This window comes from Notolepis coatsorum (genome assembly GCF_963971535.1).
Source record: "Notolepis coatsorum genome assembly, chromosome: 17".
Classification (NCBI taxonomy): Eukaryota; Metazoa; Chordata; class Actinopteri; order Aulopiformes; family Paralepididae; genus Notolepis; species Notolepis coatsorum.
In genome coordinates this window covers 9,265,559-9,335,530 of record NC_140181.1, presented here as the reverse complement: position 1 = coordinate 9,335,530, position 69,972 = coordinate 9,265,559, and the positions used below count along the sequence as shown (strand labels likewise).

Here is a 69,972-nt window from a genome sequence, read left to right as displayed (position 1 = left end):
TCTCTCTCTCTCTCTCTCTCTCTCCTCTCTCTCTCTCTCTCTGTCTCTCTCTCTCTCTCCTCTGCCTTGTCTCCGTCTCTTTACAGCGCTCGCTCCTTGGTGCTTGTTGCCGGTCGAGTGTGAGAGAGAGGCAGCCAGGAGCCCCGCAGCACCAGAGGAGACTAACGGAGATGGAGAGAGACACGCAAAGCACCAGCTTTTAAAGATCTGAAAGGCGGTGATAGAGAGGGAGAGGGAGAGGGAGAGAGAGAGAGAGAGAGAGAGGAGAGAGAGAGAGAGGGGAGAGAGAGAGGGGAGAGAGAGGAGAGAGAGAGAGAGAGAGGGGGGGAGAGAGAGAGAGATAGAGAGGGAGAGAGAGATAGAGAGGGGGGAGAGAGAGAGGGAGAGAGAGAGAGAGGGGGAGAGAGAGAGGGAGAAGGGAGAGAGAGAGGGAGAGGGAGAGAGAGAGAGAGAGGGGAGAGAGAGAGGCGAGAGAGAGAGAGAGAGGGAGAGAGAGAGAGAGAGAGAGAGAGAGAGAGAGAGAGAGAGAGAGAGAGAGAGAGAGAGAGAGAGAGAGAGAGAGAGAGAGAGAGCACAGTTATGACACCTTCAGGGGCTGGGACTCAGAGTGTAAGAGGAGAGAAAGAGAGAGCAAGGGAGGGAGGTGGCAGGGAGGGAGAGAGAAAGGGAGGGAGAGCGACAGGGAGAGAGAGAGAGGGAGGGAGGGAGAGAGAGGGAGTGGGGGGTGGATTATGTTCCTTTTGGAAATTATCAAATCCCCCCCGCCCCTTCCCGTCACATATACCTCTCCACATCTCCAATAGTCTCCTTAGTTGTTTCAACACCACACATGCATGAAGCGTCTCGACAGCTGTTCACACACTCTACCTTCACCGTGCCGCTTAATGCCACGCCGTTTTAGAATATTTGCCATGGTAACAATTGATCATGAATTCATGTTTCATTGCCCTCGACAGCACAGACTCTGTGACGAGCCTCCACAGCACCGTGGTTCAGCTTGTTTTGACTTCGACGCGAGGCAGTGGCTGAATCGATCAGGTTTTCACAGGCATTCGTTTTCTTGGACGAACACGTCGCCCCGAGAAATGGACCTCGCAAAGTTTCTCACCTGAGGGACTCCGTCAAAAGTCCTGTTATACTTAAGGTCCTGGGTGGCTTAACCTTCTGTAGTGTGGTAGTGAAAGGGTTAACCGTCTGTAGTGTGGTAGTGAAAGGGTTCATCTTCTGCAGTGTGGTAGTGAAAGGGTTAACCGTCTGTAGTGTGGTAGTGAAAGGGTTCATCTTCTGCAGTGTGGTAGTGAAAGGGTTAACCGTCTGTAGTGTGGTAGTGAAAGGGTTAACCATCTGTAGTGTGTTAGTGAAAGGGTTAACCTTATGTAGTGTGGTAGTGCAAGGGTTAACCGTCTGTAGTGTGGTAGTGAAAGGGTTAACCTTCTGTAGTGTGGTAGTGAAAGGGTTAATATTATGTAGTGTGTTAGTGAAAGGGTTAACCATCTGTAGTGTGGTAGTGAAAGGGTTAACCTTATGTAGTGTGGTAGTGCAAGGGTTAACCGTCTTTAGTGTGGTAGTGAAAGGGTTAACTATCTGTAGTGTGGTAGTGACAAGGTGAACCTTTTGTAGTGTGGTAGTGAAAGGGTTAACCTTCTGTAGTGTGGTAGTGAAAGGGTTAACCTTCTGTAGTGTGGTAGTGACAGGGTAGTGTGGTAGTGAAAGGGTTAACCTTCGGTAGTGTGGTTGGTAGTGAAAGGGTTAATAGCTAGCCTAAATGTGAGTGGCTGGCCAGTTGTTTGCATTGGAGGAGGCATCAACTGGATAATTAGGTGGAGGACTTGCTTTGGCTGGAATGTACATCAGACAGTCTGTGCCAAACTGCTAATAATGCAATCCATCTCTCCACTCAAGCGTTTGAGATTTTCTACATCGCTCTCTGCCTCCAAGCCTCTTCACCAACCCACTGCCCACTGCCTCCCACTAAGCCTGGCACGATACATTCATGTCTGTTACATGTACATGTGCGTCTGGGAAGTAGAATGTTTTGAATCTATATGTATATATATTAGGGCTGTCAGTTTATCGCGTTAATTAGATTAATTAATTACACAGCAAATTATCGCGTTATGAAAATGATCTCAAAATGAATTATAATAATAATAATACTTTTTTTTTATCTCATTCATTCCATAAGAACGTACATTTACATTTACATTTAGTCATTTAGCTGACGCTTTTATCCAAAGCGACTTACAAGTTCTGTACGACAAGCCATCAGGAAGGGCACAACTCTATCAGCTGAGCAACAATGTTCATCAAAGTGTTGAGTGCTACAGTGTAGGTTAGTTTATTAGGACAAGTGCATGACAGTACGGTTAGTTAGGGTTAGATTTTTTTTTTTTATATATATATTTTTTTTTAATTCAGATAATGGTTGAAGAAGTGCGTCTTTAGTCGACGGCGAAAGATTGGACGTGATTCGGCTGTCCTAACTGGGGTGGGTAGTTCATTCCACCATTGTGGGGCAAGGACTGAGAATAGGCGACTTCTCTTTGATGACCCTCCCGGAGCTTGGATAGGAGTAGGTCTGAGGCGGCCAGAAGATGCAGAGCGTAGGGGTCTTGAGGGTGTGTAGTTAGAGACCATTGACCGGAGGTAGGCGGGAGCGGTTCCCTTTGCCGCACGGTATGCTAGGTCGAGGGCCTTGAAGCGGATTCGTGCAGCAATGGGGAGCCAGTGCAGGTCCCTAAGAAGTGGGGTGACATGGGCCGCTGCGTTCTGAATGAGTTGAAGAGGCTTAGTGGCAGTGGCCGGGAGGCCAGCGAGCAGTGCATTGCAGTAGTCGAGGCGGGAGATGACTGTTGATTGGACGAGGAGTTGGGTGGCTTCTTTTGTCAGGAAGGGGCGGATCCTTCTGACGTTGCTCAGGAGGAATCGGCAGGTTCTGGTCGTCGCTGCGATGTGAGCAGAGAAGTTCAACTGGTCGTCGAGGACAACACCAAGGTTCTTGGCGGTCGGGGACGCAGTCACAGCTGCATTCTCGACTGTGATTGAAAGGTCGGTTAGGGGGGAGGATTTGGCCGGCAGGTGGAGCAATTCTGTTTTGCTTAGGTTCAGTTTGAGGTGGTTGGACGTCATCCAGGCGGAGATGTCGGACAGACAGGCCGAGATCCGCTCAGAGACGTGGATATCTGAGGGAGGGAAGGAGAGGAAGAGTTGAGTATCGTCGGCATAACAATGGTAGGAGAAGCCATGAGACGTGATAATGTTACCCAGTGATTTAGTGTAGAGGGAGAAGAGAAGGGGTCCTAAAACCGAGCCCTGGGGGACACCTGTCCGCAGGGGGCGGGTGGCCGACAGGGTCCCTCTCCATGACACTTGGTAGGAGCGGTCATTGAGGTATGATGACAGCCATGTCAGCGCAGAGCCAGCCACTCCCATTCCTGCGAGGGCCGCAAGGAGGATCTGGTGGTTGACTGTGTCGAAGGCTGCAGATAGATCTAGGAGAATCAGGACAGAGGAGAGGCCTTTCGCTTTTGCTAAGTGAAGTGCCTCTGTGACCGCAATGAGGGCTGTCTCTGTGGAGTGACCAGTCCTGAAGCCTGACTGATTAGGGTCTAGGAGGTCATTCTGTAAGAGATAAGCAGTAAGTTGGTTGGATACAGCACGTTCAAGTGTTTTAGAAAGGAAGGAGAGAAGAGAGACAGGACGATAGTTGCCTATGATGGTAGGGTTCAGGGTTGGTTTTTTTATGAGCGGCGTGACTCTGGCTTGTTTTAGGGAGGTGGGGACCACCCCCGAGTTGAGTGAGGAGTTGATGGTTGCAGTTAGGAATGGGAGGATGTCTGGTGCTATGGTCTGGAGGAGTGGGGAGGGTAGCTGGTCCAGCTGGCAAGTAGTCGGACGGTTCGACGTTACCAGTGTCAGGGTCTCTGCTTCTGTAATGGGAGAGAAAGATGACAGAGTGAAGGATGAGGTTCTCGATTCAGCATTTGGAATGGGTGGGGGTTGGGAGAAAGAGCTGCGGATGTTCTCCACTTTTTCCTCAAAGAAGATCGCAAAGTCTTCGGCAGAGAAAGATGAGGGAGGGGGGGGTGGGGGGGGAGTGAGGAGGGAGGACATGGTAGCATGCAGTTTGCGAAGATTCTTGGCAGAGGCCTCGATCCTATGGTGGAAGAAAGAAGCTTTGGCATTAGTGATGGTTTTGGAGAATGTTAACAAGAGGTTGTGATATGTGTCGATGTCAGCAGTGAGGCGTGACTTTCTATACTTCCTTTCAGCTGCTCTCAGGACCTGTCTTTGTTCTCTCACTGGATCTGTCAGCCATGGACTGGGTGGGGAACGGCGGGCAGGTTTCTCAACGAGGGGACAGAGCTTGTTGAAGGAGGTTGCAAGGGCTGAAAGGAGGGTGGAGGTTGCCATCTCTGTGGAGAGAGCAGAGAAGGTGTCACTCAAAGGTAGAGCGGATATTATGTCAGAGGAGAGGGTGGAGGGGGATAGGGAGGGCAGGTTGCGTCTGAGTGAGACTGTTTGAGTTGGGGTGAAGACCTTTCGGTTAAGCATGAGAGTTAGTGAGAAGGATATGAAGGAATGGTCAGATACATGTAGGGGAGTTACCGTGGTGTTAATGATGCTGGAGTTACGGGAAAATATGAGATCCAAGGAGTTGCCTGCTTTGTGGGTGGGAGGCATGGCAGTGGGAGTCAGGTCAAACGATTGTAGGAGGGAGACTACTATGACTGACTGAGATGAGTCAGGCAGGTTGAAGTCGCCCAATAGAAGGAGAGGGGTACCATCTTCCGGTAAGGAGCTAAGAAGCATGTCCAGCTCATCTGTGAAGTGATCGAGTGTACCTGGAGGGCGGTAGAGTGTAACAATGGTGAGATTGAAAGGATTAGAGACAGATATTGCATGATATTCGAGAGAGGAGAGTGACAGTTCTGGGAGTTGTGTTAGGTTTGTAGCCCATGAAGGAGATGTCATGAGGCCAGTGCCTCCACCCCGTCTGGAAGGTCGGGGTGTGTGAGTGGAGTTATAGTTTGTAGATAATGCTGCAGGTGTTGATGAGTTATTGGGGGTTATCCAGGTCTCAGTTAGAGCCAGGAGCTGCAGAACAGAATACACATTTACAGACTTTTTTTTTAATATGGTCCATTTGCATGTTCTTGATTCTAGGGACACCTATGGATCTCAGGGAATGTATTCCCAGTGTCAGACATACTGTGTCTGTTACTAGGCTTGAGTAAATTGTAATGAACCAAATGAGAATATCAATAAATTTTTTTTTTATCTTTGACTGAATAACACCATGCTCAAATTGACCAGACCTGGAAAATCTAAGCAAATTAATAGATGGAAGATGATTAAACAGAAGGTTTTGTAGATACAGTACTGAATTCTGCCATCCGGACACATGCAATTTGAAATATGATTATAGAATATCAGGCATAAAATGATTATGTGATTAAAATGCGATTAATTAGATTAATTAATTACAAATCCTGTAATTAATTAGATTAATTTTTTTAATCACCTGACAGCACCAATATATATATATATATCATGTGATGTATGTACAAGCGAAGTATATATGTTTTATATGTTTATATGTCTTTACTATCATGCACTCAACACTGCAGCACCCAAGTTCCAGCACTGTTTGATCAGTCACTCAGCTGATAGAGTTGTACGCTTCCTGATGACTTGTCGTACAGAACCTGTAAGTCGCTTTGGATAAAAGCGTTCAGCTAAATGACAAAATGTAAATGTCAATGTTTATACTCAAACTACAAGAGGTTTTATTTCCGAGCGAAGAGAAGATCTGGACACAGATATTTAGATTTACATTTTTACATTCACATTTAGTCATTTAGCTGACCGCTTTTATTAACAATTATTTAACAAGTTCTGTACGACAGGTCAGCAGGAAGGGTACAACTCTTACAGCTGAGTAACAATGTTCATCAAACAGTGTTGAAACCTGGGTGCTGCAGTGTTGAGTGCATAGCAGTAGAGACATATGGTAGGTGTGCTGACCTACGGTGTGTCTGTGTGGTTCTCCAGCTGCACAAAGGCAGAGCAAGAGGCTCTGCAGAGGGTGGTGAAGGCGGCAGGCAGGATCGTCGGGACTCCTCTACCAAACATCACCTCCGTCTTCACCTCCCGCTGCCTCCACCGCTCCAAGTGTATCATCAAGGACCAGTCTCACCCAGCAGCACATCACCTCTTTCAGCTCCCTCCCTCAGGGAGGAGATACCGGTCCATACATGCCAAGAGTTCAAGACTTATGAACAGCTTTTCCCCCCAAGCAGTCAGACTGTTAAACTCTCATTGACTGTCCCCTCACGTGCACCATCATGCACTTACCTGGACTTGATAACCACTATGTTATCGCCCATCATGCACTTTATTATTTAAAATATTCCGTTATATGTATACAGTGTTATGTGTTTCATGTATGTATTGTACTACGGTCTGTGGGAGCTCCCCTGAAATTTCGTTGTATACTTGTGTGCAATGACAATTAAAAGTCTATTCTAATATAGGCAAGGAAGATTATTTAGTGGACGAGTGCAGGATAGTAGAAGACAGTATATAGTAGTAGATCCCTAGTAGTCGTTTTTTAGATCCCTGTTAATAATGGGAAGGGGGGCTCGGAAGGTAGAGCAGTCTGGTAATACGGAGGTTCCCGGTTGGATTCCCACTCCTCCCGGCCACTGTGTGGAAGTGTCCTTGAGCAATAAGACACTTAACCCCCTAACTGCTCCCGATGAGCAGGTTGGCACCTTGCATGGTCGCCTCCACCGTCGTCGGTGTGTGAATGTGTGAGTAGTGAATGGGTCAAATGTGAGGAACAAATTGGATAGGATAGGATAGGATAAAAGCAAGATAAGTGCACCATTTAAATGCGTTGTTGTTACATTATACGGCTTATCTCTCAGGGTGATGGTGCGCTTTACGCCGCAGCCACAGAGCGTAGTGTTTTTTGGGTTCATGGCACGTGGCAATGCAGCTGTAAAAAGAGAGGTCAGAGGGTACGCAAGCGGTTGGCGCGTATGAGGACCATCTGAGGGTGGAGGGTAAATGGAGCGTTCGAGGTATTCCACCCTCATTCGGGAGCAGCTCCCGTCTCCCGGCGTGTGTGTGTGTACCCGAGGGTGCCGTGAGGACGGGGAGCGCAGGAGGACGGTGTTTATTTGCTGTAGTCATGATGCAAGGAGAACACGATGACATCAAAGACAAACGAGGATTTCACAGAGCATAAAGGAGGATTTAGATGTTGATCTAATGTTGACTTATGGTAAACTTGGCGCAGCGCCACTTTGAAATAAGGGTGTCTGCCGGGGCTTGGAAACAAAACACACGTAGGCGGGCGGCGCACACTCTGGAACATAAGACACTCTGACAGAGACGCATAGACACTCGGACACGGGCACACACACACACACACACACACACACACACACACACACACGTACGCACACACACGCGCGCGCGCACACGCACACACACACACACACACACAGGTTCTTGGCTGAGCTGAGGCGTGTTGAGAAGCTATACAGATTCTGTAGTGTAGTATATGTATGGGTTTGTGCATCTCTGTGTGTGTGTGTGTGTGTGTGTGATTTCTGTATCATTTGTCACTGGCTGCACTGGTTCCCAACTGAGATTTTGATTTGATTTGATTTGATTTGATTACGGATCCCCATTAGCTGGTGCCATAGCAACCAGCTATAGTCTTCCTGGGGTCCACACAAAAAAAAATACAAAAACAATTATTATTGCAAAACAAAATTATTAAACGTCAGTACTCAACACACAATGCATAATGAAACTAACAATTAAGATGGCTAAAATTACATGCAAGCACAGAAACGGGGGGGAAAAAAACTTTACAGTGTTAAATACAATTTAAGATTGGTTCTCTGACCTCAGACTCACCATGCACTAATGATTGACACGACACTCATCACTGTCTCCTTGGTCATCTCTGAAGGAGAAGTGCGACACACACTGGTATGTGTTCATTTTTAAGGCCTAAGCTATACCTCCTACATCGTTATCGGAATGGAATTTTGGTCCCATAGTACTGTATGGAACACGTTCTAGTGACTGGCTGGTCCTTAAGGTCCCCGGAGGTTGCTCTGAACAGGGTAAGTCTACATTTTGCTATGATGTCCCCTCTAGCTCATGGAATGAACTCCAACGGTCCTTAAAGCTTGAGATACTCCCCTCTCTGTTGCAGAGTTTAACCCTTATGCCCCCTAACGATTTAGCAGAGTTGTCACCTTAGTGCATGAAACGATTGCATCACGTTCAAGGTCATAAAAAACTTAATTTGTAATATTTCGTTCCAATTCTTTTTTTATGAATACCACTATGAACCTAACTCAACATATCTATCAAAGATTCCAAATATTTCCGTTTGTAGGGTTATGGTTAGGGTTGGGGTTAGGGTTAGGGTTAGGGTTAGGGTTAGGGTTGGGGTTAGGGTTGGGGTTAGGGTTAGGTTAGGGGACTGTTGAGCAAGTGTTGGGGTGGGCACGGGCACAGGGATGAGATTTTACCTTCTCCTAATCTTTCTGTCTGGGTAACCCTCACCCTAACCCTAACCCTAATTGGGAAGAAAAAAAACACCAAGGTTTTTGCCAGGCTAAAGTGTATAACTTTTTTTTTTAGAGGTATTCTAATGATGATACTTTTATATATTGAATATATATCAAAGATGACCAATCTGACCCAATTTCATGACATAATAATCAACACAGCCATCGTTGTACACAGAAACACAAATACATATAGGCAAAAAACACAAAATAGTCGCTAAGGGGGCAGAAGGGTTTGTTCTCAATGAAGTTGTACGTGTTTAATTGACTTTTTATCCTTTCTTTGGGGCGGCTTATTTCTGTACGTATACGTTCAACGTGACTGTAAATGAGGGAAACCTCCATTGCCGTTCGAGTTTAAATAATGAGAGAAGGCCCTTTGTGGCTGAAACTGTTTCTACTAATCATTGGCTTTTTTTTTTAAAAACATATAAAGTGATATATCGGAGCACAGTTGTTGTGTGTTCTAAGACAACCCCCCCCCCCCCCCATACCCAGACCTACAGTCCCGGCCGGAACCAGGCGAGACTGAGACCTGCCTGGCTGTCAGTGGTCTGGTGTTCTGATTAGGGGTGATTAATCTTGGCAAGGGGAGCAGAAACCACCTGCTGTCGTCTTGTGTTCCCATCAACCTGCTGTAGCAACACCAGCAGCGCGAGAGACCTCGCTGCATGGGCTTGTTTCCACACATGTTCTGTCAGGAGAGCGCTCTGCGAGAGGCAAGCCAGACCAGTGGGGACTCTTTTTCCACACCGCCCGGCATATCCATTTTTCCTCCAACAACGCTCTTCCTCGCCACTTCTCTTCCTCCATCACTTCCTCGACCTCTCCCTCCTCCCCCCACGCTTGGCTCAGTCACACAATGTCCCTGGTATCTATTTACAAAACCTACAGTGCACACAGAGTCCACGATATCCACGAAAGAGCCACAAGCGGACTGCTCTGTCGAATCCGTTGGTTATTAAATGGTAAAGTGGTAAATGGCTGCATTTATATATCTCTTTTATCCAAAGCGCTTTACAATTTGTTCCTCACATTTGTACCCATTCACTCACACGCTCACACACCGACGGCGGAGGCAAGGTGCCGACCTGCTCATCGGGAGCAGTTAGGGGTTAAGTGTCTTTGCTCAAGGACACTTTGACACACCGCCTGGGAGGAGCGGGAATCAAACCGGGAACCTTCCGACTATACCAGACGCCTGCTCTACCTCCTGAGCCACTGTCTTCCTGGTATCTATTTACAAAACCTACAGTTCACAGAGTCCACGATATCCAGGAAAGAGCCACAACGCGGACTGACTGCTCTGTCGAACCTGCTGTTGTCGGGTGGCATTCCTTCCAGGTCACTGAAGCTGGCTGACCGTTGCCGTCTCTCTCTCTCTCTCTCTCTCTCTCGCGCTCTCGCTGCACGAATCAGGGCAGCTCATGAGCTCCATCGGTGTCTCTGAGCTTATTATGGTCTGTAGAAATAGAACACACTCTGTGAACTGATGGAGAAACAAGGTGGGAGTGATTGAAATACATATACCACAGTGTTCCTTAAAAGCTGAGTTGAGACTCAAAATTACACACGCACGCACACGCACGCACGCACGCACGCACACACACACACACACACACACACACACACACACACACACACACACACACACACACACACACACACACACACACACACACACACACACACACACACACACACACACACACACACACACACACACACACACACACACACACACACACACACACACACACACACACACACACACACACACACACACAGATAATATGCTTACATGAGTTCCAGGGCCAGAGTGTCATGACTAGAAGGTTTCCACATTTAATAGATTTTTCACCCTTACCATAACCTCACAGGAGATATCACACCCCAACCTTAACCTCAATAGATATTTAAAAAAAAAATGTGTTGTGTGTGTGGTCATCAATTTTGTAAGTTATAATGCATTCCAACATCATTCCTTTTAGCCATGACCCAGGATGAGAGAAATATTATTCATATTATTCACACTTCCTGAAGTCCTGAAGTATGGTGTATGGTATGGTTTATTTCTTAATGGGGGGAAGGGAAACATGATTTATCACATCATACACACACGCACACACACGCGCACACACACAAGCACGCACGCACACACACAAGCACACGCACACACACGCGCAGGCACACACGGGTTGAGAGAGAAGGGATTGGTCGAAAGCGTGTCACCCTTTTCTCAAGGCTACCTTTGATAGGCGTAGTTGTCTCTGACGTCACTAGGAAGCGCCGATCTGTACTTTCACAACAAGTTTTTACCTCCCTTTAGCTATGGCTAGCTGATGAACACTGAATACATGTGTTATTAAACGACTTCATAACAGGTAAGCGTTTGAATCAGCAATAACACTCGCTACTGGAAATTATCGTTAAGCTCTGCTCCTTGGTAGCTTAACTTTTGAGTATTTATCCAGTTGTGGGCAAGCTAGCTAAGTTAGCTGCTAACGTTAGCCCCAGTGGTGAGAGCCAATACATGCGACTTCATTATTAGACTCCGCAGATATCGTCATTATTTGACACATTATTCAGGTAACGTTGCCATTTCTCAGCCACAGATAATAATTGATGTCATTGTGGAATCCCCGGCTGTCTTAATAATGAATCAGACTGTCAGCTAACCCTGGCGAACTAGCTAACGTTAGCCACGCCAGCGGGCTGACACTTGTTGTTGTTTTGATAGTAAAGTATGTAAACAGTGCCACGCCCCCCATTGATTGATTGATTGATTGAAAACTTTATTAACAGATTGCAGATTGGGTACAGTACAGCTCAATACATACAATTGTTAAGGGGATGCAGACCAGAGAAAGACTTTTGTCTTGTTTACATCAGGGTCCCCCATTTTCAATTAATCATACAGCAACACACTCTCTTTTGATGCGGGTTGCTTTTGAATTCAACCAAATTCAACGTGTGCCCAGATTTATATTTGCCAATCACTCAAATTAACGTGAGCCTAGCTGAAAACAAAATATAGATAGAATAGAATATAATAGAAATACTTTTATTATCCCGTGGGAAATTAGACACTGCAAATCGCTCAACATCTAAACATTTAGACAGGACAGGTCACAATTTAGAATGATAACACAAATTAGTTAAACATTAAATAACAAAAAAAATGTTGTGTCACAATGAGGTGTCAGGTCCCACTGTTTGGAAGGACAACTTCCATCCTCCCCCAATACATTTTCATTTAATTTAATTTCAAACCTTTATTTCAACTTGTGAGACACTGAAGTTCCCCTAATTTACAGCGGTGACAAGCTTATAAAACAAGACATAGTTTATCAGCAATTTCACACATATAGGCACAATAAATAAACAATCAAAATCAGCTAAGACAGTTACAAGTCAACACACAGTAGTGGTCAGAGATCATAGAGTCAAGTCAAGTCAAGAGTCAAGAGTTTTAATTGTCACGGCATACAAGTATACAATGAAATGCGGGTGGTCTTGCCCGCAACGATGTGCAATACAGTGGTACAACATATAATAGAATCCAATAAACAAACAACATTGTGCAATAAACAGGTAACAGGTAACATGGTGTGACATCTCGGTATCTGTACATAGTTATTTACAGAGCATATAGGACATGCTAGGTAGCTTTGGTAGTGCAGCAAAAGAAGGAAGAACCTTCAGCCTCAGAGTCAGTCGGAGGGCATTCCAGGTGTTGGAAGCAATAGCATCAAATGAAAAAGCAGTTTTTCCTAGTTCAGAGCAAACCGGAGGAACCCGCTAAGAACCAACCAGTCATTTTAATGTGTAGAACCGTTTCCAATATTCCATTCCAACAGTGTTGTGATGTAAGGGGGACGCTTACCAATAAGGGCTTCATAAATAATAAACAAATAACAATGATAATTAGGCCTTTGCCTTTCAACCAGAGAAGGCCATCCAACCTTTTCATAAAGGACACAGTGCTGAGTATCATATGACCAGTCACCAGTAATAATAAATCTGAGGGCAGAATGATGGACAGAGTCCAGAGGAGTTGAAGAGTTGAAGCTGCAGAATGCCTATAAATCACCGTCACCGTAGTCCAAAATGTACAAAGCAACAATCCTCTTTCTACTAATCATGAGAAAGCTTGTAAAATGCAGGCAACCCTAAAGGGTTTAGTTAATATCCCGTTTTCCTCTCGCTGTGACGTCCTCGATGTCCCGGCCGCCGCTACAGAGTGAATGTAACATCAACCCACCCATCTACGTAACATCAACACGTCTCGTTTTAAACAAACACTCACCGGTTGGGGTGTTGGTCCTGGGGGGGGTGGGGGCGTGGGGGCGTGGGAGTGTCTTTTGTGGTGTCTGTAATAGTATTTGATGGTGATGGTAGAGAGGGGGATGATAAGGAAGCTGGCTGCCATCATGGAGAACCCCTACCACCCCCTCTACGACAAGCTAGTCAAGATGAGAAGCTCGTTCAGCCACAGACTCATTCCCCCCCGACACTCAACTAACCGCCTCGGACAGTCCTTCATACCAGCGGCCATCAGGCTCCACAACAGGGGGCAGCGACTAGCGGCCTCCAGGCTCCACAACAGGGGGCAGCGACTAGCGGCCTCCAGGCTCCACAACAGGGGGCAGCGACTAGCGGCCTCCAGGCTCCACAACAGTGGGCAGCGACTAGCAGCCTCCAGGCTCCACAACAGGGGGCAGCGACTAGCAGCCTCCAGGCTCCACAACAGGGGGCAGCGACTAGCGGCCTCCAGGCTCCACAACAGGGGCAGCGACTAGCAGCCTCCAGGCTCCACAACAGTGGGCAGCGACTAGCAGCCTCCAGGCTCCATAACAGGGGGCAGCGACTAGCAGCCTCCAGGCTCCACAACAGTGGGCAGCGACTAGCGGCCTCCAGGCTCCACAACAGGGGGCAGCGACAGCGACTGCTACCAGACATTGACCTGGGACTTATAGGAACCCAAGGAGGACAACCTACACTACCTTAGGCTTACTGCACCCTATGTGGATACTGTGATACTGTGAATAATGTATATTTCAGTGGATACCGTGATACTGTGAATAATGTATACTCAGTAGATAGTAAATTATAACACTACCTCATGCATACTGCACCTTATGTGACACTGTGAATAATGTGAATATTCCTCAGCTAGTCAGATAGTAAATTATATTGACCATATTGATCAAATTGTTTACACTGCCTGTGTTGTTTTTTACTACCTGACTGTATACTGTGTTGTTTTACTACCTGTACCCCCCCTCCCCCCCATGCTGCTATGATGCCTGAATTTCCCCAAGGGGATCAATAAAGGAATATCTTATCTTATCTTATCTTATTTAGTTGATTTTTATGTTTCTTTTTTATGATTGCTGAGTCATTATTGTTGTTGTTGTTGTTGTTGTGGTATTGTGGTGTCTTGTTGTTGTTGTTGCTGTGTTGTGTTTGCCCTGTTTTATGTATAAAATATATTTGATAAAAACACTCACTTTAGACACTAACACTACATCGATATGTATCTATTTATTAAAGAGATTTGCACTGCATCCATACCTCATTTGCATTTTGCACCTTGCCTTTATATATATATATAAAAATGTTGTACCTCATTGTCTGCATTTTTACTTCATTGTTACTTAGGTTGTACTTTAGTTTGTATATTGTATAGTGTTATTCCTCTTTTACTTACTTTCTTTTTTTTACTGTATGAAACACATTCTTAGGGGCTCATACAGAACCAAGCATTTCACTGTAATGTACATGACAAATAAAAGCAAACTTGAATGTAAATTTGAAACTGTAAACAGAACGGCCTATTGGGATGATGCTAGATCCTAATGTGAAACACTGTGATTTACCTTACCTTGCTACTACCCCTCTATCTTTTTTCATGCTCGCTTTATGCCTGTATTTTTTTTTACTGTTGTGAAGCACTTGGAACTGCAACTTCTTTATGAAAAGTGCTATAATACAAATAAAGTTTATTATTAAAGAAACACTTGTCTGTGACAGAAACGGGACGGTGTGACGCTGGGCAGCCCCCCCGGTGCACGTTCCCTCCCGCGCGTCCTCTGCGCGTCCTCTTCCGTCAGATGGACGACGTCAACATCCATCACAGGTAGTGATGCACGATATATCGGCCGCCGATATAATATCGGCCGATATGGCAGTTTTTTTTTACACATCGGTATCTGTCCGATATCAAGATAGGGCCGATATTAAAAAAAATATTATTTTTTCTTTTCTTTTTTTTTTCTTTTTTTTTTTATATATTATATATATATTTAACTATTTTAAATAGTTTCAAAATATCTAATTTCTGAAAATAAGTTACAAAAGTAAAAAAATAAAAACGTTTTGGAAAATAGCTCTTTATTTGATTATCATAAAAAAGTGTTTTCTATACAGATTTTTTCTTTATTTTATTTTATTTTATTATTTTATTTCATACTTATCTTTTGTCTAGCACAGTCTCTGGAGCGTAACAGAAAGACGCATTTTGTATAAAAGTATTCTGTACTTCTGTATGACAACTATTAAAGAAACTTGAACTTGAAACTTGAGATATCGACATCGGTAAATATCGGTATCGGCCAGAACAGCAATATTAATATCGGTTATCGGTATCGGCCACAATTTTCACATCGGTGCGTCACTGATCACAGGTTCCTGAACTGGAGACGGAGGATCAGGGACATGGGGGACGTCCGTCCGGCACAGGAGCGCTACAAGAGGGTGCTGAAGGACGGAGACACACTCAGGTCAGCGGCTCTCTTTACTCATTCTGTGAGAAAAACAATGTCTGCTTTCATTTACATTTCATTTCCCCAAGGGGGTCAATAAAGGAATAGCTTATCTTATCTTATCTTCATTTACATTAGCTGAATGCTTTTTTAATTTTTATCTTTCCCCCCTCCTTTTTCCTCCGTTTTTCTCCCATCCCAATGTTAGTCGTTATGCCAATTCCCAATCCCCTTCCTGGTCGCTGCGCACTTACCCCCCACAGTCGGTCTGGGAGAGTGGAGGCTATCACGTGCTTCCTCCGACACACGTCTAGCCAATCAACCGCTTCTTTTCACCTGGCAGCGCGGATTCTCACTGAGAGGGCGTAGCGTGTGGAAGGATCACACTACCCCCCTTAGATCCTTTCCTCGCTGAGCAGGCGCCCCGACCGAACTGTAGGAGTCGCTGTTTACAACGACCAGGACCCACCCCGCCAGCTTCTCCCACCCTCTAATACTGCCAATTGTGTTAGTATGAACGACCAGCCAAGCTGGTAGCAATGCATGCCGAGAGCTGGGCTCGAACCCAGCGTCTCCTGCATTGGTGGCGAGCGCCTTGCCCACTACACCACCTAGCCGCCCCTAGCTGAATGCTTTTAATCTAAAGCGACTTACAAGTTCTGTACAACAAGTAAGTGGGAAGGGAAGGGTACAACTCTGGCAGACAAGGGTCAGTAAGATTGTTCGTCAAAACGGTATTGAATTTGAGTGCTACGGTCTTGAGTGCTGGTTCCAAAATGAACATAGACACACTCGGGTCAACTCAACTCAGAGTTTATTTATAGAGCACATTTAAAACAACCGCAGTTGACCAAAGTGCTGTACAGGTCAATAAAAGGCTAACACAAGGCAATGCAATGTGGCACAAAAACATACCATGGTATACAGCACAATACAACGATATACAACGGTACAAGAAATACAGTACAGAGATACAGTACATACAGTACAGAGAGACATGGCCGGTTAGCCTTCGGGAGAGGTGTTGGTTGGACAATGCCTAGGCTAACCGGCCATGTCCGCTTCCATTCATTGTGCTAAGCTAGGCTAACGTGCAGCCAGATAGCTTTCTACTGAACGCACAGAGAGGAAATTGGTATCTATCTTCTTGTGTCTCTCTGGAGAAGATGGTAAGCTAATTTCCCAAAATGTTGGCGTGTTCCTTTAAAATAAAATAGTGCAACTGGTAAATGGGAGTAAAACTGAACTGAGCATCACATAGGATGGCAAACATTCACTTGTCTGTAAACCATATGAAACACATATTGGGGGCGACAGTGGCTCAGGAGGTAGAGCAGTCGTCTGGTGACTGGAAGGTTCTCTGTTCGATTCCCGCTCCTCCCGGGCAGCGTGTCGAAGGGTCCTTGAGCAAGACACTTAACCCCCTAACTGCTCCCGACGAGCAGGTTGGCACCTTGCATGGTCGCCTCCACCGTCGGTGTGTGAATGTGAGGCATAAATTGTAAAGCGCTTTGGATAAAATGGATATATTATGAATACACCATTTACCATTTTAAATCAATGAAATATATCAAAACATTAGACGTTTGGAACGGTGTGTTGAACAGATCGAGAAGAGCCTCCCGGATGCAGGACATAGACGTGTCAAAGACCAGCATCAAGTGAAGAAGACTATACCATTACCAGCATTAGTGATGCACCGATGTGAAAATTGTGGCCGATACCGATATTAATATTGCTGTTCTGGCCGATACCGATATTTACCGATGTCGATATATCTCTGTATAGAAAACACTTTTTTATGATAATCAAATAAAGAGCTATTTTCCAAAACGCTTTTTTTTTTTTTTTTTTTACCTTTGTAACTTATTTTCAGAAATGACTGATATTTTGAAACTATTTAAGGCCAAAACATGTAAAATTAATAAAAAAAAATTACTTAATTTTTATTTTTAATATCGGCCCATATCGGCCCTATCTTGATATCGGACCGATACCGATGTGTAAAAAAACTGCCTTTTCGGCCGATATATCGTGCATCACTAACCAGCATACACGTAGTCAGACACTACGTTAGCGCTGTGCCAGGGCTGGAGAGGGGGTCTGGCTGAACCCATTATCATTCCGCTATAGGGGGGAAAACACTCTGGCTTGTTTGTATTTCTTTCGAGTTTCGACCAATCACAATCCCCCCCCCCCGGGCGGCGCTAAGAGAAATGGCAGCTTATACCCACGGTCTACATCCTGTGAGTCAGACCAATACCAGCATAACCTCGGAGGGTTCATTCACCACAAGGTGCAAGCCCCTGGTAAGCCTCAAGAATAGGAACGACCAGATTTATACAGTTAATAAAAATGGTAGATTTTATTTTATTTTTATTTTATTACGGATCCCCATTAGCTGGTGCCATAGCAACCTTTGGACCTTCCTGGGGTCCAAAAAAAAAAAAAAAAAAACATACAAAAACAATTATTATTGCAAAACAAAATTATTAAAAGTCAGTACTCGACACACGATGCATAATGAAACTAACAATTAAGATGGCTAAAATTACATGCAAGCACAGAAACGGAAAACAAAAAAAACAAAACAAAATACTTTACAGTGTTAAATACAATTTAAGATTTTTTAAAAAGTGAATCTACTGTAAATGCAGCAGAGGTTTTGAGGCAGGTTATTCCAAAGAGTTAATGCTCTAAAAATAAAAGATCTCCTTAAAGCGTTGGTTTTTGGACCTGGCAATTCAAGCTGCCCACTACTAGTGTAATGCTCGTGCACAGTATTATAGTAGATAAAAAAGTTATTGACAGACTAGGCAAGGATCACCCTGTACCAGAGTGTTGGAGAGAGAAAGACGTCAACAGTATAATATAAGCCGATGGGGCATACTACAGACCCTCATCTGCACCTTTTGTTTACACTGTTTATTTTTCATATTCAGAGTTAATTATATTGTTTACACCGTTTATTTTTCTCATATCTTTATATTCAGATATAATCTTATTGCCTATATTTCTTCTACTATTAGGAAAAACTAATTTCCACTATTACCCTGCCCATACCTGTACCCCCCCTCCCCCCTCCCCCATGCTGCTATGACGCCCAAATTCCCCCAAGGGGATCAATGAAGGAACATCTTATCTTATCTTAGTTCATGATCCAAGGTAAGAATCCCCAAACCGTGGCCTGCGGGGCTGAATACGGCACGCCCCTGCATCTGGCCCGGTCCTCTAAACCAGGGGTTCCCAAAGTTTTCAGGCCGCGACCCCCGAAATAACGGTGTCAGAGAGCCGCGACCCCCACTATTATAGGAGGTAAAAAAATTAAAATGAAATTCTATTTTTTTGATTTTTTTTGGAAATCATCTGGTGACCCCCCCACGGCGGCTCGCGACCCCCACTTTGGCGACCCCCACTTTGGGAACCACTGCTCTAAACGATACCAGAAATGCATTTAGAAAATTAAGATACAAAAAAAGATATGTATTTATTTGATCATATCATGTTATTATATATCATGGTATTTGATAATAACGTTTCTTTTGGCTTTTAAAATAAAATTTTCCTATGAACTATTATCCATTCTCCCTGAAAAACCCCACCCTCCTCCCTTGCACACACACACACACACACACACACACACACACACACACACACATGCACACATTACACTGGACCTGAAGTTCTAATCGTCCAGAAGCGCTGGAGACGTTGGAGATAAAACCCACATGGACTCGCTGAAGAAACCCGGGCTTCTCCTCCAGAAACCCATTTTGTTGGCGAAATGGACGAAGCCCTGCCCTTCTTTATCAGCCTGCGTTGGCAGAGTTACTGAGCCGTGAGCTGTTCCGAGAGACACATTCCAGCCTGACAGTTTCATGCCATACCGCCCTCCCTCCCAAACCACTCTTATATCTGCAGATCAAAAAGCAGGCAGCGAAGACGTCCACGGCGCCGGGCAGCGCTTCTCTCTGCCAGCGAGCCTCTTCTTCACACATGGAAACCACTGAGAACCAACTCCCTGTCTGACGGGATCAAGACTCTGCTGAACGTTTGCATCAGTCTCGTGTCTGACGGGATCAAGACTCTGCTGAACGTTTGCATCAGTCTCGTGTCTGAAGGGATCAAGACTGCTGAACGTTTTTGCATCGGTCTCGTGTCAGATGGACCGACTGGAACGGGAACCGGAGGTTGAACTTCTGCTCACCCGGCCAGACGCAGGCCCCCACACGGTTGACACCGATTATGAACATTGAGACTGGGGGCGACAGTGGCTCATTGAGGTAGAGCGGTCGACGTCTGGTAATCCGGAGGTTCCCGCCCGGTTCGATTCCCGCTCCCGGTTTCAGCATTAAAGACACTTTCTTCCTAAGTGTCTTGGCCCTTGAACCCCGTTGGACTTAAATTCCGGGGCAACTTCTCCTGCTGTAATACTACTACGATATAAAATACAGTTTCACACTCGTGAGTTCTACAAGTGCATCATAACCATGGTGATGCGTGTCGAAGTGTCCTTGAGCGAGACACTTAACCCCCTATGCTCCCGATGAGCACGTTGGCTCCTTGCATGGTCGCCTCTGTCGTTGGTGTGTGAATGTGAGTGAATTGGTCAAATGTGAGGAACCAATTGTAAAGCACTTTGTGTCACCCCCCCGGTCCTATTGGACCGGCCATCGGACTTTCAACACCACTCGTGAACAATACCCTATTGCATTTGTGCCTGTCTATGTTTATTAATTTGGTCTCTGTCATACTCACTAATCTGTTGTCTGTGTATCTGCTGTCTGTGTTGTGCCCCATTGTCTAGTCTAGTGATGTCTCCCCTAGGGCTGGGCGATATAACGATAACGATAAATATCGCGATATATTTTAATAATCGATATCGAATATCGAAATAAAAAAAAATCGAAAAATCGTTTTTTTTTTTTATTATAATAATATTTTTTTTTTTTTTTTTTTTTTTTTGACCTGTAACAGGGCAGTTTTAAAACCAGAGACAGTGGACAGACTTGTCTTTCTTGCCTGCAACTTAAAGTAATGGCTTTGCTTGTCCAAATGACAATACTGACCAAATTGAGATTTATTTTTCTCTTGTCCATTTATTTTGTTTGCTTTCTAATTTAAAATACAGTTTGAAACCGTCTGTACACACACAGTAGGCTATGTGTGCTAGCAGAGCTAGACTCCAGTCACGAGTCACGGTGCACATGTGCGGTGGTTTGTCCACCAACAAAGCGCCAAAAGATCGAAAATAAACTAGCAGAGCCAGAACTGTTCAACTCCCCTGGAGCCACAGCCAGCAGAGAAGCCGGTTTACTTTAGCTTTTAAACCAGCTGCAGCCTGAGAACTGGAGTGTGAGGGGATGTAACACTAAAGATGGTGGCAATGACAAAGAATTACTGCAAAATAAACATACATCTTTTGTTAAATTTTTTTTTAAATTTTTTTAATACTTAATTATCGAGAAATATCGAGAAATATGATAACATTATCATATCGTTATCGCGATATGATTTTTTTCCATATCGCCCAGCCCTAGTCTCCCCTGTGTCTGTATCTATGTGTTATTTAGTGTCGTCATGTTTCAGTATTTTACCCCAGGTTGTTCTGTCTTTTCCACGCAGCTGTGTCTTGTTCCCAATCACCCTCATGTGTCAATTAGTCTGTGTATATTAGTGTTGTCTGCCCTGCCTTCCTGTGCTGGATCATTGTTCATGTTACCCTCGTCCTGTGTGCTGTCAACCTTATGTTTCTCCGTATTCCCAGTGAGTCAGTTTTGTATTGTTTGCCACGTTAAGTAAAGTGCTTATTACTTTCATCCACAACTCGTGCTTCATCTATTTCATCCTCCACTACCTCTCCTCGTGTTAAGTCTGCATTCCGGGTTGATTTTATTTTATTTTATTTTATTGATGGATTAAAAACACACAACAAGGATCCAAAGGATAACATGAGAGAGTAAAACCCTTATTTCCGTCATGGTCCCAGGGCTGTTAGGCCACAACAAAAACACGACAATAATACAAAACTCATACATTTAAAACATTATAAGACTAACCTATCGCTAAAATTGTATACCCCACAATAACTAAAAACTGACAATAACACAAAACTCATACATTTAAAACATTAAAAGACTAACCTATCGCTAAAATTGTATACCCCACAATAACTAAAAACTGATTGGAAACCCATTCAAACTATAGGGGTCTATTCCTCTATTCTGTCCATGAGCCACTTCTTGACGCTTCTCTTGAAGCTGTGGAGGCTCTGTTTGATGGGGATAGACAGCTTGTTCCAATCCTGGGCTCCAGAGAAAGTAAGGGAGCACTGGCCCAGTTTGGATCGGAAAGAAGCAGGCTTCAGGTTTGCTATGCTTGCTCTAGTTCTGTGGTTGTGGGATTCGTTGACCGGGGTGAAGTAGTTCTGGAGGTGTCTAGGGGACCTTATTGTGCACTATGTTCAGTCTGAGCTGGGTAACTCTGGCCTCCACAGGAAGCCAGTTAAGCTCCTGGAAGTGACTCCTCCCTATGTGGGTGCGCGGGCCAAGACCCATTACCACCCTTACCAGCTTATTTTGGGAAACCTGAAGCTTCTTTTTTATGTTCACTGTCAGGCCCTCGAACCACGACACGCTACCATAGTCAAAGTGGCATAGTCAAAGTGGCAGAGTACTAGGCTATTTGCTAGTAGCCTGAGGCTATCTCTGCCAAGGAGGTTGGCTTTTCTAGCTAGGTACCTGGTGCGGGCGTTGACTTTGCCCAGTACTTGGGAGGCCATAGCCTCCCCATCTAGGCTCCCGTCTATCATACAGCCTAGATACTTAGCTTTTTTTTTTGCTGTTTTAGGGTTACAGCTCCTAGCTGGATGTTAAACTCCTGTGCTTTCCTGAGCTTGGGCTTGGAGCCTAATAGTACTGCCTCTGTCTTACCTAGGTGAAGAGAAAGCCTGTTGTCCGAAAGCCACCTGCTGACCCCTGCAAGTTCTTCACCTAGCACCTAGTGTGTTCTGATCCTTGTGTGAGACTAGCAGGGCTGAGTCGTCTGCAAATAAAAACAAGTTACATGAGCATGCTGCTGACATGTCATTTATGTACAGTAAAAAAAGGAGAGGTCCTAGCACGCTTCCTTGTGGGACCCCACATACAATGGGCTTGGCCTCTGACATAGTGCCACTGACCTCAACCCGCTGCACCCTATCAGCAAGGTAGGAAGAGAACCATCTGACCACTGTCTCAGACATACCCAAGGCCTTAAGCTTGGAGAGCAGTATGTCATGGTTCACTGTGTCGAAAGCCTTCTGTAGGTCTAGAAGAACTAGCCCACACAGCTTACCTGAATCTATCTCCCTCCTGATACTGTCTAAGATAAAGAAGACTATGTTTCAGTAGAGTAGGACTTCCTAAAGCCGGATTGGAGGTCGTACAGGAGGTCATGGCTGCTTGCATATTCCTGGACTTGTTCATGGACTATCTTCTCTAGGACTTTGGATAACACACTTAAAATTGAGACTGGTCTATAATTGCTGGGGTCAGATTTGCTCCCTTTTTTATATATAGGGATGACTTTGGCATTCTTGAAGTCGGTGGGTACCTTGCCTAGGTCCAGGGAGAGGTTAATAATATGGGTTACTGATGGAGCTATAACTCCGGCTGCATCCCTCAGAAACCTGGCACTGATGCCATCTACACCTGTGGCCTTCTTGATTTTGAGCTCCCCCAGCATCGCAGCCACTTTGACTACTGACACCTTGCTTAAGGAGAACGAGTTTGCCTTAACCCCTCGTTGGCTATAGTAGTTGGCAACAAAGTCTTCCCCAAACTGCTCTGTCTTGGGAGGTAGGTTAGAGACAAGCTTACCTGCTACCGATGTAAAGAAGTTATTAAAGATTGTGGCTACATTCTTTTCATCAAACTCCATTCCCTTGTCTGTGGACAGGCCTATGTTGGACTCAGTAGTCCTTTGGTTGGCATCGCCCCCACAGCCTAGCTGCTTGAGGGTTTTCCACAGTTTAGTTGGGTCATTGCTGTTCTCCTTGATGGTTTCTGCAAAGTATTCTCTCTTAGCTATCCTGATCTTTTCCTGAGTCTGGTTCCTGAGTTTTTTTAAGTGATCAAAGTCAGCCTTATCGTGAGAACGGTTAAACTTGGCTAGGGCAGAGTCCCTCCATTTGATACTATCACCTATGGTGTGGTCAAACCATGGGTCTGATCTCTGTTTCACTCTGGTTTGTCTAAGGGGGGCTACAGAGTTTATAACTTTCAAGAACAGAGATTTAAAAGTGCCCCATGCTTGGTCTACCTCATTGGCCCTGAGAACTTGAGACCAGTTCACCTGCTCTAGCTGGGCCCTCAGAATGTCCCCTGAGTAATTCTTGAGGGATCTGGCAAAGATAGTTTTATGACCAGTAAAAACATTTCTCTGCACCTTCCTCGAACAATAAATGAGATAGTGGTCACTGACCCCATACTCTATGACCCCACTCCTGGGGATGTTCACTTTGTCTGTAACTAGGATTAAATCAATAGTAGTCTTGGATACATCAGTTACCCGAGTGTGCTCTGAGATCAATTGCTTCAGACTGAACTGTTTACAGAAATTGGTATAAGCTTTGTGGGTTGGAACAGAGGGATTTGTGACATCAGTATTAAAATCGCCCATTAATATACATTCTTTCTCCTCCCCTCCCCAAGATGACAATATAGCCTCAAGGCTCTCATAAAAAGAGTTCGAGACTGGGGGTCTGTAGCAAATTCCAAATAGAATTGGCTTGGAATGGGGCTGGTAAATGTCAAAGAACAGGGATTCGATTTCATCAGTAGAGACCGATCTAAGCTCATAGTTAATGTCTGAGCGGATGTAAGCGCAGACTCCGCCGCCGTTTCTGTTTCGATCTCTTCTCACAAGTGAATAATTGTTTATACCAATTTCGGAGCTGTCAATGGAATTATCGAGCCATGTCTCCGAGCAGCAAAACAAACTAGGATTTGTCGCGGTAACAAGAGAGCGGATTTCATCCATTTTGCTGAGTAAGCTTCTCACGTTGAGATGGACAAAGTGCAGACCTTTCTCTGCGGTTGCATTAGCAAGTTTAAGAAACGCGTCGGCTGTCACTGAGGAATCCAGCATCTCAGGGGTAGAAGAATATTTAAAATCCGCAGGGGGACTGCAGTCCAACACTGGGCCGGGATTTGGTTGTACATTCCCAGAAATTAAAAGCAGAAGAAGAACTAAAAATCTCTTTCTCATCAAAGAAAGCGGGAGATTTATCTTGATGGCCGTGGTGTCAGAATGAGTGGCCGTGTATGAGAGAGAGCTTTTTAAAACAGTGAGGCTGAGAAGCCGTCTCCAGCTTGCAAAGCTTGCAAGTTGCAAGGGTTCTACTAGTCTCTACCACCGACATGCCAACGAAACGTTCCAGGAATCGTAACAACTTTGGATAAAAGCGCTATATAAATGTACCATTTACATGCGTAGGTAAGATCATTGTTCTGACTTGAATGTCAACAAGTAATGAAACATGTTATGATAGTTAAATAGGCATGAATTGTCATTATACTCTGGTACAATGACATTTCTCATGGCTTCTCCCTGATGTGGTTAAAATGAAACTAATAAATACTGTAAAAGCAGTAAAAACAGTATCATTTTTAAGAAGTGGTGTGTGAGTGTGTGTATGTGTGTCTCTGTTCTGTGGTTGGGCAGGGAGAGCTGGGATGGAGGCCACAGCTCTGGGAGAAGATCTATATATCTGTCTTGAAAAGTAATCCCCACATGTCAGTACCGTGCACAACATATAATAAACAAATCTAGCATTAGGCTTAATAATAAACAATTAATCATCATCAAATCTCCTGGGATAAAATCCATCTCTACAATAATACCAGTCACTGTATTTTCTGTTACATTTAGTCATTTAGCTGACGCTCTTATCTAGGGATGGGCAAAACTCACTAAGTTACTATTTGAAAGTCACAAAGAACTATTCGAATACTAATCTAATTAGTTAATAGTAGGGATGCTCGATATTGGCTTTTTTACCTATACCGATATTGTCCAACTCTTAATTTCCTATACCGATATCAACCGATACCGATATATGCAGGGTTTCCCCCCCCAAAAATGGAATAATTTCAGGTAATTAACATTACATATCTCTTGTTGTGGAATTAACACAACATTATGCATACTTTTGACAATAAATAAAATCAGAATTTGTTCTTACTTGCTTGCCTGGGTAAATAAAGGTTATAGAATATATACTCATGAAAACCGATACTGATATTTTCCGATATCACATTTTAATGCCGATATCGGCCGATAATATCGGTAGGCCGATAATATCGGACATCCCTAGTTAACACTTTGGTTGCCTAAGGTTAAATTAATGATATACCATAGATTGCCAGCGCTATTTGTCTATGGAGAAAGTCCCCTTCTTTGCAGGGCTATAACTTTTTAAATTCTATTGCTACATTGCCATTATTAGGGCCCATTCAAAGTCCTATATGTATTGTTCATTGTGTAGCAACGTTAAACTTTTTCATTCACATATTCATAGTAAAGTATGGTCTAATGTATAAGTATGTTTTCATCTCTTTCTGCAGCTTTCTCCAGAACGTGATATATAGCCCCAAATGCATTATATTGATGATGAAATACAGTTTGATGGCAATCAGCGCGATATAAAAAATTCCAACTAGACGTACTTCTAGAAGTTACTACACGTCATCTGATGTTGACCGGATGGGCGAGGGGGCGTTTATAATTCCGTGGGCAGCGTTATACCAATCATCTAATGTGGGTCAAATGTTGATAATATCAGTTATTATCGAAGACGGTAACGTTACACGCTGAAACTCACCCCAGTCTCCGCGCGCCGTTGGGCGATCATCGTCGAGTAGAAATTTTATCATTATGGGATATATTATTACCCGGTCCATCTCCAGCTTGTATAATGGTATATACGTCCAAATCATGTTGTTTATCGAGTTATTGGCAATCGATCGCTATGTAGAGTGACGAGCTAGAGTCACGGGACATGTACCGAGTGGCCGGAAGCAATACGGACGTCTAGCAAAACCTCTAGTGCGCTTCCTGTTAAGCGCTTGCGCCGATCGGCCACCAGATGGCGCTCCTGAACCGCCAGAGAGCTCAGTGGGTCCTGCTGGTGGATCTCAGGCCAGCGGAGGGACATTATGAATCCGATCGCAGATTTTTGAAATATTGATATAAAGACGACGTACAGCGTCCCCCGGCAACTTTAGCATGGCCAGCAAAGACGTCTAAAGACGGCTCCCGGCACCCAAAGTGTTAATAGCGAATGTGACATAATCAAACAAGCGAGCTAGCCGGCTACTGTCATTGCTAACGGCTAGATATCTAGGAGTCATATCAGGCTAATGTTATTTCCAGGAACAAAAGCATTAATTCCGAAAGTTGCATCGTTGATGCTTGAAATGTGTGAGCTTCCACGTTAATGTATAGCTTTGTTTTTACTTAATTAATAGCAAACGTGAGGTAATCTAACGAGCAGGCTAGCTGGCTGCTGTCATTGCTAACAGCTAACACTAGCGGACCAGGCTAGCGTGTCTCTGGGAACAAGAGCATTCATTCGGAAAGTTACATCACTGATGCTTGAAATGTGTGAACTTACTAGGGCTGACACCTATCGGTCGACTAATCGGTCGAAAGGAGCCGTAGTCGACTGGCCAACCTCTTAGTCGACTATAATAAAAATTAAAAAATAAAAATTATTATTATTATTATTATTATTTTTTTTATCATTCTTTCCAAAAGAAAAGAGGCCTAGAAGCGTGGCTAACTCTAATGGCACGTATACCAGAGGCTAACTGCCTACGAAAACAGGCACAGAGGCACTGAAAGAGGATTTCACCCATCTAATGAACACACTGGACTAGACAAATATCAAGATGTATCCATCAGTGGACCAATTGCATGCTTTTGCAGAGGACAAGAAGCCTTCAGTCGACTCCTTCAGACATTAAGCACCCCCCACAGCCCAAATGGAACGAAAAAAAAAAAAAAAAAAAAAAAAACTATAAAAAATATTATACTTATTTCTTTTTTTTTGTCAATCCTAGTCGACCATCCAAATCCTTAGTCGGGGACAGCCCTAGAACTTAGTGAAACAACATGGCAAACGTACAAAACGTTGCATCTCGTTGCATCATGTAACGTCTCCCGTCTCTCTTTCTTTTCTGTCCTCCCAGCTGTGTATAGACTGTAATGCTACCTGGCTAGCTAGCGAGCTCTACCCAGCACGAGCTGTACCACGGCATAGTTTCTGGTAAAAATGAGAGAAAATATGCGACAGTGTTTGCATATAAACGATTCGATTTTTTAATAATTGTATGACTATTTGAATATTCAACGCCTAAACATACCATTACCTAAAGATGTGTAAAACACAAATCTTTGGTGAGATTTATTATTGTTATCATCTTTGGACATGTTCTACTAGGTAAGTCTTCAGGCTATGGCCCCAGCAGTGTTTTCGGCTAATAACTATAGAGTAGATAGATCTGCAGGCATCTGTTTGCATAATAATTCAGACGAAAATGAAATGTCTTTATTTCAGTGTGTTCAAACCTCTGTAACTCTATGACAAGAGTGTTTCCTTTCAAAAGAGGCCAGACTTGTGCATCTGCTACAAATGGTTCCAGAATAGTGACCAATTTACTTTCAGTATGCAATCGAGAGGCGTTTTATGCTAATTCTGCAGGACTGTTAACTCATTGAGCGCCACGCCCCCTTCCGGGAAATTAGGCCTAGATCATGGCCACCGCTTTAATCAATGGGAGGACGGGGATATTTGCGAGTGCTTAAATATATCTTAAATTATGGCTATGGGTCTAATGCACACGTCGCTTATCAATGACTTGCTTGCAGTCAACATGTACAAAACGGATCGTTTTTTCATCTGTACATTTCCGTTTTATACCGTTTTGAATACGAGTATAGTTTTGGTGATTTCTACTAGTAATTCCAGAGAAAGACGCGATAATAGCCCTTTAGTGGAATACACAAAACACGTTGTCATTTTTCGGCTGATTTATGAATCGTTTTCAAATAAACGCTAGATTATCGATAGTATATGTGTCCTTATGCACGATACAGAAGCGGGCTGAAAAATCGCTTATCCGTGCCTTGGTCAGCGCCAACGGCACGCATGCACACACACACACACACACACACACACAGACACGTTGTGATCGCTGTGAAAAAAACATCTGATTAACCCAAGATTGGTAACATAGAGTCCTTACCTCACATCTGATGTCCTGCAAAAAGATTAATCCAATTCCTGATCGCCATTCCAAATATTGACCGCGTTTATTGATCCAACGTTATATATCCAAAACGCATAATCCACGCTGCTCAGAGTGTCCCTAGTCGATGTGGTATACGATACTGCATGCCCGAGAAGGAAAACCTGTACCGGACATTTTAATTTTTTATGCACAGTCCCAGCCAATCCAATCCAATGATGTGCAATACCATCCGGGAGACGATAGGCGGTGGTATTTACCCTTTTGCGAGCTCGGACCCATTCCCAACGATAACATCAGGTTGGATGGATGAAAATGAATGGATATCGCTAATAAAAGAAATAACGATTAAAACCCGACTATACTCGTGATTGGCGCTCAAGCGTCGGCGAGTTAACCCGACTATACTCGTGACGGGCATCCGAAGTTGTTGTTGTCTCGGCGCTCACTGATGATGTCACAGTGCTGACGGCTGCAGTGTGATGCATGCTGAAGTATAATGGAAGCATCTTGTCCGCTCGGATACAAGAGGAAGGCATCAAAACCCACTGGCTGTTGCTTCATCGTGCAGCAGGACAACGATCCCAAACATACAGCCAAGGAGGGTTATCTATTTAATGTTTTTAATATAGTCAGTCACCCTACTTACTGTACCTTAATCCACTCGAGTATGTGTTTCACTTGCTGACAACCAGACCGAAGGCAAAAAGCCTGAGAAACGAGCAGGATGTCCGCGGTACAGGCAGAGGAAGATACCTGTCTGCGGTACAGGCCTGGCAGAGGAAGATACCTGTCTGTGGTACAGGCCTGGCAGAGGAGGATACCTGTCTGCGGTACAGGCCTGGCAGAGGAGGATACCTGTCTGTGGTACAGGCCTGGCAGAGGAAGATACCTGTCTGTGGTACAGGCCTGGCAGAGGAGGATACCTGTCTGTGGTACAGGCCTGGCAGAGGAAGATACCTGTCTGTGGTACAGGCCTGGCAGAGGAAGATACCTGTCTGTGGTACAGGCCTGGCAGAGGAAGATACCTGTCTGTGGTACAGGCCTGGCAGAGGAAGATACCTGTCTGTGGTACAGGCCTGGCAGAGGAGGATACCTGTCTGTGGTACAGGCCTGGCAGAGGAAGATACCTGTCTGTGGTACAGGCCTAGCAGAGGAAGATACCTGTCTGTGGTACAGGCCTGGTAGAGGAAGATACCTGTCTGTGGTACAGGCCTGGCAGAGGAAGATACCTGTCTGTGGTACAGGCCTGGCAGAGGAGGATACCTGTCTGTGGTACAGGCCTGGCAGAGGAAGATACCTGTCTGTGGTACAGGCCTGGCAGAGGAGGATACCTGTCTGTGGTACAGGCCTGGCAGAGGAAGATACCTGTCTGTGGTACAGGCCTGGCAGAGGAAGATACCTGTCTGTGGTACAGGCCTGGCAGAGGAGGATACCTGTCTGTGGTACAGGCCTGGCAGAGGAGGATACCTGTCTGTGGTACAGGCCTGGCAGAGGAAGATACCTGTCTGTGGTACAGGCCTGGCAGAGGAAGATACCTGTCTGTGGTACAGGCCTGGTAGAGGAAGATACCTGTCTGTGGTACAGGCCTGGCAGAGGAAGATACCTGTCTGTGGTACAGGCCTGGCAGAGGAAGATACCTGTCTGTGGTACAGGCCTGGCAGAGGAAGATACCTGTCTGTGGTACAGGCCTGGCAGAGGAAGATACCTGTCTGTGGTACAGGCCTGGCAGAGGAAGATACCTGTCTGTGGTACAGGCCTGGCAGAGGAAGATACCTGTCTGTGGTACAGGCCTGGCAGAGGAAGATACCTGTCTGTGGTACAGGCCTGGCAGAGGAAGATACCTGTCTGTGGTACAGGCCTGGCAGAGGAAGATACCTGTCTGTGGTACAGGCCTGGCAGAGGAAGATACCTGTCTGTGGTACAGGCCTGGCAGAGGAAGATACCTGTCTGTGGTACAGGCCTGGCAGAGGAAGATACCTGTCTGTGGTACAGGCCTGGCAGAGGAAGATACCTGTCTGTGGTACAGGCCTGGCAGAGGAAGATACCTGTCTGTGGTACAGGCCTGGCAGAGGAAGATACCTGTCTGCTGATGTCTGTAGGTTTTGCAACCAAATATTAAAGATGATTATTTTATTACGTAGTTTATGTCCATTGGTCCAGTTACTTTCACTCTCCTAAAATGGGGGGGGGGGGGGGGGGACTATGTAGAAATGGTAAATTGTGCATTTATATAACCGCTTTTATCCAAAGCGCTGTACAATTTTTGTCCGTCACATTTTTACCCGCTCACTCGCACATTCACACGCCGACGGCGGAGGCGACCCTGCAAGGAGCCGACCGGCTCATCAGGAGCATAGGGGTCGGGGGTTAAGTGTCTTGCTCAAGGACACTTCGACACGCTGCGTGGGGAGAGTGGGAATTAGGGATGCTCGATATTGGCTTTTTTTTACCTATACCGATATTGTCCAACTCTTAATTTCCGATATCAACCGATACCGATATATGCAGGGTTTCCCCCCCCCCAAAAAACGGAATCATTTCAGGTAATTAACTTTACATATCTCTTGTTGTGGAATTAACACAACATTATGCATACTTTTGACAATAAATAAAATCAGAATTTGTTCTTACTTGCTTGCCTGGGTAAATAAAGGTTATAGAAATGTAAAAAAAAATTAAAATAAAAAATTTCTTTTTTGAAAACAGATACAGATATTTTTCGATATCACATTTTAATGCCAATATCGGCCGATAATATCGGACATCCCTAGTGGGAATCTAACCCGGGAACCTTCCAGACGACCACTCTACATAGGGCTACAATTCCTACATAGTTCACCTAATATGGATGTAAACACCCTGCTCCGACCTGTCAAGATTTAAACTGAGAGTCCGTCTGTTTTCTCGGGGCGAATGCGACTTTGAGTGAATCGAATGCGACTCTTGAGTCTTGAGTGAAAATAGCGACTTCTTTAACGTTGTAATCACTCAAAAAAAGCCACATCTGATTCGACATGTCAGTGCCCAGAAAACACAAGACAGACTCTCCATTCAAATTTGGGAGAAGTTGGACCATTTCAACAACTTTGGGCGTTTGACAAAATATATGGCTTGGATTTTATGTTTAGGTAATGTGAAATGCTTTTACATGAAAAATTAAATGACACGGCATACCATCTCCCGGGGGATCTTCCTAAGTTCATTTCACTCCGTGTTCATTTGCCCCGGCTGTGATACGAAGCTAGTGTATCGTTACATATAGAGCCGGGAACCAAGCAAGCCTAACCCAATCAAATCTAATTCAATCGAAAACCCTGGTCAAAATGTACTATTTCATGAAGCATTGATTCGTTGCCTGAATTGGTGGTTCTCAACCTGGAGGTTAGGAGCCCCGAGGGGGTCCTGAGATGATTTTAGTGGGGGGTGTCTCGTGTCTCATGTCTCGTGTGTTGTGTCTTAATGAATACAGTCTAGTAGAGCCCTCCCCCAATTACACCAAGCATTAAAACTAATGATCATTCTTTGGTCTCAGAATTCTTTGGTCTATGCTTGACCGCGCTGCGAGTCGCAAAAAAAGGCATTCCTCTGTCTTTAGATTTATTTTAGATAAAACAGGTTGATAATTGGAATATAATTGAATCGCTGCGTGTGTTTGAAGTGGTAGTGGTAGTAGTAGTGGTGGTATTGGTGGTAGTAGTGATAGTAGTAGTGGTGGTGGTAGTAGTAATGGTGGTAGTGGTAGTGGTGGTAGTAGTGATAGTAGTAGTGGTGGTGGTAGTAGTAATGGTGGTAGTGGTAGTGGTGGTAGTAGTGATAGTAGTAGTGGTGGTGGTAGTAGTAATGGTGGTAGTGGTAGTGGTGGTAGTAGTGATAGTAGTAGTGGTGGTGGTGGTGGTAATGGTGGTAGTGGTATTGGTGGTAGTAGTGATAGTGGTAGTAGTGATAGTAGTAGTGGTGGTGGTAGTAGTGATAGTAGTAGTGGTGGTGGTAGTAGTGATAGTAGTAGTGGTGGTGGTAGTAGTAATGGTGGTAGTGGTATTGGTGGTAGTAGTGGTAGTGGTGGTAGTAGTGATAGTAGTAGTGGTGGTGGTGGTGGTAATGGTGGTAGTGGTAGTGGTGGTAGTAGTGATAGTAGTAGTGGTGGTGGTAGTAGTAATGGTGGTAGTGGTATTGGTGGTAGTAGTGGTAGTGGTGGTAGTAGTGATAGTAGTAGTGGTGGTGGTGGTGGTAATGGTGGTAGTGGTAGTGGTGGTAGTAGTGATAGTAGTAGTGGTGGTGGTAGTAGTGATAGTAGTAGTGGTGGTGGTAGTAGTAATGGTGGTAGTGGTATTGGTGGTAGTAGTGGTAGTGGTGGTAGTAGTGATAGTAGTAGTGGTGGTGGTAGTAGTAATGGTGGTAGTGGTGGTAGTAGTGATAGTAGTAATGGTGGTAGTGGTAGTGGTGGTAGTAGTTAGGGGTGGTAGTAGTAGTGGTGGTGGTAGTAGTAATGGTGGTAGTGGTGGTGGTAGTAGTGATAGTAGTAGTGGTGGTGGTAGTAGTGGTGGTAGTAGTGATAGTAGTAGTGGTGGTGGTAGTAGTAGTGGTAGTAGTAGTGGTGGTGGTAGTAGTAGTGGTAGTAGTAGTGGTGGTAGTAGTTAGGGGTGGGGGGAAAATCGATACATAGTAGTATCACGATACTGTATCGATACAGGGACGCCAAGTATCGATATTTAAGACGGCGGAGGCAACGATGCAAGGTGCCGACCAGCTCATCGGGAGCAGGTAGGGGTTAAGTGTCTTGCTGAAGGACAATGACACGCTGCCCAGGAGGAGTGGGAATCGAACCGGGAACCTCCGGATTACCAGACGACTGCTCTACCTCCCGAGCCACCATCCATTTACAACGATGAACGCAAACAGCCCTGTAACCCTGTTCAGCTCTACTGATTGAAGCTATTAAAATCTCAAGGATTTGGTCAGTGAAAGATGAAAAGAGAATCTACTGTAAGCTACCCCTGGCGGAAAATAAATTCCTCTGTAATTTGGTTTAGTTTGAGTCCAGAGAAAAGCTCCGAGCCTTACCCTGGACACTTGCGTCCTGCGTGGGGACTTATCTCCTCACTTGACACGGTCCTAAGCTGTCAGCGCACGTAAAGTGTCGACACGATTTTCCCCTGAAGCTTCGGTGAAGTCACGTGAGAAGACGGAAGATGTATTCCTCATTCCTACCCCCTAGGGATGCTCTGATATTGGTATCGGCTTCGGCCGCCGATATCACTAAAATAGGTGGATCGGGTATCGGTAGAAAAAGAAAATCGAAGTACATTTTTTTCTTTTATTATAATAATAAATAAAATAAGAAATAACAATTCAGTACATTTATATCTATGTTAATTTGTTACATTTAGTTTCACTAAGTTAGGAAAGTAATGTTTTAAGTCAAGCCTGATGTTGCCTTGCACAAAAGAATGATCCCAGTCTCTTCCACACAGTGACAGTGAGGCATACAGTTTATTAATTGAATGAATTAAGTTTACAACAAATCAAAGACACACTTGTGATCCTTTTACAATCCTTAAAAATAAAATATATTTCAATCTTAAAAAAAAAAAAAAAATTTTGAATATTATTATTTATTTAAACTTTTTTGAAAAAAAGTTTGAACAATGGGTATCGGTTCGGTATCAGCTGATACACAAACCCAGGTATCGGTATCGGAACTGAAAAAGTCGGATCGGTGCATCCCTACTACCCCCAGAATGTCCTGATAAAACACCAGCGGGCCAATTGTAAAGTCGATGACTGCAGTTCATTTCCTTTTGAAACAATAACGGGCTGATGATTAGAGTTGCTGCTCAGGCCGCAACTTCCACTTTCCTAGTGTCTCGCTGTGTGCAATGAACCGTGTCCACATCTGCACCGCCACCGCTGCGGACGTGTCGATACCGGCGCTTGTTTTACAGTTTCTATTCAACCTCTTAACTTCTATTAAAGATTATGAATCCTGTGTCGTTTCCATCGTTCAGCTCAGGATAACCGTGTTTTTTCTTTTTAGCACTTAATAAAATCGATGAGCCTATCGATGAGCCTATTCCTTTTATTTTTTTATTTATTATTTTTTTTATCTACTTTTTCTCCCATTTTCTATTTTTCTCCCATCTTAATTTTGTATTGTCCAATTCTACCCTCCCCTGTCTCGAACGTTGTTAGGCCATGCCTCCCACAGGCCGGCTGCAATGTGGACGAAGCCTTGCATCACGTGTCCCCTCCGGTACTCGAGGAGGCAGCCGTCGCATCTTTTCTTTCACCTGCACAGCGCGATCGCTCAGCGGCGAGGGGTCTGCGTGGGAGGGTCACGCCGCCCCCGTCGCTTCCTGATTCCGCTGCGCAGGCGCACCAACCGACCTGTAGGAGTCGCTGTCCACAACGTCCGATCCCCACCCCACCAGCTTCCCACCCCCTAACACTGCCAATTGCGTTAGTATGATCGACCAGCCAAGCTGGTAGCAATGCCGAGAGCTGGGCTCGAACCCAGCATCTCCTGCATTAGTGGCGAGCGCCTTGCCCACTGCGCCACATAGCTGCCCATTAGATGCCTATTCCTAATGTGTGGTTTCTCTCTTTTATTAGTTACCAAGGGAACTCTGATGAAGTCGGTTGCTACGTTGCCGCACATCCTCTATCGAAGGGAAACTGCTACTTTGAGGTAAGATACACGTAACACCTGTTTCTCCACATTAATAATAATAATACATTTAATTTGGAGGCGCCTTTCAAAACCTCACCTTAGGGCTTGTGTCCACCAGGGACGTTTTATGAGTTGTCAGCTCCTTTCTGTCATTCATTTCTATGCTGGAGAAGCGACAGGCGCGCTCCTCTTCCCAGCGCCGCGCCTCGCGTTTATGAGCTCTCGGCGCAAACTAGTTCAACTTTTGGAAAGGAGCGCGCTCATCAATGTAACTCATCGAGGAAGGGGCGGAGCCGCGGCTGGCGCGAGCTCTGGGGAGACCCAGAAAGACGCTCGAAGCTTTTTTTTTTCTTTTTTCAAAGCGGTCTGCCTTGAAAAAAAGGCTTTTAGTGGACACATAGCCTTACAGGGCATAAAAACAAAACAGTCAAGATTGAATGAATGAATGAATGAAAACTTTATTAACAGATTGCAGAATGGGTACAGTACAGTACAGCTCAATACATACAATTGTTAAGGGGATGCAGACCAGAGAAAGACTTTCGTCTTGTTTACATCAGGGTCCCCCATTTTCAATTCATCGTAAATTAAAACAATGATTAATGATTAAAACAATGATCTTGGCAAAAGTGTCAGTGGAGTTACAAACAATGACAACAACAACACGACAAACGGTGTATAATATATAATATATTACCTGGTCCATAATGTATTATATAATATATTACCTGGTCCATAATGTATTATATAATATATTACCTGGCCCATAACGGCCCCCAAACAGTCTGAAGTTCCCCCCGCCCCTTGTTTTGATTTTTGCTTTTATTTTAATTTTTTTTAAATCTTTTTCCCCCCTCCTTTTTCAGATTTTTCTCCCATCCCCACTGTTAGTCGTTATGCCAATTCCCAACCCCCTTCCTGGTCGTTGCGCACCCCCCCCCCCACCCCCCCTACTGTTGGTCCGGGAGGCCGGAGACTGTCACATGCTTTCCTCCGACACATGTGCAGCCAGCCGGCAGCCAGCCTGGCAGCGCAGATTCTCACCGGGAGAGTGTAACGTGTGGAAGGTCACACTACCTCCCTCCAGATCCTTCCCTCGCTGAGCAGGCGCCCCGACCGAACTGTAGGGGTCGCTGTTTACAACGACCAGGACCCACCCACCAGCTTTCCCACCCATAACACTGCCAATTGTGTTAGTATGGATTTTTGCTTTTTTAAAGGGAATATTTTTGTGTTTTTGGACAGCAAACATTCTGGTTGTCGGACGATCATTCATGTTGAAATGTTGGGGGGGGGGGGATTATCACAGGGTTCTACATACCATCGCTCCTGCTTGTGCCCAAGATTGCTTTTCCATCCATCCAGTAATCTTATCCCCAGGAATCCTATCGCTGACAATTTTCGAAACTTCATATTAAATTCCAAGAACCCCCCTGTCGTCCCAGTTCACCAGTGCGAAAACCACCACCTCAAAAATGTCCTCGCTGCGCTGGAATGAGGTACAGGGTGTGGGTTAGGTGCAGGATGTGTTAAGTAATTAAGTACTTTTACTCTAGGAGTGTGCTTAATGTACAGTTTTGAGTGTACTAGGGCTGTCCCCGACTAAGGATTTGGATGGTCGACTATGATTGGCCAAAAGTTTCCGTTAGTCGACTATTGGTCGACAAAAAAAAAAGTATAATATTTAGAATTTTTTTTTTTTTTTTTTTTTTTTTAAATTATCATTCCATTTGGGCTGTGGGGGGTGCTTAATGTCTGAAGGAGTCGACTGAAGGCTTCTTGTCCTCTGCAAAAGCATGCAATTGGTCCACTGATGGATACATCTTGATATTTGTCTAGTCTAGTGTGTTCATTAGATGGGTGAAATCCTCTTTCAGTGCCTCTGTGCCTGTTTTCTTAGGCAGTTAGCCTCTGGTATGCGTGCCATTAGCGTTAGCCACGCTTCTAGGCCTCTTTTCTTTTGGAAAGAATGATAAAAAAAATTATTATTATTTTTTTAATATTCGACTAAGAGGTTGGCCAGTCGACTACGGCTCCTTTCGACCGATTAGTCGACTAATCGACTAATAGGGGTCAGCCCTAGAGTGTACATACTTGTACTTAAGAGGACCATACCATTACCAGAGCCTGTCCCCGTCTTCAACACACTGTATGTTAGGTGTATAAAGTGTGTGTTGTGTTGGATCTCGGCCAACCTTTCACACTGCTGTTGGTGTTGAAAAGGGATGAGAATACGCTCCATGACACTTGAACGTCGCCAGGCATAGATAAATTACCCATGTACGGTTTATTTCCACTAATGTTACTGTATTACTCTACTACAAGCTCTTCAAATTCCTGCTGCAACTGAGAACCTTGCTACTGAATTGATTGATTGATTGATTGATTGAAAACTTTATTAACAGATTGCAGAATGGGTACAATACACTGTACAGTACGGCTCAATACACACAATTGTTAATAAGGGGATGCAGACCAGAGAAAGACATTTGTCTTGTTTACAATAGTGTCCCCCATTTTCAATTCATCATGACATTTAAGACATACGCAACATACATGACATCATGACATTTATGGCATAGGGACATACATGACATACAGGTATATAGTACTGTTACATTTGTGACATATACGATATGCAAATATACAGTACTGTTACCCATAGATCCTGACAGAGAATATATACATATGATGGGGAGGAGACTGTACATTAGGAGGGGGTGGGGGTGGGGGGTTTGGACATTTACGGTGGCCAGTTTCGAATGGCAGCCTCCCGTAGGTGCTCTTTAAGAGCGGTTTTGAGGGTGCTCCAGTAGCACACCATGTACCGCGCTGCGTCGCGGAATACCGTGCTGCGTCACGGATCTGGTTGACTCCGAGTTCGATTCCCGGACTCGCCGTCATTTGCCGAATGTCTTCCCCTGCTCTCTCTCCCGTTTCACCCTGCATCTGTCGGTCATGCTTGACCAGAAAAGCGATAAATGCTAAAAAATGAAGTTAAAAAAAAAAAAAGAGTGGGTTTGAATGTGGGTAGGGATTCACATCTTTTTACGGCTGTGGGTAGGGCGTTCCACATTGTTGTGGCATAATTGCGCAATGTGTTTAGCCTGTGACTTTAGTAAAATACCTTCATCAGGGCAAACAGCCTGTGACTTAAGTAAAAGGATTTGTGTACTTTTACCACCTCCGGTTGGTGGTGTCTGAGAGAAATGAGATGAATCTAACATACCGTGTGTTGAAGATGTAGCGGCAGGCTGGCAGACGGGCAGGCGGGCGGGCGGGCAGGCAGGCAGGCAGGCAGGCAGGCAGGCAGGCAGGCAGGCAGGCAGGCAGGCAGGCAGGCAGGCAGGAGGGCAGGCGGGCAGGCAGGCAGGCAGGCAGGCAGGCAGGCAGGCGGGCAGGCGGGCGGGCGGGCAGACAGACAGGCGGGCGGGCAGGCAGGCAGGCAGGCAGGCAGGCAGGCAGGCAGGAGGGCAGGCGGGCAGGCGGGCAGGCAGGCAGGCAGGCAGGCGGGCAGGCGGGCGGGCGGGCAGACAGACAGGCAGGCAGGCAGGCAGGCAGGCAGGGAGGCAGGCAGGCAGGCAGACAGGCAGGCAGACAGGCAGGCAGGCAGACAGACAAGAAGAGAGAGAGGAGAATATTGGACATGTATAGCGCAGGGTTTCCGTTAGACATTTTTTTTGCCAGCCTCAGTGTCCGGTAGATTTCAATCTACCGGTCAAATGAGAGAAATTCCGGTCAGAGTTTATTGAGCTTAAAAACAATTGATAGGCAAAAGAATGACAACAAAACAAAAGAATGACATCATCAAGGCATGTAGATTTATAATATTTTTACTTAAAACTAGGCTACTTTTGCGTATAAAGTCATTATATTCCAAATAAAATAAGTCCCGAGACTCGTGCTGCTGCCGACTTTAAATCAAATAGGTGTCTGTGGGCAGTCGCCCGACATTAATAAACAACAGTCTGTTATAATCACATTTTTATGAGCTAACGAATTCCGTTATATTGGACATTTGTATTAATTATATCAAGCGAAGAACTGAGAAATTTGACAGAGAGAGACGGCAACATTATCGTGGGTCTGCGTGACGACTCTCTCTCTCTCCACCTCCCAATGATTTATTTGCGAGAGTATGTCGATGCAGAGCAGCTGATTCAGCTGTTATTGGCTCTTTTCTGTGGACCGCACAGCAGCGCCCCCCCACCCAACATTGAATTGAAAATGGCTGAATTGGAGTACTGCTGGAGTACTGCATTGTGCTGCTGCTGCTCCGGCTCTGCAGCTTCACAAAAGTTCGCACACCCAGCACTAAGCTCTCGCTGACAACGTCGTTGTCATTATTAGAAGCAACGATGAAACAAATGTAATGATTGTTTCGTTCATCGCATAGGCTATTTAATTTTAGCCTATTTTAATACAATTCAAATAATCAAATTGTGCTTAGACTCAGGGAATTATTTTCACCGGACATTAAGACCGGAGAGATTAAATATGTCGGACTTCAACAGATTTTGCCGGTCAAATACCGGTAATTACCGGCTAACGGAAACGCTGGTATAGCGGAGCTGATGTATATCTGGCCTGCCCAGCGGCTCAGTACGCACAGTTGCACTTTTGCAGGAAAAAGAAAGTGTCCCAGTGATTTAGCACCACAGGAAAGTGTGCTTGGATCCAGTCATAAATGAGCGTCTGGGAGAGGCTCCTGGTGTTATTTATGAGGCAGGGCAGGGTGCTGTGGAACAGTGCTGTGGAGTGTGCTGTGCACACAGTGAGAAGTCAAGGCAGAGCCCAGTGGCATGCGGTCTGTCTAGCGGTGGCAGGTAAGGTAGGTTTGATGGACTTCCTTTCCTGGGTTCTTGGCTTTGGGAAGAAACATTAGGCCCCATACATTATCCAGGTGCTTACAGTGTGGTTTGTCTTACCCTGCCAGACAGCACAGTGTGGCAGCCGGGTTCTATTTGTTTACTGGCTGGACCTGGAGGGTCTGCTGCCCAGTGTGAGCCAATGAGCTTACTGACTGGCTGGCTGACTGGCTGGGGGACTGACTGACTGACTGAGTGACTGAGTGACTGACTGACTGACTGACTGACTGAGTGACTGACTGACTGACTGGCTGGCTGTGTGGCTGACTGGCTGACTGACTGACTGACTGACTGACTGACTGACTGACTGACTGACTGACTGGCTGACTGACTGACTGACTGACTGACTGACTGAGTGACTGACTGACTGACTGACTGACTGACTGACTGGCTGGGTGACTGACTGACTGACTGGCTGACTGACTGACTGACTGGCTGGCTGTGTGACTGACTGACTGACTGACTGGCTGGCTGGCTGACTGACTGACTGACTGACTGACTGGCTGTGTGACTGACTGACTGACTGACTGACTGACTGACTGACTGACTGACTGACTGACTGACTGACTGGCTGGCTGTGTGACTGACTGACTGACTGACTGACTGGCTGACTGACTGACTGACTGACTGACTGACTGGCTGTGTGACTGACTGACTGACTGACTGACTGACTGACTGACTGACTGACTGACTGACTGACTGACTGACTGACTGACTGACTGGCTGACTGACTGACTGACTGACTGACTGACTGACTGACTGACTGACTGACTGACTGACTGACTGACTGGCTGACTGACTGACTGGCTGACTGACTGACTGACTGACTGACTGACTGGCTGTGTGACTGACTGACTGACTGACTGACTGACTGACTGACTGACTGACTGACTGACTGACTGACTGGCTGGCTGGCTGGGTGACTGACTGACTGACTGACTGACTGACTGACTGACTGACTGACTGACTGGCTGGCTGTGTGACTGACTGACTGACTGACTGGCTGGCTGTGTGACTGACTGGCTGACTGACTGACTGACTGACTGACTGACTGACTGACTGACTGACTGACTGACTGACTGGCTGGCTGACTGACTGACTGACTGACTGACTGACTGGCTGGCTGACTGACTGACTGACTGACTGACTGGCTGTGTGACTGACTGACTGGCTGTGTGACTGACTGACTGACTGGCTGACTGACTGACTGACTGACTGGCTGAGTGACTGACTCTCATTGTTGAAACACACAAGCGTCAGTATGTATGTATGTATCCGGGTTTGGCTTAAAGCTGCAGTAGGCAACTTCAGAGGAACTAGCGAGAGTGAGTTTACCTGCCAGCAGAAATAGAGCTCTGCATGGCTTTTCAAGAGTGAGTTTACCTGCACAGCAGAAATAGAGCTCTGCATCGCTTTTCAAGAGTGAGTTTACCTGCCAGCAGAAATAGAGCTCTGCATCACTTTTCAAGAGTGAGTTTACCTGCCAGCAGAAATAGAGCTCTGCATCACTTTTCAAGAGTGAGTTTACCTGCCAGCAGAAATAGAGCTCTGCATCGCTTTTCAAGAGTGAGTTTACCTGCACAGCAGAAATAGAGCTCTGCATCGCTTTTCAAGAGTGAGTTTACCTGCACAGCAGAAATAGAGCTCTGCATCGCTTTTCAAGAGTGAGTTTACCTGCCAGCAGAAATAGAGCTCTGCATCGCTTTTCAAGAGTGAGTTTACCTGCCAGCAGAAATAGAGCTCTGCATCGCTTTTCAAGAGTGAGTTTACCTGCACAGCAGAAATAGAGCTCTGCATCGCTTTTCAAGAGTGAGTTTACCTGCCAGCAGAAATAGAGCTCTGCATCGCTTTTCAAGAGTGAGTTTACCTGCACAGCAGAAATAGAGCTCTGCATGGCTTTTCAATGCTTTCTGCAGACTCCCAGAGGAACCAGCAGCTTTAGTTAAGCTGAATAATAATAATAATAATAATAATAATAATAATAATAATAATAATAATAATAATAATAATAATAATAATAATAATAATAATAATAATAATAATAAAATAAAGATATATAGCCTATATATATATATACTGTATAATAAATAATATATATATAAACTTCTGATCGGCAGGTGGTTTTGCACATTTGACGAGGAACATGACGGCGGTCTTGACTCGGGGGAAACACCACTTGGCAGGCAAAGACATCTGATTGGCCAAAAACAACAGCTCCACCGCATCAATGACTGACCATCAGAAGCTTCTGGCCTGCCGAGCGGTGTTCCCGTGGATCGCATCAGAAAACGAAGACCAACCAGCAGCGTGTGTTCCTCGTCAAAATATGCAAAACCACCTGCTGCCGCAGATCTGAGGCTGGGAAATGATGATTATGATTATTATTTATGCCGGTGCCTCTGGGAGTCTGTGGAAAACTCCTTGTGACGCCTACGGTGGCTTTAACTAGGCTTAGTCTCACTTTAATTTAACCCTTTCACTGCCACACGACAGAAGGTTAACCCTTTACTATCACACAACCGACGGTTGTGTGACAGTGAAAGGGTTAACCTTCTGTGTATTGTCGCAGTGAAAGGGTTAACCGTTTTGGTAGTGCGGCGGTGAAAGGGTTAACTGGGCCATGCAAAATAAATTGTTTGGTTCCGGTTGCCGACCGACCCTGCCGATTTATGTGCGACCCAAATTTTTGTTCTTTCTTTTTGATCCACTTTTTCTCTTTATTTTCATATGCCCCCCACTGGTCGGTTGTAGGGAGGATAGAAGCCTTGCATCACGTGTCCCCTCCGGTACACGAGGAGGCAGCCTGTCACATCTTTTCACCTGCCAGCGCGGACTCTCATTGGCGAGGTGTAACGTGTGGGAGGCTCACACTACCCCCGCCATTTCCTGTCTCTGCTGTGCAGGCGTCCCCCAACCGACCTGTAGGAGTCGCTGTCCACAACGTCCAGATTACCACCCATCGACTTCCACCCGCTGACTCTGCCAATTGAGCCAGTATGACGGCCGGCCCAAGCCGGAGGCAACGCCGACAGCTGGATTCGAACCCGGTGTCTCTCGCGTTGGTGACGAGCGCAATGTCCGCTGCGCCACCCAGCCGCCCTTACCCACATTTATTTTATGAGTTTGTAAATTTGTAAATATATATATATATTTAAATAAAAACTTTATTTGCATTTTATTATTTTTTTTACAATGAAGTTTTTTTTAAAGTATTAAAAAAAGTGCAGTCTATGTCAATAATGAGAATATATAAAAAGCAAGTATTTCACAATATTTGCACAGCTCTCTGACGTCAGGATATTTTAGTGAGTAGTATTTAGGGGTGGCATTTTTAATACTACTGCCTTTGTACATTGTACTTTTGTAGTACAGTGTCTTTGTATTTTAACCTTTATTATTATGGATATTAAACATGCTGGCAGAGTACATGCATCCATGTTGTCGTGAAAAATGTGATTAAATAAAAAAATTCGCTATCCATAGTCGCCGTGGGATAAAATAAAATAAATTCCCTACCTACCCATGGCCTTAACTGACAACCAACAGGAACCAAACAATTTATTTTGTTAGGCCCTAGGCTTAGTCTCGCTTTAATTTAACCGTTATTTAACCAGGTCAGACCAGTTTTTCAAGAGACAGTTTTTCAAGAGGCAACGGAACACATGGTTTCAGACCCAGTGTGAAACCCACAGCGGGTTAACTGTCAAGCTGTCGAGTGCAATACGAGAAAGAACACATTCATATCATCAACCACTCTCTACATTCTCTACATGGATTCTACATTCATGTCCTGTACACACTTTAAACATTCACCTTTAACATTCACTTTAAACATTACACCATATTGGATCTATTTATTCTTAAAGACGTGCACTACTTCTTCTATACAATGTTTGCCTTTTGTACATTTTAGCTTTGTATGTTGTATATTATTTTGTATAGTGTTTATTCTTTAACTGTTTTTTTTTCTTTTTTTTTTTTTTTATAACTATGAAGCACAATCTCAGGAGGGTCTTCCAGAACCAAGTATTTCACTATAATGTTATGTACATGTAGTGGGGCAGCTTAGCTCCCATTTTCAACAGAATTGTGCATTTTGTGATAGTTTAATCTATTTAGAAGAAATCTGGATATTGGGCTACTGTGCAAATTCACCCCCTAATGGTCATGGCAGGCATCGACGTTATTAGATCGCTTTTAGGGGGGCTGTGGCACTTTTTGCTTTTCAGGTGGCGTAGCGGAGATTGCGTTCGTCACCAACACCGGAGACGCTGGATTCGCCTGTTCGAATCCAGCTCACAGCTCCGGCGTTGTCACCAGCTTGGCTGGCCGTTCACACTAATACAATTGGCTGTATTAGAGGGTGGGAGAGCTGGCGGGGTGGGTCCGGGTCGTTGTAAACAGCGACTCCTACAGTTCGGTCGGGGCGCCTGCTCAACGCGGATAGGATCTAAGGGGGGTAGTGTGATCCTTCCACACGTTACACCCTCTCAGTGAGAGTCCGCGCTGCCAGGTGAAAAGAAGCGGTTGATTGGCTGGACGTGTGTCGGAGGAAGCACGTGATAGCCTCCACTCTCCCAGACCGACTGTGGGGGGTAAGTGCGCAGCGACCAGGAAGGGGATTGGGAATTGGCATAACGACTAACATTGGGATGGGAGAAAAATCTGAGGAAAAAGGAGGGGGAAAAAGATAATAAAAAGAAGAAAAAAAAGAAGAAGAAGAAGGAAGAACCTTCAGCTTCAGAGTCAGTCAGAGGGCTTTCCAGGTGTTGGAAGCATCAAAGGAAAAAGCCGGGTTCTTTTTTGTTCAGAGCAAACTCCATGGACCCTAAGAACCAGTCAGTCATTTTAACCTGTAGAACACTTCCCAAGATTCCATTCCAACAAGTGTTGTGATGTAAGATGGAAGGTTACCAATAAAGGCTTTAAAAATAAACAATGATACCAATGATAGTTACGCCTTTCAACCAGAGAAGGCCATCCAACCTTTTCATAAAGCACACAGTGGTGGTTATCATATCTGTCACCAGTAATACATCTGAGGGCAGAATGATGGACCGGGGGTCCAGAGGAGTTGAAGAGGTGAAGCTGCAGCATGCCTATAAATCACATCACCGTAGTCCAAAATTGATAAGAAACAGGGTTCGTACAGGTGCTGGAAATCCTTGAAAAATGCTACTATTTCAATGTGGTGTTTTTTTTTCAAGGTTTGAAAAGTGCTTAAATTGTGTATAAAGTGCTGGACAGTTGTTGTAATTTGCACTGTAATACTTTCATAATAAATCGCTATCTGACTGAATAGTTAGGTTTTTAGATAAAGAAATAAAATTCGCAGAGCGCCTAATTGCTTTCGCCTTTCACGCAAAATGAAGAGGAGTCCTCTCTCGAGCCTCGTCACGGCCCCCCCCCCCGCCCCTCCTGAAAGCTTGCTTTAATCCCAGTAACTAGCTTCTTATTAAATTTTTTTTTATCCACTTTTTCTCCCATTTTCTATTTTTCTCCCATCCCAATTTCGTATCGTCCAATTCAACCCTCCCCTGTCTCGAACGCTGTTTCTTGCCTCCCACAAGCCGGCTGCAATGTGGACTAAGTCATACATAGCACAAGTCCCCTCCGGTACTCGAGGTAACGGCAGTCGCATCTTTTCACCTGCGCGGCGCGATCTTTCAGCGTCAGGGGTCTGCGCTTTGGAGGGGCGCCGCCCCCATCGCTTCCTGATTCTACTGCGCAGGCACACCAACCGACCTGTAGGAGTCGCTGTCCACAACGCCCGATCCCCACCCATCAGTTTCCCACCCCCTAATACGGCCAATGTGTATTAGTACGGACGACCAGCTAAACTGAAAGCAATGTGGAGCGCTGGGTTCGAACAGGCGAGCCCAGCGTCTCCAGTATTCATGGTGAGCGCATTGCCCACTGCACCACGTAGCCGCCTGGCTTATTAATCTTTTTTAAACGTTGGCAAGCTAGTAGTGTTGTCACGATACTGGAATTTCTAACTTCGATACGATACCTTGAAAAGTATCGATATTCGATACCATTTTCGATACCACGGGGAAAAAGGTTCAATCTTCAAATGTAAAAAATAAAAATAAAAGAAAAAATCTTTTTTAACAAATTTTGCTTTTGTTGCTGGTTGATTCTCCTCAGCTTCTCTCTGGTACTATAAGAGATAAATATAACACTTTTAAAACCCTTTGTTTATCTTTAGATCACACATTTAAAAATAACTGTTCATCTCACTTCAATCATTTTTATTGCAGAACATGGTATTTTCTCAAGCAGATGTAAACACTGTAATCTGTGTTGCATGTACCTGACAAACTGAACTGTTTGTATTACAGTCATATTCCAACTTAACTGAATGCACATGTGTGTGTGTGTGTGTGGACTACTGTACTATTACAGGTATTGAAATGAACAATGCAACTTCCTTATACAATTTTTTTATGAATAATTAAATATCGATATTTCGGGAAATGAGTATTGAAACCGTTTTAAATATTCAGAATCGATATGTATCGATTTTTCGATATTTTTTACAACACTACAAGCTAGTGAGCTAGCGTTGCCACAGACGGCTATTTTTATTGTTCATGTTGACAACGACAAGCCACACCGTATATTAACTCATTGAGCGCCATAAGATTCCCCCATCCTTCACTGTCTAGCGCCAGCTTTTCATGACCATTTTCACGATATGTCACAATCTTTGCGGCGCTATTGTATATTCTATATTATAGCTATGGAGACAATAGTATGGCTCATGTAAAAAAAAAAAAAATGCCTACACACTGTAGTTTGTAGTTTATTACACGCTAAACATCGCCCATTTCGGAAATAGTCCAGTCTTTTTCCACAGATCGCGAGATAAAACGTGTTATATGCAATAAGCCCAAATCGTTCTGGTTGATCCCCTGAACCCCCAAATACTCCCAAATCAAAGATGCCTTCACAATATCATCATGGGGGGGGGGGGTGTGTAGTCTTACCCCGAAAATGTGATTGTTACAAAACGCTTGGTTTAGGTCCGGTTGAGGAAGACACTGTGATCATTATAGAAACATGTTTCAGGTTCGGTGAAATTGACATAGGGGGTCCTTACCTTAGCCAGAAGGTACTCCAGAAAGAATAATTCCAATGATCCCATCGGCAATCGTGATTACTTGTTTATATGTAATTACACGTGTTTACGGGAAACTATAGGTTTTGAGGCGAGCAGATCTGCTAGCGATTGCTTTGCGTGAGCCCCCCCCCCCCCCAATGAGTTAAGGTGAGTTAATAAATTCACTCTGAAAACGGGCGGCTAGGTGGTGTAGTGGGCAAGGCACTCGCCACCAGTGTGGAGACGCTAGGATTCGCGTGTTCGAATCCAGCTCTCCACATTGTTTTCAGTTTAGCTGGTCGTCCGCAGTAATACACATTCGCCGTATTACGGGGAGGGAAACTGAAGGGTGGGGATCGGGCGTTGTGAACAAGCGACTCCTACAAGTCGGTTGGTGCGCCTGTGCAGTAGAATCAGGAAGTGTCGGGGGCAGCGTGAGCCTCCCACGCGTTACTCCTCGACACTGAGAGATCGAGCTGCGCAGGTGAAAAGATGCGACTGCTGTTACCTCAAGTACCGGAGGGGACTTGTGCTATGTATGACTTAGTCCACATTGCAGCCGGCTTGTGGGAGGCAAGAAACAGCGTTCGTGACAGGGGAGGGTTGAATTGGATGATACGAAAATTGGGATGGGAGAAAATATAGAAAAATGGGAGAAAAAGTGGATAAAAAAAAATTCACTCTGAAAATCTGCTCCGCTCTGATAAACTGACTCTTTGGTCAGAGCGTCCAGTCTGCACAACTCGAGTGCGCTCGCTCTGACACACTGAAAGCCAATTTACCTTACAACAAGTTTTGTTTAGCTAACGCCATTATGCATCGGAGCTGTGGTTTTGCTGTGATCAACATGGCTAACAAGCAAATCAATTCTTTCTATTTTAAGTAGGGATGCTCGATATTGGCTTTTTTACTGATACCGATATACCGATATTGTCCAACTCTTAATTTCCGATACTGATATCAACCGATATCAACCGATACCGATATATGCAGGGTTCATATATCATATAGCTTACATCCTGGTCCCTGCTGGGACGTACCAACTGAACACACCACTGGGGGTTGATTTGAGCCTGACATTATTATATACTGTCTGTGAGGCTTCCCTCTTTCCTACCAGGTCTGACATTATATACTGTCTGTTAGAGCTGCCGCGATAACCGCATTACCGCGGTATCGCTGTTGCATCACGCTCACCGCAGAGTTAGGCTGAATACCGCGTCACCGCTGTTTTTTATCATAATAATAAAGTTGGCTTGCGGCTTGCGGCTCTGCAGATATACCCTACTCGGTTCCAAGCGACCCTATTGGTAGAAGTGGTACCAGAAAAGTCATGTGAAACATTGCAGACCACTGACTGGTCAGAAGAGAGACGCGTCACACTTTGTAGCCTCTGAACAAAAACAGAACGCCGGCGCCGCCATCTTTACTGCCTCGCTAAGGATGCATTTCGTTCAGGATTTGTTTGCGACAGAACCAAGTGCAATAAACAAAAAAGAATGGATTCACTGTGTATTCTGCCTTATTTATTGATGAAACAAAACCGACATCAACCCAATTTACCACCGAGCGGAGAGTTTAGTGTCACAACAAGATCGCTGATGTGTTAAGTTTGTTGTTGTTATTAGCCTAATAATACTACCGTCAGCCGATATACACGAGAGGTAACGTTAAACCCGGGTTTGCTTGGTAGAATACACAATGAGAGGTAACGTTAGCTTTGGCAGAATAGACGCAACGAGAGTCTGGTTAATGTTGTTATTGATTGATTGATTGATTGATTGAAACTGTGTTAAACTCTGGCTTGCTGCAAGCCCTCGGACATCTATGCCCACGGAGCTTTCAGTGTACACAAGCGAGCGGCCCCGCCTGCATCCCCACACGGAGACAAACGGAGTAGTACCTGGCTGCAGTGGAAAAGGAATGAAGTACCAGGTGCCTAAAGCGGGTCGAGTCGAGTAGGTACTATGCAGTGGAAAAGCGCCATTAGACTAGAGGCAGGCTATAAGAGTAGACTACTAAAAAAATAAAAAATGCATTCAAACTTTTTTTTTTGTGCGCACTGTGCGGTAATAACCGCGGCGGTAGGAAATATTTCACAAATTCGTGCGGTAAGGAAAATATCAATACCGCGGCAGCTCTACTGTCTGTGAGGCTTCCCTCATTCCTATACCAGGTCTGACATTATATACTGTCTCTGTGAGGCTTCCCTCTTTCTCTACCAGGTCTGACATTATATACTGTCTGTGAGGCTTCCCTCTTTCTCTACCAGGTCTGACATTATATACTGTCTGTGAGGCTTCCCTCTTTCTCTACCAGGTCTGACATTATATACTGTCTGTGAGGCTTCCCTCTTTCTCTACCAGGTCTGACATTATATACTGTCTCTGTGAGGCTTCCCTCTTTCTCTACCAGGTCTGACATTATATACTGTCTGTGAGGCTTCCCTCTTTCTCTACCAGGTCTGACATTATATACTGTCTGTGTGAGGCTTCCCTCTTTCCTACCAGGTCTGACATTATATACTGTCTGTGAGGCTTCCCTCTTTCTCTACCAGGTCTGACATTATATACTGTCTGTGTGAGGCTTCCCTCTTTCTCTACCAGGTCTGACATTATATACTGTCTGTGTGAGGCTTCCCTCTTTCTCTACCAGGTCTGACATTATATACTGTCTGTGAGGCTTCCCTCTTTCTCTACCAGGTCTGACATTATATACTGTCTGTGAGGCTTCCCTCTTTCTCTACCAGGTCTGACATTATATACTGTCTCTGTGAGGCTTCCCTCTTTCCTACCAGGTCTGACATTATATACTGTCTGTGTGAGGCTTCCCTCTTTCTCTACCAGGTCGGACATTATATACTGTCTGTGTGAGGCTTCCCTCTTTCCTACCAGGTCTGACATTATATACTGTCTGTGTGAGGCTTCCCTCTTTCCTACCAGGTCTGACATTATATACTGTCTGTGTGAGGCTTCCCTCTTTCCTACCAGGTCTGACATTATATACTGTCTGTGAGGCTTCCCTCTTTCTCTACCAGGTCTGACATTATATACTGTCTGTGTGAGGCTTCCCTCTTTCCTACCAGGTCTGACATCATGTCTTTAAATGTGATGTCTTACTCTGTTCCCACATACAGAGATGGGTCTGTTTGATCTGGAGGCCATTTCAGTGTGTGTTCTGTCTCCCCCCCCCCCCCCCCCCCGCTCTCTCTCTCTCTCTCTCTCTCTCTCTCTCTCTCTCTCTCTCTCTCTCACTCTCTCTCTCTCTCTCTCCCCCTCTCCATTTCCCCCTCTCTCTGTCTCTCTGCCTGTCTAGTATCTGTCTCTCTTTCTCTCACTTCCTGTCTCTCTGTCTCTCCCTCTCTCTGTCTCTCTTTCCTCCCCTTTCCCTCTCCCCCCTCTCTCTCCCTCTCTGTCGCTATCTCTGTCTCTCTCTCCTCCCCTCTGTCTCTCTGTCTCTCTCTCTCTCTCTCTCTCTCTCTCTCTCTCTCTCTCTCTCTCTCTCCTCTCTCTCTCTCTCTCTCTGTCTCTCTCTCTCTCTCTCTCTCTCTCTCTCTCTCTCTCTCTCTCTCTCTCTCTCTCTTTCTCTCTCGCTCCTCAGTGACAGACAGACAGTGTCGCAGAACGACTATATTCAAACGAGATTAACATCCATAGCCTGGTAGAACGATTCAGGTTCAATTAGAGGGGTTTGACATTTACGAGAGAGTGGGTTGTATGGTGAAGGATTTGGTCCTGAGTCGTGACGCGGGTCCCCTTCCTCCTCCTCCTCCTCCTCTCTTCCTCCTCTTCCTCCTCCTCCTCCTCTCCGTGACACAGGTCCTCCTCTTCCTCCTCCTCTTCCTCCTCTTCCTCTTCCTCCTCCTCTTCCTCCTCCTCCTCCTCTCCGTGACACAGGTCCTCCTCTTCCTCCTCCTCTTCCTCCTCTTCCTCCTCTTCCTCCTCCTCTCTCCTCCTCCTCCTCTCGTGACACAGGTCCTCCTCTTCTTCTCCTCCTTCCTCTTCCTCCTCCTCTTTCCTCCTCCTCCTCCTTGCCGTGACACAGGTCCTCCTCTTCCTCCTCTTCCTCCTCCTCCTCTTCCTCATCTTCCTCTTTCTCCTCCTCTCCTCCTCATCCTCCTCTTCCTCCTCTCCGTGACACACGGTCCTCCTCTTCCTCCTCTTCCTCCTCCTCCTCCTCCTCCTCCTCCTCTTCCTCCTCCTCCTCCTCTTCCTCCTCCTCCTCCTCTTCCTCCTCCTCCTCCTTGCCGTGACGCAGGTCCTCTTCTTCCTCCTCCCTCTTCCTCCTCTTCCTCCTCCGTGACGCAGGTCCTCTTCTTCCTCCTTCTCTTCCTCCTCTTCCTCCTCCTCTTCCTCATCTTCCTCTTTCTCCTCCTCTCCTCCTCCTCCTCCTCCTCTTCCTCCTCTCCGTGACACAGGTCCTCCTCTTCCTCCTCTTCCTCCTCCTCTTCCTCCTCCTCCTCCTCCTCCTCCTCTTCCTCCTCCTCCTCCTTGCCGTGACGCAGGTCCTCTTCCTCCTCCTCTTCCTCCTCTTCTCTTTCTCCTCCTCTCCTCCTCCTCCTCCTCTCCGTGACGCAGGTCCTCTTCCTCCTCCTCTTCCTCCTCCGTGACGCAGGTCCTCTTCTTCCTCCTTCTCTTCCTCCTCGTCCTCCTCCATGACGCAGGTCCTCTTCCTCCTCCTCTTCCTCCTCCATGACGCAGTTCCTCCTCTTCCTCCTCCTCTTCCTCCTCCTCCATGACGCAGGTCCTCTTCCTCCTCCTCTTCCTCCTCCATGACGCAGTTCCTCCTCTTCCTCCTCCTCTTCCTCCTCCTCCATGACGCAGGTCCTCTTCCTCCTCCTCTTCCTCCTCCTCCTCTTCCTCCTCCATGACGCAGTTCCTCCTCTTCCTCCTCCTCTTCCTCCTCCATGACGCAGGTCCTCTTCCTCCTCCTCCTCTTCCTCCTCCTCCTCTTCCTCCTCCATGACGCAGGTCCTCTTCCTCCTCCTCCTCTTCCTCCTCCATGACGCAGGTCCTCCTCCTCTTCCTCCTCCTCCTCTTCCTCCTCCTCTTCCTCCTCCATGACGCAGGTCCTCTTCCTCCTCCTCCTCTTCCTCCTCCTCCTCTTCCTCCTCCTCCATGACGCAGGTCCTCTTCCTCCTCCTCCTCTTCCTCCTCCATGACGCAGGTCCTCCTCCTCTTCCTCCTCCTCCTCTTCCTCCTCTCCCTCCGCGGGCGCTCCTTCCCGATAAAGGTCGCGCTGCCTTCAGAACCTGCGTCACTGTCGTCCTCGTGTTTCCTCGTCACGCTCCTCACTCTCACTCTCTCTGCCCGCCGGCCCGAGGCCCACCGCGCCAGCCGCTCTGCGTCTGTGGCGTTCCGCTTATTCCCCCCCCCCCCCCCTCCCCCCTGATTTATTGGAAAAATCCGTTCGAACGATCACATTCCTACTCTTTCATTGGTTTTGACCTGATCCCAGAGTTTTAAAATTTTTTAGTTCTACATTGAGACATTTATTTGGACGTTTATTATCCCATGGTATGTTAATGCCGTCGGACTGCCGTCGAGTGTCGAGGCCCCCGGAGCCAAGCGGAGGGTTCTCTGACGGGGCCGGGGGGGGGGCCCCATCCTGGAAACACTGCTGAGGAGAGAGAGAGAGAGAGAGGGAGAGGGAGGGAGAGGGAGAGGGAGAGGGAGAGGGAGAGGGAGAGGGAGAGGGAGAGAGATACAGAGAGAGAGATACAGAGAGGGAGAGGGAGAGGGAGAGGGGAGGGAGAGGGGGAGGGAGGGAGAGAGAGAGAGGGAGAGGGAGAGGGAGAGGGAGAGGGAGAGAGAGAGGGAGAGCTTTAACTTTGGAGATTAATTTAAATTATTTAAAGCATTAAAATAAATTAATCTAGGGCGGCCGGGTAGCGCAGCGGACTACGCGTCTGTCTACCACCACAGAGACAGTGGGATCGAATCCAGCTGTGGTGCTTCCGGTTGGCCGACCGTCCATACTAACACAATTGGCAGTGTCAGCGGGTGGGAAACCCGGCGAGGGTGGGTCCTGGTCGTTGTAAAACAGCGACCCCTACAGTTCGGTCGAGGCGCCTGCACAGCGAGGGAAGGATCTGGGAGAGGTAGTGTGACCTTCCACACGTTACACTCCCCCAGTGAGAGTCCACGCTGCCAGGTGAAAAGAAGCGGTGGGCTGGGTACACATGTGTCGGAGGAAGCATGTGATAGTCTCCGCTCTCCCAGACCGACGGTAGGGGGTAGAGTGCGCAACGACCAGGAAGGGGATTGGGAATTGGCATAACGACTAACGGAAAAAGATAATAATATATTTTTTTTATAAATTAATCTAGATTCATCTATATGATTTGATTTGATTTGATTTTTATTTAGTACATACAATTTATACAATAGTATAAAAACAAGGGGTACAAGGATAACATGTGAAAGTCTGTCGACTTGTTTCCAACATGGTCCCAAGAAAAATACAATAAATCACAAAGAAAGAGTTAAGATAAAATAGATACAACAAGTAGATAAAATAGACAACACAATTTTCTAAGAGCCTCATTACAGCAGGTCATGTTCCTGTTCTTCAAGAGTGGTGGCCAAGCACCCACTGCAACCTATTGTTGCAGATGTCGCTTCACACCCCTCTTGAAGACAGCAATAGTGGGGGAGTTTTGGATGGCCCTGGGCAGAGAGTTCCACAGCCGGCAGGCTGTAGACAGAAAGCCATTCTGTGAATAGGAACCCTTTCTAGGCTCATAAACTGAGAGCTGTCCAGACCGTAACTGTCGTCCGTGGACCTGGCCACGCAGGACAATACGAGAGCATAAATATCTGGGGGCAGATCCATTTAACATTTTATACATATGTCCCAGTTTCAGAAAGGAGACCCTCTGCTCACAGGGAGCCATCCCACCTCATTGAAGTGACATGGCTCAATATGGGTTCGAGGTGGCAGATTTAGGACCAATCGTATGGTCTTATTTTGGCTGGTTTGTAGCCTGTGTTTACTTTCCACTGTAACACCACTATACCAGTACGTACTTGCATAGTCATATTGGCTGAGGATCATGCAGTTGGCAAGCAGTTTCATAGTTTCCAGTGATAAGAACCTCTTTTTTCTGTGCAAAAATGTCACCCTTGTGTTAACTTTTTGATCACCTTCAGGGCCATTGTTTTCCCTGAGAGTGTTTGGTCGAGGTCTGCACCTAGGTATTTAACACAGTCTCTAGACTCGACACTGAAGCCATTACAGCTTATCTCAAGTCGGGAACATTCCTTTAATTTATGTTTTGAGCTGAATAGAATTTACTCCGTTTTTCCAAGGTGAGACAGATAGATACAGAGAGGATAGATGGGAGGGAGAGAGACATAGATACAGAGAGAGAGAGAGAGAGAGAGAGAGCAGATATATACAGAGAGGATAGATGGGAGGGAGAGAGACATAGATACAGAGAGAGAGAGAGAGAGAGAGAGACAGATAGATACAGAGAGTGAGATAGATGGAGAGAGAGAGTGGGGAGAGAGAGATAAAGATAGATATATATAGAGAGAGATACATAGAGAGAGATAGATATTATACTGTATATATACCACTGCTAAAAATATATATAAAGGGAACACTTAAACAACCCATCCTAGATCTCGATGAATTAAATATTCCATTTGAAAATCTTTATCCATTACATAGAATGCGTTGCGAACAAAACAACATCCTCCCAGCAGACCCGGGTCACAGGGCATCGGTCAACTCCTGGGCAGTCTGTGGTGCGACGTGGCGATGGTGGACTGGACGGAGCGAGACATGGTGTCCCAGAGATGCTCGATTGGATTCAGGTCTGGGGAACGGGGCAGGCCAGTCCATAGTATCAACGCCTTCGTCATGCAGGAACTGCTGACACACTCCGGCCACATGAGGCCCAGCGTCGTCACGCATGAGAAGAAGGAACCCAGGGCCCAATGGGTCTGAGGATCTCATCCCGGTACCTGATGGCAGTCATGGTACCCCTGGCTAGCACATGGAGGTCTGTGCGCAGCCCTCCAGCGATATGCCTCCCCCGACCATCACTGACCCACCAAAACAAACCGGTCATGCTGGAGGATGTTTGTTGCAGGCAGCAGAACATTCTCCGCGGCGTCTCCAGACTCTGTCACGTCTGTCACGTGTGCTCAGTGTGAACCTGCTCTCGTCCGTGAAGAGCACAGGGGAGCCAATGGCGAATCGGCCAATCCTCTGGTGTTCTCTGGCAAATGCCAATCGGGCTGCACCACGTCGGGCCCTCGTACCAACCACCCTCATGGTCCGCTTCTCACAGTTTGAGCAGAGACGTGCACATTCGTGGCCTGCTGGAGGTGGTTTTGTAGCACTCTGGCAGCGCTCCTCCTGGAACAAAGGACCAGAGAGCGGTCCTGCTGCTGGGTTGTTGTCCTCCTACTGCCCCCTCCACGTCTCCTGGTGTACTGGCCTGTCTCCTGGTATCTCCTCCACGTCTCCTGGTGTACTGGCCTGTCTCCTGGTATCTCCTCCACGTCTCCTGGTGTACTGGCCTGTCTCCTGGTATCTCCTCCACGTCTCCTGGTGTACTGGCCTGTCTCCTGGTATCCCCTCCACGTCTCCTGGTGTACTGGCCTGTCTCCTGGTATCCCCTCCACGTCTCCTGGTGTACTGGCCTGTCTCCTGGTATCTCCTCCACGTCTCCTGGTGTACTGGCCTGTCTCCTGGTATCTCCTCCACGTCTCCTGGTGTACCGGCCTGTCTCCTGGTATCTCCTCCACGTCTCCTGGTGTACTGGCCTGTCTCCTGGTATCTCCTCCACGTCTCCTGGTGTACTGGCCTGTCTCCTGGTATCTCCTCCATGCTCTTGACACTGTGCCGGGAGACACAGCAAACCTTGCCACAGCGCGCATTGATGTGCCATCCTGGATGAGCTGCACTACCTGAGCAACTTAAAAAAGAAGAAAAAAAATGTATCCTCTCTTACTCCGATTCTTTTTCTCTGTTTTCTCCCCGTCCCAATTTAGTCGTTGTGCCAATTCCCCCCCCCCCCGCCCCCCCCCCCCCCTCCCCTACCTGGTTGTTGTGCGCATGTTCTCCTACTGGTCGGTACAAGGGAACCCTGAAGTCTACCGCACGCTTCCTCCGACACGCGCGGCGACAGCCAGTGACTCTTTTTTCACCTGGCAGCAAGGACTCTCATCGGTGAAGTGTAACGCACGGTGGGAGGTCACCGCTGCCTTCACCACTTCCTGCCTTTCGCTGAGCAGGCACGCCCCCAGACCTGACCTGTAGGCGTCGCTGTCCACAACGCCAGATTAACCACCCACGACTTGCCCTCCCCCTAACCCAGCCAAACGAGTTAGTATGACGATCGGCCCAAGCCTTGAGCAATGCTGACTCCTCCGGGAGTCGAGACCGCAGCCTCTTGCATTGGTGACGAGCGCAATCTCCGCTACGCCACCTGACCGCCCATACCTGAGCAACTTCTGTGGGTTGCTTGCAGACACCGCCTCATGCTACCTCTAGTGGGGGAGGGCACTGGCCAAATGCAAAAGTAACAAAATCTGCCAGAAAGGCGGTCAGGTGGCGTAGCGGAGATTGCGTTCATCACCAACACCGGAGACGCTGGATTCGCCTGTTCGAATCCAGCTCACAGCTCCGGGGTTGTCACCAGCTTGGCTGGCCGTTCACACTAATACAATTGGCAGTATTAGAGGGTGGGAAAGCTGGCGGGGTGGGTCCGGGTCGTTGTAAACAGCGACTCCTACAGTTCGGTCAGGGCGCCTGCTCAGCGCGGATAGGATCTAAGGGGGGTAGTGTGATCCTTCCACACGTTACACGCTCTCAGTGAAAGTCTGCGCTGCCAGGTGAAAAGAAGCGGTTGATTGGCTAGACGTAGGCCTGCCACGATAACCCATTTTGCTGGGCGATTAATTGCCCCCGAAAATATCGCAATAAGCGATGTTATTGCGACCAGTTAGAGAATTTTTTTTGGAGAAATTTATTTCCCAAAAGTTCTCAATTTTCTTTTAAAAATTCACTAATATAATGATAATAGCATAATAATGCAAGGACACCGTTTCAAAGTGCAATAAACTTTTATTTAACATTGGAAGACATTTTAAATATCCTAAATTAAAGAATGCTCAGTTTGATTGTTTATTATAAAACAAACTGAAACTGGAAACAAGCCCTCTGTCTGGCTTTTTGTGTCATCCTTTTAACATGTACATGTAGTATTGATGTACCTTGCGGTACCATGTACAAAATGTTAATAAAGTATGAGGAAAACGCTGTACAAAATAAACGTATTTTCCGGTGTTTTAGACTTTTATTTTGAAACCCACCCACCGGTCCGGAGCGGAAGTATTGTTGTTATTATCCTAGCAGAACGTATTGAGCGGACAACTTGTCTCGTCCGGTTCGGTGTTTTTGAGCCAATGATAAAACAAATGTTGAGATTGTTGGTGAACAACTAACTTTAGGTTCGTTTTAACGTTAGCTACTAACGATAGATGCAGCTACTACAGGTAGGGATGCCCCGATCGATCGGCCACCGATCGTTATCGGCCGATACTCAGTATAAATATGCAATCTGTGAATTCCGATAATGAGTCATATTCGCCGATCGCGGAAACCGATCAAGCGAAGGTCTCACTCGCTGTCTGTCTCAGACACACACGACCTGCAAACTGCCGCTGCTCCTCCTCCCTAGCCCCGCCCGCCCCCGTGTAGAGTTTGTAAACACTGAGGACTGAGAGGAGGCTCCCCTGCTCGAGTCTGTAGTGCATTCGACCTGAGCTAACGTTAGCTACCTAGCTATCGTTACTGTTTAAACAAAATTACCCAGTCAACTATTCACGTTTAGTAGGCATTGTCTAACGGTATTTAGCCGGCTAGCTACTGATAGCTCCTGATATCAACAAATGATCCAGAAAGTCTAGTAGTCCATGTTCATACCTCCGTTAGCTTGCGTTAGCTGACGTTAGTTCTCTGTTCAAAACGAAATGTCCCATTGAACTAAAGTTCTGTCTTAACGTCATCTAGCCGGCTAGCAGTAGCTACAGATAGCTCTTGATATCAATGTCTTATAACATTGATTCAATGCGTATTGGAGCTGAGGGCTTGCTGAATGTGAAATGACCAAAGAACCGTAACGTTACCAATAGGGTCCAGCTGCAGCGCCGGAGAATCCTTTTTGGAGCTGGAGGCTACTAGAGTACACAGACAGTGGAGCTGTTTGCAGATAGCGAGCATTTTGACTTGTTGCATGGTGGCGATGTCTCGCAGATAATACAAGTACAAGTCTAATAATATATATATTTTATAAAAAAAAAAAAAAAAAAAACGTTTTATATAAAATAATTTTTAATTTCTTTTTAATCAAAAACAATCGGTATCGGATCGGTATCGGCCGATATGGCTCACGACGATCGGTGATCGTATCGGTGGCAAAAAACGTGATCGGGGCATCCCTAACTACAGGCAATCAACGATGAGGAGGAAGCGTCAAAGCCGTATAGAATAGAATAGCCCTGTGGTGCGTAAGCACGGGAGCGCAACTCGATTACCTGTTATAATAAATTAATTCATGTTTAACTTGTCCCCGTGTCCAGTCCTTTGACTAGCCCCACCCGTTCATTGTAAACAATGATGCATGTAATTGTATTAACGTTATTCTGTGTTGTAGCTATGCTATACGTTGTATTTCATTTGTTAGCTATTTAGCTAATGTTGTTAGCATTGAATGAGCATCAACGCTAGATCTTTAATCTTTATTTAGCAGTCCAGTTTCTCCGGGCAGTAGCGAGTAACTACTTGGGTCTAAAAATAGCTAACGTTACACTGCAAAGAACGCTACTTGGTTAAAAGGAGCAACACTATTGAGAAATGTAGTTAAGCTATGTGGCGTTGCTACTGCCCCACAGAGCTCCTGTGCTGTACTCTGTAGTAAGGCCAGCGGCCCCCCACACGGAGAGTGACTGACGAGAGGTACTGGTTCCGCCTCATTAAAACAAACGCGCAAATAGCAATTAATCGCGCCCGTCAAAATCATTGCATTCATTTTAATTATCGCGTCGATTAATCGATTTATTGCTTATCGCGGCAGGCCTAGCTAGACGTGTGTCGGAGGAAGCACGTGATAGCCTCCACTCTCCCAGACCGACTGTGGGGGGTAAGTGCGCAGCGACCAGGAAGGGGATTGGGAATTGGCATAACGACTAACATTGGGATGGGAGAAAAACGGAGGAAAAAATAGGGGGAAAAAGATCTGCCAGAAAGGACGAGGACAGGGAGATGGTCTGTGGCCCCCCCCCTGCAGAACCATTCCTTCATAGGGGTTGTCTTGCAAATTGCCTCTCATTGCCACATGTTGTCTGTTCAATTCGCACAGAAGAAGTTGGAGTTACATTGTAATGATTATGTGTTCCCTTTATTTTTTTGAGAAGTGTATAATTATACTGAGAGATACACAGAGAGAGAGAGAGTCTGACCGATATCTCACATATACATACATATATATATATGAGAGAGAGATACCGAGAGGGATACAGAGAGAGACGGAGAGATAGAGAGAGAGATACAGAGAGACAGAGAGATAGAGAGAGATACAGAGAGAGAGATACAGAGAGAGACGGAGAGATAGAGAGAGAGATACAGAGATACAGAGAGAGAGATACAGAGAGAGAGATACAGAGAGATACATAGAGAGAGAGAGAGACAGAGATAGAGAGAGAGACAGAGAGAGATAGACAGAGATACAGAGATAGAGAGAGAGACAGAGATACAGAGAGAGAGAGAAAGAGAGAGAGACATAGAGAGATGAAGATAGATATATATAGAGAGAAAGGAGATATATATACATAGAGACAGATACATATATATATATGTGAGAGAGAGAGAGAGAGAGAGAGAGAGAGAGAGAGAGAGAGAGAGAGAGAGAGAGAGAGACATAGATACAGAGAGAGAGTGAGAGAGACAGAATTACAGAGAAATAGAGACATAGATACAGAGAGAGAGACAGAATTACAGAGAGATAGAGAGAGAGAGAGAGAGAGAGAGAGACAGATACTGAGATAAATAGAAGTGGAGAAGAGGATGGATGGATGGATGGACGGATGGGTGGAAGGAAGGATAACTAGAAGGAGGGATAGAGAGAGAGGAGTGGATAGGTCACAACCGGGGCAGGCCACACACACACGCACACACACACGCACACGCACACACGCATACCCACATGCACACGCACACACGCATACCCACACGCACACCCCCACACCAGATAGGGCTATACCCTCCGTCAGTACAGGCCTGTATCACCTTTCACCTAATTCAGCTTGGCAGTGTGCGTCATCAGGCTCCGGCCTGCCTGCCTGGCTGTCCGTCTGCCTGGCCCGGCCCGCTGTCTGAGGGGAGAGCTTCGGGGGGGCGGTTCCCCCATGCTGCCAGTGGGGCGCGGGCCAGCTGTGTTACCCATGGAGGGAGTCAGACTCTCGGGCATCTGGGAGAGAGAGAGAGAGAGAGAGAGACCCACGCTGATCAGACCGACCATGGGGCTCTTAGGAAAAGAGGGAGAAAGGAGAGAGATACAGATATATATATATATAGAGGGAGAGATACTGATAGATACAGAGAGAGAGAGACGGAGAGAGAGAGACATAGAGAGATAACGATAGATATATATAGAGAGAGAAGGGGGAGAGAGATACAGATATATATATAGAGAGAGATACTGAGAGATACAGAGAGATACAGAGAGAGACGTATAGAGATAAAGATAGATATACAGAGAGAGAGACATAGAGAGATAACGATATATATAGAGAGAGAGAAGGGGGAGAGAGATACAGATATATATATAGAGAGAGATACTGAGAGATACAGAGAGATACAGAGAGAGACGTATAGAGATAAAGATAGATATACAGAGAGAGAGACATAGAGAGATACCGATAGATATAGAGAGAGAGAAGGGGGAGAGAGATACAGATATATATATATATATAGAGGGAGAGATACTGAGAGATACAGAGAGAGGGAGAGAGAAAGGAGAGATACAGATATACAGTATAGAGTGAGAGATACTGATACTAGAGAGAGAGACATATACATAGAGAGATGAAGATGGATATAGAGAGAAAGGAGAGAGAGATACATAGAGAGATACAGATACATATATATAGAGAGAGAGATACTGAGAGATACTGATAGAGAGAGAGAGAGAGAGAGAGAGAGAGAGAGAGAGAGAGAGAGAGAGAGAGAGAGAGAGAGAGAGAGAGAGAGAGAGAGGAGAGAGAGAGAGAGAGAGAGAGAGAGAGAGAGAGAGAGAGAGAGAGAAAGAAAGTGGAGGAGAGGCACAGAGGAACAGAGAGAGAGAGAGAGAGAGAGAGAAAGAAAGTGGAGGAGAGGAACAGAGAGAGAGAGAGAGAGAGAAAGAAAGTGGAGGAGAGGGACAGAGAGGGAGAGAAATAAAGTGGAGAGGGACAGAGGGACAGAGAGAGAGAGGGAGAAAGAAAGTGAAGGAGAGAGACAGAGAAAGAAAGTGGAAGAGAGAGAGAGAGGGACAGAGGGACAGAGAAAGAAAGTGGAAGAGAGAGACAGAGAGAGACAGAGAGAGACAGAGAGAGTGGAGGAGAGGGACAGAGAGAAAGAGAGACAGAGAGAGTGGAGGAGAGGGACAGAGAGAGAGAGAGAGAGAGAGAGAGAGAGAGAGAGACCCACACTGATCGAAGCGGCCGTGGGGCTCTTGAGGAAAAGGCAGAGATTTACAAGCGGGCCCCCCTCCTCCCTGTGGGCCCCCCTCCTCCCTGTCTCCACGTTTCCATTGGAAGTGTGACTCAGTGACGTTTTCTCACAGTTTAAAACGTACGACTGGTGTTTGGGTTTGAGTTCTCCGTTACTTCGAGTAGTCGCTCGACGTTTTTCTTTCTCCCCCCCCTGCCCCCCCCCCCCACCAATGAACTGATGAACGGTCTGTTTTGAAATCATTTTTCATTTTGCCGGGCCCCACATGAGTGAGGCGAGCGTGTAGGGGCCCAGTTTGAAGGATGGTGGCAGGCTGAAGGAAGGAGAGGTGTAATGGTGTTACTACAGTAGTCGTAGTGTTGTTATATAGTGTGTGTTCGTGTGAGCGCATGTACGCGCACAGTGCGTGGATTCATATATGTGTGCTTGTGTGTGTGCGACGTATCAGAAATTAAGAAAGAACTGTCTTTTTCATACTGTCTTTACTATAATGCTCTCTGCTACTAAGTAATCTACTGTGCCTATATTACTACCTACCATGCTAATATGTCTATATAACTACCTACCATGCTAATATGTCTATATAACTACCTACCATGCTAATATGTCTATATAACTACCTACCATGCTAATATGTCTATACTACTATATGCTAATGTGTCTATATAACTACCTACAGTACTATGCTAATACTATGCACCCAAGACTGTAACACTCAAAGTTCAACACTGTTTGACAAACAATATCACGTACCCTTAGCTGCCAGAGTTCTACCTCTTCCTGCTGACTTGTTGTATGGAACTTGTAAGTCGCTTTGGATACAAGCGTCAGCTAAAAAGGACTGAATGTAAATGTGCGTGTGTGTGTGTGTGTGTACAGGTGACCATCGTGGACACAGGAGTGAGGGGAACCATAGCTGTGGGCCTGGTGCCTAAATTCTACAAGCTGGACCACCTGCCTGGTTGGCTCCTGTGCTCCGTGGCCTACCATGCTGACGACGGCAAGTAAGTCCAACCGCAAACATATAATATATGATGTACTTTATGCAATATAAAGTGCTGCACATAGTCTTCCCTATGTAGATGCCTTTTCCACTGGGCGACTGACTGTATTAAGTATGGCTGCCTCTGTGTTTAATGTCTTCAAACGTCCTCCATCCATCCCACGATTCTCTGATTAGATTCAAATTCATTGTCGTCATGCAGCACAAGTACAGCACAACGAAAATAAGTTTGGCATCCAACCAGAGTGCAAATGTAACAGTATAGTGCAACAGTGATATACAATGTACAGGTGATTGAACTGGAGTATATATTATAGATTAGGCATAAAAGAAAATATTGTTTGTTTCCTGTTGGTTGTCAGTTAAGGCCATGGGTAGGTAGGGAATTTATATTTTACCCTTTTACTACCACACTACAAAGGGTTATCACTTTCACTACTACACTACAGAAGGTTAACCCTTTCACTACCACACTACAGAAGGTTACCCCTTTCACTACCACACTACAAAGGGTTAACACTTTCACTACTACACTACAGAAGGTTAACCCTTTCACTACCACACTACAAAAGATGAACCCTTTCACTACCACACTACAGAGGGTTAACCCTTTCATTGCCACACTACAGAAGGTTAACTACAGCCATGGGCTTAATCAAAACGGGCGTGAACTGGCTCGTCCAATGTTTTGTTCTGCATGCATATTGTGAGACGATGACCCTCTCGTCTCAGGTTATACAACGGCAACCTTGTGGGCCAGCAGTTTGGACCCAAGTGTGTCGGCGGAGACCGCATCGGCTGTGGGATTCACTCGGAGAACACCGAGGCCGGCTTCACCGCGGTGTTCTTCACCAAGAACGGCAAAGAGGTGGGTTTTCTGTTCTTTTAGGCAAATCCACAATGATGTTCTCAAAACAAACTTTCTCCTGAAGATCAAACAAGCAGAGCTGAGAACCAGCTGTGTGTATGTTTCCTTCTGGTGTGTGTGTGTGTGTTTGTGTGTGTGTGTTTGTGTGTGTGTATGTGTGTGTGTGTGTCTGTCACTCCTATCCAGTAGGGTTGGGATTCACCAAGGACCTCACGATTTGATTGGATCGTGATTATTTAGGGCAGGGATCGGCAATAGGCGGCCCGCGGGCCGACATTGGCCCGCCAGCAATAATTTCTGGCCCGTCAGATTATTTTGAGAATATGATATTTATGTGACGCGCAGGAAATATTCACTCGGGACGCCAGGGTGTCTTTTATTGTGAAGCTGTATCTATCTACCGGTAGTCATCAAAAGCATGTCTGTCACTATAGCCAATTGAAATGCTAGAAATGGTCACGTGGACTGGGAGAACCAATGGAATAGTCCCACCGGGCCCGTGTATATTTCCCTAACGCACGTTCACTTCCGCGTTCGAGATGCGAGCGAGTTAAAAAAAAAACGGGGAAATATAACGCTTCTTTTAATAAACAGGAGCCATACTTAAAATACGGGTTTATCGCAACAGGTCTGTGATTCTTGCGTGCCGAGCCGACGTCCTCTCTGCATAATATGTGGCGACAACAACAACGAGGCAATGATGACAACTGTGTTTAAGTTGGCAGATAAAGTTCAGATAAAGCATTCAACACCAATCTGGAATTGGAGGGCGGCGAGTGGATATGACATGTTTCAAACATTAGCAGGGATTTTTGAGGACTTGACAACAAACAAGTTATGGTGAGTCGTGTTTTCATGGATTCTGATCTGTTCATCACCCGCCGCGGTGATCTGCAACAGCTGATCTGCTGTTCATGAATGAATGAATGAATGAATGAAAACATTATTTAACAGATTGCAGAATGGGTACAATACAGTACGGCGCAATACACACAATTGTTAAGGGGATGCAGACCAGAGAAAAACGTTTGTCTTTTTTCAATATCAGTATATTAAATTAGCCATTGTTTTTTATCCTGGCCCGCCAAGCAACGGCTTGGGGAAAATCTGGCCCGTGGCCAAACCTAATTGCCGACCCCTGATTTAGGGCTTCAGAAGGTTAACCCTTTCACTACCACATTACAGAAGGTCAACCCTTTCACTACCACACTACAGAAGGTTAACCCTTTCACTACCACACTACAGAAGGCTAACCCTTTCACTACCACACTAAAGACGGTTAACCCTTTCGCTATCACATACAAAGGGTTAACCCTTTCACTACCACACTACAGAAGGTTAACCCTTTCACTACCACACTACAGAAGGTTAACCCTTTCACTACCACACTACAGAAGGTTAACCCTTTCACTACCACACTACAGAAGGTTAAACTTTCACTACCACACTACAGAAGGTCAACCCTTTCACTACCACACTACAGAAGGTTAACCTTTCACTACCACACTACAGAAGGTTAACCCTTTCACTACCACACTACAGAAGGTTAATCCTTTCACTGCCACACTACAGAAGGTTAACCTTTCACTATCACATTACAGAAGGTCAACCCTTTCACTACCACACTACAGAAGGTTAACCCTTTCACTACCACACTACAGAAGGCTAACCCTTTCACTACCACCACACTACAAACAACTTGGACTAAGAAAATCGATTATCGACTTGTGTGCAGTGCATCTACAGAATCACAACAAAAGATGGCATCTGATTCCATGAAAGGGTTGTTTTCCTCCTCGTCCCTCCAGGTGGGCTCGGTGGAGGTGCCCGTGTCGGCGGAGGACCTGTTCCCCGCCGTGGGGATGCACTCCCTGGGGGAGGAGGTGAGGGTGGACCTGCAGGCGGAGTGGCCCCTGGAGGAGGACGACAGCCTGATGATGGTGGACAGCCACGAGGACGACTGGGGCCGTCTCTACGACGTCAGGGCCAGCGGGACGGTAAGGCTGTTTCCCCCGAAGCCTGTTTTTGGGATTCGAACTTCGTCCGGGTTTTTCGAACGGATGTTCGAACCTTCGTTTTTATTTTTAAATTTTTTTATTGATCTTTTTCCCCCTCCTTTTTCCTCCGATTTTCTCCCATCCCAATGTTAGTCGTTATGCCAATTCCCAATCCCCTTCCTGGTCGCTGCGCACTTACCCCCCACAGTCGGTCTGGGAGAGTGGAGGCTATCACGTGCTTCCTCCGACACACGTCCAGCCAATCAACCGCTTCTTTTCACCTGGCAGCGCGGACTCTCACTGAGAGGGTGTAACGTGTGGAAGGATCACACTACCCCCCTTAGATCCTATCCGCGCTGAGCAGGCGCCCCGACCGAACTGTAGGAGTCGCTGTTTACAACGACCCGGACCCACCCCGCCAGCTTTCCCACCCTCTAATACAGCCAATTGTATTAGTGTGAACGGCCAGCCAAGCTGGTGACAACGCCGGAGCTGTGAGCTGGATTCGAAAAGGCGAATCCAGCGTCTCCGGGGTTGGTGACGAACGTAATCTCCGCTACGCCACCTGACCGCCCCCCGAACCTTCGTTTTTAACACTTTGATTACCAGCCATGCGGTGCGCCTTACCCCCCCCCCCGTTAAATGCCACCACCCACTTCAATGATAGCGTTGTGAACGCATAATCTCGGTCTTAAATTATGGCTATGTGTCTAATCTGCCCGTCGTTTATCAATGACTTGTTTGCAGTCAACATTGTCGAAACGGATTGTTTTTTTTTAATCAGTTCATTTCCGTTTTATAGCATTTTGAAAAGCCCTCGTTTTCTTGAAAGTTTCAGGAAAATATATAGATTCCGTGATAATCGCCCTTTACTGGAATATTCTGGCATACACAAAAACGTTGTTATTTTTCGGCCTATTTATGAATCGTTTTCAAATAAACGCTAGATTATCGATAGTATATGTGTACTTATGCACGCTATAGAAGCGGGCTGAAATATCGATTCTCTCATTTCCTGATCAGCGATCACAGCCACACACACACACACACACATACACACGCATAGGGCAAACGCTGATATATCTGTGAAAAAAGCTCTGATTATCCCAAGACTGGTAAAATAGATTCCTTACCTCAGATCAGATGTTATCCAAAAAGATTATTCCAATTCCTGATCGCCATTCCAAATATCGATCGCATTTATTGATTCAGCGTTGGGTACTGTAAATATATAATCCACGCGTTTTCCGGGCCGGCGATCACAATGGATTCTTCAGTTGGCTTGACGGAAAAGTAAAATGAGGAAACTTAATATAATTAATTAATATTAATATATATAAATATCCTCAAACAAAATCCTCAATTTGTATAAAGTGATTAATCTGTTTATTAAATATAACTCATCAGTTTTTTTTAATACTATAATATTAGTGTAGCCTAATCTTTATCTGCAACTGTGAAGAAAACCCCCATTGGTTTAAACAGAATGAATAGACACATACAAAAAAAAAGAAAAAAAAGGGAAGACAGGGTTACCACTGGGGACCAGGGGGGGTGATTGTGGACTGGGGGTGTGAGGAAAGGGGGCCGGGGGTTCCTCAAACCTGCAGTAGAATTCATTGAGCTCATTAGCAAGGAGAAGGTTGTCAGACGTCTGTGGGGATTTTGGCTTGTAGTTGGTGATGGTTTTGAGTCCTTTCCAGACAGAGGAGGAGTTCCCCTCGGAGAACTGCAGCTGCAGTTTCCCCGAGAAGCGCCGTTTCGCCTCCTTCACTGCTCTCTCAAATCTGTACTTGGCCTCCTTAAAACTAGCCTTGTCCCCACTGCGTCTGGCCTTCTCCTTCCCAACCCTCAGCTGTCGCAGCTGGGCTGTAAACCAGGGCTTGTCGTTGTTGTAGACTTTCCTGGAGCGGGAGGGGACACGCACCTCCTCACAGAAGCTGACAAATGACGTCACAGTCTCTGTGTACTCGTCCAGGTTGTTGCCAGCCTCTGGCCCCGCCCACTCCAGGAAACCCTGGTCACAGCCCACACGCTCCAGCCAAGCGCTGAGTTTCTCCCGTGCGTCACCGGACCACACTTTGAAGCGTCTTACTACTGGTTTACAGATTATATATATATATATATTGTGGAACTCCTTCTGGTGTTGTGGTCGTGGTATTCACTGACCTTTGGGAAGTATTTCGACATGTACATGGGTATCTTAGTGGTGTAGTGTATCTTGTAGACCAGGCCCATTGCAAGCTGCTGTACTCCGTCGTCTACTCTAAGCCATCCTAGGTTGTCAAAATGGGCAGGGGTGAGGTGGGTTTTAGGAGTAAGGTCAAGCAGTAGTCTGACCAGTTTGTTTTGTGACGTTTGTAGTCTTGTTTTTAGTGCCTTTGAGGTGCTTTGGTACCATGCGGTGCAAGCATAGTCGTGGTACCCTTGAATGAGTGCTCCTCTTAGAGTCTTCAGGGTATTCTTGTTTACCAGAGAGGACATCCGGTACAAGAATCTTGTTTGTTGGTTGACTTTTTTGATTACATTGGTTGCCATTTTGTCACAGGAAAGATTTGCCTCTAGGATGGAGCCCAGGTGTAACTGAGGGGTACAATTCCCTGACTGTATTGATAAGTATGGTATCATTAAACCACTACCGCTTTATGTACTTCAACTACTGGCCATACAGTACACAATATATGAATATGATGAACACTTCCCACAATGAAATCGGTTCCAGTCAAAGGTATTAATCAAGTATTTAATGGAGCAAAAGGTACATATGATACTTATATTACATTTGATTGCACTTGTAAGGCAAATGAGTATTCGTAGGCAAATCAACACTGAATGTCCATTCTCTGGTTACGCAGGAGGCAAGTATACAACCTGGCTCTTAGGGAATTATATCTATGGTACACTTAATGATATAGCGGGATATACTGGAAGGGGTCCTCCCGGTTGTAAGCCGGCAAGGGGGGTAGGAGAGCTGTCGGTAGTAGAACGTCTGGTCAACGATATCTAGGGAGACTTCGAGTACAGAAGACAGTGCGATAGACTCTTGATCCGCAGACGAACACAGCCTGGTTCTCCCGTAGGCTGCAGCTCCACAGTGAAGAAGAAAACTAGGCGGCCTCAGGCTCTCTGAGCGCCGACTCGACCTTGACTCCTCTCGGGGGTAAATCCAACACTCACAGGCGTCGGCGATTATCCGCTCCACAAATCACAGTACCAAAGCAAATATATATTCCAGCCGCACAGGGCTATGCAGACGTCGGGTAGGTAATCCAGTGTACATGTCCATTCGGTCCTCGCCTAGATCTCCTCGGATGAAAGCGCCATGTGGTCGGCCCAGCCTGGATAAGAATCTAGCTAACACGAGGAAGCGTTGGAGATGCTAGTCACTTTAGAACTCTAACCGCACGATGCACCATACACAATAGACTATTATTACCTTAATAGAAATACGTCGCACTCGACGGTACAGTGCCAAACTCTGACAATTCAGTTATTAATTCGCACGCGGTCTCAATGCTATTCTGGGGCCAAACAGGCCATACTTCACCGCACGTCGTATCGTGGGTGAGGCTTCACTTAGTGGGTAACAAACTAGGTTAACTAACTTCTGTATCCACCTGCGCTATATTTATATGCACGGTGAACAAATAGTGCCACTCTCATTTCTGTCGCCGTATCCCTGGGCAGGGCCGGGGCTAGTACAGACATGTCTTGTCGGTAACTTTGAACTTGGCTCCGGGGGCTGGTCCCCTGGCGCCTGGTCCGTTGTCCAATAGGAGAATGAGATATTATGGGCTATAGTAGGCTAAAGGGATATTCCGTGTATATGTACAAGGAATATACAAGGGATATCAAACGATATACAAATACTATTCAATATATATCAATAAATAAATATATATACTCGGTTTAATCTGATCCTTCGTAACAGCCGCCCCCTAATTAGTCCCACCTAATTAGCTAAGCAGAGACAGATTAACCGCACTGTCCACTACTCAATGTCTGCTGTGAGGGTCAGTCAATTCACAAAGTCATGGGGTCATGGTCGTCATCGATGGTATCGGGGAGCCTTGGC

The 69,972-nt window shown here is 45.8% G+C and overlaps 1 protein-coding gene across 1 annotated transcript; it reads left to right on the top strand.

Moving 5' to 3' along the window:
* Positions 1-10,887: 10,887 nt before the first annotated feature.
* Positions 10,888-67,795, top strand: LOC311243455 (SPRY domain-containing protein 3-like; the record flags this gene model as incomplete). The annotated part of the gene is made up of 8 exons (XM_084332688.1): positions 10,888-10,984; positions 14,637-14,742; positions 15,290-15,385; positions 35,272-35,347; positions 62,909-63,033; positions 63,765-63,900; positions 65,709-65,897; positions 67,601-67,795. The coding sequence occupies exons 2-8, from the start codon at positions 14,717-14,719 to the stop codon at positions 67,793-67,795; spliced, it is 843 nt and encodes a 280-aa protein (XP_084188814.1). The 5' UTR covers positions 10,888-10,984; positions 14,637-14,716.
* Positions 67,796-69,972: the final 2,177 nt, after the last annotated feature.